The 72,089-nt window shown below is 39.5% G+C and overlaps 2 protein-coding genes across 2 annotated transcripts; one reads left to right on the forward strand and one right to left on the reverse strand.

Moving 5' to 3' along the window:
• The first annotated feature begins 8,106 nt into the window (after positions 1–8,106).
• Positions 8,107–40,119, forward strand: LOC134153509 (atrial natriuretic peptide receptor 2-like). The gene is given in 23 exon segments (XM_062599755.1): positions 8,107–8,160; positions 9,201–9,297; positions 12,010–12,154; positions 14,663–14,786; positions 16,424–16,528; positions 17,149–17,251; positions 18,518–18,663; positions 20,627–20,699; positions 23,009–23,033; positions 23,882–23,968; positions 24,231–24,374; positions 25,240–25,361; positions 27,006–27,147; positions 29,822–29,892; positions 30,899–30,984; positions 31,940–32,059; positions 32,908–33,001; positions 33,813–33,900; positions 34,659–34,798; positions 35,893–36,045; positions 36,963–37,061; positions 39,316–39,407; positions 39,970–40,119. Coding segments are annotated over 23 exon segments (2,460 nt in total).
• Positions 40,120–51,020: 10,901 nt separating this feature from the next.
• On the reverse strand, positions 51,021–51,743 carry TMEM215 (transmembrane protein 215). The gene has a single exon (XM_062600463.1). The coding sequence runs from the start codon at positions 51,741–51,743 to the stop codon at positions 51,021–51,023; it is 723 nt and encodes a 240-aa protein (XP_062456447.1).
• Positions 51,744–72,089: the final 20,346 nt, after the last annotated feature.

Consider the following 72,089-nt stretch of genomic DNA (forward strand, 5'->3'; position numbering starts at 1 on the left):
TAAATAAGTGATTTTATTGTTCATGTCAAAATAGAAACCCTCAGAAAAATCCAAGATATCAACAATGTCTGATTTTGAAGTTAACTATGCATAGAATTCTGTGCTGACCTGTAACTACCTACTAACATTAAAACAAAATATTTCTTGCAGAAAAAAATCCTTGCTGTAATCTATACTTGGAATTAGAAACAGTTTATCAAAAGATGTCATAGACTTGATGACAGAAAAGATGAAGAACAGTGATCATAAGGAGAGTAGAGAGGTTTCAATAAAGCGTTCACATCTCCATCTTTGGGTAGAATTTTACAGTCTTGCCTCTTTCTCCTGAATCAACCAACCTACCCAACCATCTTTTCTTCTTTCCTTCTTTCCTTCCTTCCTCTCTCCCTCCTCCCCCCCTTTCTTCCTCCCTTCCTCCCTTCTTCCCTTCTTCAGCCTCAGGGCCCTGGTGTTCTTCAACCTCAAGGTTGTTTTGTTTCATTTTACTGCTCACAACTCTCACTCACTGAACAAATACCTACACAAAAAAAGAGGGGAGGTCTGTCGAAGAGGTAAGTGGCAGTAGACCTTGAGGACATTCAGTGGCCTCTGTCCAGCATTTATGCCTTGGGGAATCCCCTAAAAGATGACTGCTTTAAGAGGTTCAAAAGTAAAGAAGTAAGTAAATTATAAGGGATGTGAAGGCTCTAGAGGGAAGCTTAAGTGAAAATAAAGTCAGACTACAGAGCTCAACTCCTAACTGATATTTGTGAGAGCAGGGCAGTGAAAGACCTCATGGCAGAATCATACTGGCAGCACATGTTTCTATTTACCTGCTTGAACTGGAAAACATTAAAGATAGCACTCTGGTTTCTGGTCTCTGAAGGAAAATATATACCAGCAGAGAGCAGAAAACCCACCTAGCTAGAAGCTCTAGGCATACAAAAGTTAAATTATGGAGAACAAAAATATCTCTTCAAAAATACTGACTTAGTATACTTACCTTTGTCCCTGTACAGGCTTCTAAAGTTCTCTATTCTGGGGCTAAATGTCACTGTGAAAAGTAAAGACAAATGCCTATGCTTAGGCATTTTGGTCAAACTGAGCTTTAAAACAAATGACAGGTGCATGTGGCTATAGCAAGGCATACCTTATTTTACTCCAACAGGGAAGCTGCAGTAGGTATCTGGATTTCAGACCCAAACCATTTTAAATTTCTGTCTCTTCCTCGCCAGTCCATGAATGACTGTTCTTTCCGTCAAAGCCACAGTGCAAGTGGTAGATTGTTTGATCTCCTTTTAGGTGCTAAATGTGATAGTAAAAAATGTTGCTGGCTTACCAGTGCTTTTTGACAGAAGGAAAGCATTTTTTACTCTAGCAGAGAAGGTGATGTACCCAAAGAAGCAGAGAATTCTGAATGGCAGGTAAAGCCTTTCTGTTTCTGTAATGTCTGAATATCCTCAGCTTCTTCTGCTAGACTTGTCCTGACAAGTAGTCACAAAACAGTCTACAAAATGGCATCATGCCAAGCTGGACATTTACCAGGTTCACTCTACTAAAGGCACAGATTTATACAGCTCATTTTAAAAAAGCCTCCATCAGCAGGCAGACTGTAATATTAGATAAAGACTGATCATTTCTTCTTTCTGGAAGAAAACACTTATTTTAATTACAATATTGGAGTGGTCTTGTAATTAAGATCCTGGTCGACATTTGGAGTCACTGATGTACATCCAAAGAGAATGCATTCATCTCTGTTGTCGCAATATCTTCTCTGCAGTGCATTTTCTTTAATGACTCTGTATTTCCATTGGTGAAACAGGGATAATCATTTTTCCCTATGAAGAAATATGATACTATATTTGTGTAAGGCATCTTGATATGTAGCTACTGGCAGTGGTAGGGTCTTCAAGCATGGAAACAATTTACAGAGTCTGTTATCTGTTCTTCTCTGTGTCCATGAAACCCAGGACAAGCACTGAGTTGAAATTACAGCAAGATAGAGGCAGCTTGGACTGCTCAGAAAACTTCCTAACACAGAAGGGTAGTGATGCATTGGACTAGACCACACGAGAAAGCTGGAGGCCTGACTACTGGAGATTGTTAAAAACATGTTAGACAAATATGTCTAGCCTGACATAAGTAGAAATGACTGTGACTCAAGGAAAGAAAATAGTTTAGAACCCTACTTCCTTTGTGGGCTGCCCCAGAGAGACAATCCAAAAGGCTAAACAATCTTTCAGCTACAAAAGGCCATGAGACTCCTGTCTCGATGACTTCTCAGTGTCCCTTAGGAATCTCTTATCTTGTAAGTCTCTATAAATGTGGAAGCTATTTTTGCTCATGAGGGGATATTTTTGTTTTTGTTTTCTTTTTATGACAAGAAATGTGTAACACTAAGGTGAATAAAAATATGGGGAGAAAACCATTCAAAGATTCTGAAAACAGAAATGAATCATGCAGTGAGACAGGAGGAGGAGAAGAAAAACCCAGTAAGACAAAACACACATTTCAGACAGGCATCTCGAATCAAACCGATCACTAGTTGAACATCACTGCAGCCAGTGCTGCTACCAGTGGATCTAAATGTCATGATGAATGTAAGAACAGAAATATCCCTCAGCTGCCATCTGTCACTGACCACTAGATCCTCCCCTATGAATCTTCCTAAGAGCAGCCAAATTTGTTAGCCATGTGCGCTACAGATATCTGTAACACTCCTACCTGTGTGAGAGGATTGAAAAATGGGGGGGAATTTGACCATCAGTGATGTTCTCCTCAGTTCCTTCCCAAATGGAAAATTGGAATGATTCTGTGCTGAACAGGGACAATCCTTTGAATGTTCCTCAGGCAGTGTTCCTATCAAATTAAAATTCATTCTCACATTCTCAAATGCCTTAGCAAATGCCTTTTGAACTACTACGGCATTGACATGCTGCATCGTAGCAACAGAAACCCAGTGATTTACTTACAGCAAATCCCTTGATGCAGAAGATTCTTTAAAGTTATGTATTTAGACTAGGATTTTCTAAAGGTTAGCTTGGCCCACCTTGAAAGTGAAATTCCTGTTGGTTTCTCTGAGAACGGTGAGCACTTTTCTTGCAATTTACTTTCTTTAGAGACAGTAGTCATTATTTTCAGTCATATGTTATATCAAATAATTAAGACCAATAGCACTTCCAGCTAGAAAGAAAATCATTATTATCTGTTAGTTTTCTGACTGTGGGAATTCTTCTCTCAAAATCCTCAGATGTCACCTTTCTTTCCATCTTCTTTTCAGAAGGAAAAGAAAGACAGATTGTTTTACATGATGAAAATCCTAGAATGTTTTGGTCCTTCCACAGCAGCCCAAGTACTGATAAACCCTCTAAACATACAGTATCTAATATTCTTAAAGGGAAATACTGCTTCTCCAAGCTTGTTACACACCCCAGAGGGTAATCCTGGCACAACAAGCAGGGAGTACATGTGACATCTCATGTTTCAAGTTCTTTTTTGTATATATTTTGAAGTAAATTAAACATTTAAGCTTATTTAGTGCTACAGATCCAAGTCTTCATTGCAGAAACAGAGACAGCTTTGTATTGGTTAAGTTGACATGAAGAATGCATCCGTAAAACATAAATCTGTTTATCAATCACAGCAATTTGTGGGTCCAGAGAAGGCTAGCTATCAGCTTATCAATGAATGCTATTTGCATTCCTGTTTGTGAGGTATGTATAACATCCTAAGATGTAGTCAGGATAGTTTCTTGCTTTGTTTCCTGTAGTTTTCAGTGCTCTTAATTAGCTTTTCGCAAACCTCTTCCTCTGTCATACCGGCCTTCTACCTCCTAGGTCTATTCATTTGTGTATATCATAAAATTTTTGCTCCTTCTGCCACTGTTGAGTTAAATTGTCATCAAAGATTAATCTTCTAACACTAAGATTTCAGATCTTTAGGAACAAATATGCCATTACTTCTGTTTTGTTTTATGTTATAATAAGTCTTATAATTAAATTATCAATAATTCTGTGGAAAATCATGTGATACTTATTACTCTTGCTGATCCAGGTTTAGCTGAGGTCTGGCTCTCACTGAACATACATTGTAAATGCATATTCACCTCTTGCCTGAGTAAGTTTCCACCTCAAGCAGATGGGAAAGGAAAGTATGGGAGGAAAAAACAATAATTCACTTAAAAGTAATCCAACAGGGGAAAAAAAGGATTAACTGTAACCTGATCAGACTACTAATGCAATTGTCCTTGATCTAATCGCCAGCAGAAAGCTTGGCTTATAAGCGCTGTAGAGAGATTGCAGGAGTAGGAACAAGAAGCTCATGCTGTAAGGCCTCATTTGGGACCCAGTTTATTCCAACTCAAAGGGCTTGTGGAATTACAATAAAAGATCAACACTCTTTATCTGTGGGCTATGTTAAGCAGAGTTGCAGAGCATTTTCCTCAATATGTTAAAAGATGGTTACTGCAGCCCAGCAGCATGCGGTATCTTGTTATGCTGAGGTAACATGGACATATGTCAGGGCCCTGGGACTTACCTGCAGGTCTGTCCCTTGAATCACTCTGCTTTTTTAAAAGGAAAAAGTATCATTCTGCTTTTCTAGGTAACTGACGGAGCACTGGCGCAGGTTGCCCAGAGAGGTTGTGGAGTCTCCTTCTGTGGAGATCTTCAAGGCCCGCCTGGATGCAGCCCTGTCTAACATGCTGCAGGTGACCCTGCTGAGCAGGGGGGTTGGGCTAGATGATCTCCAGAGGTCCCTTCCAACCTTACTGATTCCATGATTCTGTAATTCTATGATTCTGTGACTGGAGAGCTGCAAACTGCTGTTTCTCCAAATTCCCAGATGATAAAGCAAGTCATCTGCTTCAGTGCTTGTAGGCAGCTGCCACTGCAAATACTCTTTGTGGCAGCTTTTGCATTAAGAGGAAGCTGTATTTAAACCAAACTGCACTCGGAGAGGAATCTATGCCCTGATGTTCTGCTTTTACACCGCTAGAGGGAAGCGTCGGAGTGCCTCGGTCGTGCCTGTTTACCTGGTCTTCAAACACGATGGTGTCACAAGCCTATACCTGTAATTTATCATCTTTACAACTGTAAAATCCCTGTGCATGATATGCATATGCATAATATGTGCATATAGCATATAAGTTTTGGAAGAACTATTTATATAAAAAGGCCTTTTATTCAGATACTCAAATGTTTGTGTGAAAATACTTTAATCTTTTCACTAATTTGATCAATCCACCTTTATTTAACACTTTCCTGGTTTTCAAATTTTTTTACCTTCTACTATTTCTCTAAGTTTGTTCAGAAATACATTCCTGTAGTCCATAATGATACTTACAATGTTTTTCTCAATTTCAAAGTCTGTCTTTACATAACGGAATCTGGTAACTCTTGGCCAACAAGAACATAATTTGCATAGTGGAGTTTTATCTTAAAAAATGTACATTTTAAATGTTGATTTTAGAAGTTAAAATATAGTTCTAACAAAAGATGTCTTTGGATTTCCATCATATTAAACTTTAAAATGATCCCTCATTATGATTTTTTAAGACTGGTTTTAGTTTAAAATAAGCATCTTGCAAGAAAATTTAATCTAATTAAAAATTGAATAGTTTAAACATCTCCATTTTAATCTTAATTTATGAAGAAGAAAAGAATCATCTGAAAAGCTTGAATTCCAGAATAAATAAGTATTTTTGAAGACATCTGAAGAATTAATCACAGGAATTTTTTGGGGGGTGCATTTCTGGAAATTACTTTTGTAGATGTTTGAAAACATATAACTAATACGTTTTGTTCAGCTATTATTTAACCATTTTTGTTATTTTCTATAGATATTGAATATGTATATTTTAGTTATTTTGATAAAATTATTCTAATTCATCTTTACAAACATTAATAAAAACTTATGTCTTTACCAATATATTGCTCATACAACTTTTAAATGTCTTTATTTTCACCCTATCGGTCCTAAAAATAACCACTGATCTAAGGAATAAAATGGAAATCGTGTATCTGCAAACAGTTTGCAACACAGTCAACAGAAATAAATTTGTGACCATAAAATTAGTTGCATACTTCATTTTAATGAGTAGAATTTAACCTTTCTTTTAGATGCAGAGGTTCTTTTAAGAAAGAAAGCAAAAAAACCCTGCATTATTGCATTGAACAAGTCAAGTCACAGCATGCAGAACCCAGTAAATCTATAGCAATCATGTCTATGATTCTGACAGTGTTAATAAACCAATTTGGAGTAAGACAAAAGGTAAACAAGTTAATGCAAATCTATTTGACTAGAGATAATTTGCAAACAGGAAAAGGAGCAAATGAACAGGGAAAGTTATTAGGTTAGAGATGACCATCTCATTTTATTCAAGTCTATTTCTGATTTTATTTAGATAGATAGTGTTGTTATATACACTGAAGAGTGTATCTATTTCATTACTCTCAAAGCTCTCACTCTTTTTTCATGGTGCATGTACTTACATTGCAAAATAGCCCTCATTGCTTTCCTGTTTAAATTTTCAGGGATTAAACACTTAGGTGATAATGTGTTTCCTAAATAGCTAGGATGGATTTTTAAATCAAATAAACACCATTCATTCCAGTCTGTCCATATTTATTTCACAATTTGTAGATGGTTGTGGATGGTTGCTCTCCATGCAGATGGCCACTCTCCTGAATGTGGTGATAGACAAGTAGCTATACAGGTAATACGTGATCTGTACAGTCCTTGAACCACTGTATCAATGTCATGCAAATGTTTAATAGACTTGTTAAAGAAAATAGGAAAATAGGATCAGTTTGGTAATCTGCTGGCTGCAGTAGTATCTAACAAGCTGTAATCCTTAGCTTTTCTGCCAGGAAATTCTTCATCAAGCACAAAATATCCTAAAACAAATTACTGCTAAAGCCTCTCCAGATGTTGATATATAGAGAGTTCTCGTAGGCAGATAGTTATTGCCAAAAATGTTACGCATGGCATTTTCTCTGTTCTCTTTCTTCCACTTAGTCAGGTTGAAAATACTCTAAAGGCTTCTGTATACTAAAATCTGTGATTTAGGTGAAATATTCATAGTGAAACACAGGGATACTCAATAAAAATATAGTTTAGGATTTCATTATAAAAACAGAATTCCAACCTGAAACTTTTTATACTTGCACTTCAATGAGTGAATTCCAACACATTTTTTAACTGACCTACAACCATTTTCAAGATGAACTGGGCACACATGATTCCAAGTAATTTTTTCATGTACTTTAGATGCAATCAATCCACGCATTTTGACTAACTTTCCTAATGAGAATTTGGGCTGAACACCTGAATTCTTAAGAAGATACCAGGAAATACTTAGGGCAGTTTAACCGCAACCAAAGTTCAACACTGGTGATGGCTTCAGCAAACAGAAACAGTCCTAAGCACCTTCTTGTCTTTACTGTACCAGCACAGTTGGGCACAGGTCTGTTTCACTAGTGCAAGTAGCAAAGTGCTTCTTAGATAAGCTGTCATACACACCCAGGAACAGAGAAATTGAAGTTGTAGGATCATAAAATAATTCAGGTTGAAGGGGACCTCAGGAGGTCACCTAGTCCGAGCTCTGCTTTTATAGTTTGCCTTACATAGGTGACTGTTTTTGTTGCCCTGGAGCTACAAATCTCTCTGCACTCTCAGGCCCAGCTATTTTTCTATGTTTTTCCCACAGCACTGATTCATCAGTAATCTCAGACACTCCAAGACAGTTTTCCTGCAGGCATCAGATGTTGCCTTAGGGCTAGAAGCAACAGGACGGTGAAGTAAAATCCTCCCATTGCTTTTCCAGCTTTGAACTGACATGGTCACACACTCTGCCTTCAGCAGTCTCAGAATGGGGCTGCCCCTAAAACTGCTGTTGCTTTTTCAGAGGTTTTCTGCAGAGGTGCAGGGGGAAATTCTACTCTGCCCAGGGAAGATACTGCAGAACAGAGGAAAGGGGGAAGGAGGTGGAACAGCTGCAGCAGCTGGAGTTGCAAGGATCAGCTTGCCTAGCAACACCCTTTTTTAGGAAGAGACACCTAATTCAGGCACAACAGCAACATCAGAAGCAGCTCTGACACTTGCTGAGCTTGATGTGTGTTAGGGAACATGAGCGCTGTCAAAACACCTGCCCTTAGGCTCCGAAGCTTCCTCAGTTTTTTGGTAGGTAAACTACATAGCTTCTCTTACCAGAACTTTTTCCTGTGGACTGTGTATACCTAAAGTTGTGTTCATGGCTTGTTGCAGTGAGATAGCCACCGTGCAAATACTGAATGTTCCTAATATAATTTATTTTACTAATATAGAAAATAAGAGTACTAGTAGAATACGTTGGAAAAATCAATTCTATCCTTCTAACTTATTCCATGAATACAGGAATAAGTAACTGCATAATCTATTAGATGATTCTTCTTCAATAATATATAGAAAAATAGTATCAGATTATATTAAAGGACCTATTATCTTTTTCTAATTGTTCAACAAGACTAGAATGAATTACAATAATATATTCCGTTCTATTTATATACATATATGTATATATATAGCCTAGAGTACATATTTTATTTTATGATTTACATACATATATGTATGAAATAATGTATAATATATACAGGTATAATGTGTATTATGTTACTTTGCAGTTCAATCCATATGTTATTATGAGGCTACATTCTCCTGTAATAAGCATATGTGATCTTAATATGATCTATAATTATATATCATGTTATATTTGCATGATTAACAGACACATTGTGTTATTAAAAATTTAATGAAAAGCAGCTCTTTGAAAGAATTCAGATGCAAACAATTAAAAAAAATGAGCAGTTTGTAGAGGGGGATGACATTTTAAAAGCACACTCACAAACTGTTTAAATCAAATGTCTCTCTGTAGAAAAACCTAGGATCCTCTGCTCTCTGTAGAGAGACCTCTCTGTGAGGGAAGAATTAGCTGAGTCGCCTTACTGTTTCATGGCTTATTTCTGGATAGACCAAAATAATCTAGTGACCCATTTGTACACTGCTAGGAAGCGGTCTTTTTTTGCTCCAGAAGTCTGAGGAAACAAAGAAAAATAAGCCAGGTTCTGTTTCTGTGTTTAGTTCATCTTTTTAAGAAGAGCCACAAACTTTGTGGATGGGATTTAACCTTCCTCTGTCCCCATACTTTGTTCTATGGGCTTATTCATATACTTTTTTTCTGGCAGGTAATATTAGTGGAGGGGTGGCATGATCTGGATAACAAAGACTATGATTGTTGGCCCCTGGAAAAACCAGATGAGTATAACATGCTAGATTGTGGAGGTAAGTGAGTCCTGAAGTTACTCAGGGAAGAACATCTCAAGCGTGGAGAAGGGCTGAGAACCTGAAATGGAGAAACTCAAGCTAATACTTAACTCCTAACAAATGCTGTGTGTGGCAGAAGGCATCTGAGTCAGTGACAACCTCTCTTTCTAGAGGAGTAAGTGAAAGGAAATGGCCAAAACATATTCCTGAGCAATTGCTTATCAAGTGTTCATTGGTTCCAAACGAAAAGTAATAGCAACAACTGAATCCCTTTCCCCACAAGAAATTGAAATCATTGTGTACAACATCGGGCATTTTATTTCTTATTAGAAAACCAAAAGCATTTTAACCCACGTAAAGCAGACTGATAGTTCTGCATTACAGTAAAGCTTACAGAGTTATTGCTGAAATTTTGCAGTGTCAGTTTAGAAGTGAACTGTGTATTAACCCCCAGTCAGTAAGTAAAATTACCATATCTACTTTTTATGCTTTTCCTCCTTGATCAAAATTATGTTCTATATGTACTTAAAATAATCTTAGGTCTTTAACTATTTATTCTTGCCAGTTTCAAAAGTAAATTTGCAGAAACAGATTGATCAAAAACAGAAGAATTTTTTTTATATGGAAAACTCATGATTTGAGATTGAAAAATAATTAAGGGGTAATTGAAGTACTATAAATTCCATTTAAGTGTAAGAAAAAACCTTTTATACTATAAGAGTAATTGAACATTGGAACAGTTTGCCCAGAGTGATTATGAATTCTCCATCCCTGAAGATATTTAAAACCTGAGCAACCTGCTCTGTATCACCCTTCTTTGAGCAAGGATGTAGACCAGGCATCCTCAGCTGTTCTGTGATTCTGTGACTCTGTAACCAGGAAATAAGGGGTTAATAACTGATGTAGAAGAACAATTTTGTATACATTGGAAAAGATCAGACCAGACCCAAAATTTTCCAGTATGGCTTAGGGTAAAAACAAGAACACTTGAGAAACTCTTATATTAATAAAAAACTCTGGGAAAAATACTGCTATGCCATGCTCTGAGCTCAGTATGATAGTTAAACACTCTTAAAGTTCAAACTGAAGAGTGAATTTCAAAGACTGTCTAGATGATTATCAGCCAAGTCTTTTATCCCCGTGTGAATTTACTATTACTTTAACATTAAAACAACTAGTTATCAAACAGATGACTTGTTTAAAGCTATTCTTGCTAATAAATCAAAGTGTGAACTGAGTACAAAGGAAACCAATATGAGTAGGTAGCTTAATTAATATATGCCCTTTGCAATCAATTTTATAATGAACTCCAAGCTTTATCCTGCCTTTCTTTGTGATAATTCCTTGCCAGCTTCTGGGCATTGTTAAAAGCAAAGCATGAGGCAAATGCTGCTGTAGATTTAACTTGCAAACCAAGATCTTCAAAGCATTTAGACGTGTGAGTATCTAGCACTGAAAGAAGGGATTTGTTTATTTTTGTGAGACTTCTAGAGAGAAGGTGTATTGTTCTAGAAAGTAATTCAACTGAGATTTATGCTGGCCTTATACCTTCTTTCTCTCACGCTGTCTGAAGATCAAGCCTCTCTAACATTTTTAGTGAAAATCTTACTAGAACTCTGTGTAAATCTTTATGTTGCTATGTCTCTCAAAATATCAGCATTTACAATCATTGTTTATTTTGCAAGAGAGCTGTGAAATCTCCAAGTTATTTTACAATTAGTTTCTTTATATCTGAAAGGGAGTTATGTTTGAGTGAAAAAATAACAGCTTACTTCACTAACAATAAAAGCGAAGTATATATTAACACAAACAAATTTAGAGTAGTAAAAGAGTTTATAATTTGCAACAATAACTACAAAAAAGACTTCTTGAAAGGCACATTTACCCATCCTCTACTGAAGAAGGGATTTAAAACTTCCTGCCAAACTGAGAGCTACACATGGGCATGATGTGAGTGGCTGGACATGACAAGGATAAAATCTGCATTCAAAAGTATGGAAAGAGGTGGGTGAACTGAGTGGAAGAATTTTGATGATGCCTTTTGAGAATATGGATTGAAAACCTTTTCCCAGCTCTAAATATACTTCATTCCTAGCATTGAAGTGAGTAATATGGCGGCCCAGGGACAAAAAAAAAAAAAAAAAAAGGGATAAATTAATTGTCCCAGTAAGTGTTAAAAGGGAAAATTACAGATTTTTGTGAGCAGCAGCCTTCCCACTATCCTCTGTTCCAGCTGCGATACTATTTTGTAAAATTATAAAATTCTTTCCTAAAAAGGCCTTCTCATGAGATTATGGGTATGGACTTGCTTCCATGTGTACTGATGTTGTCTCTTCTTCCATAATGAGGTATGCCCCCACAGTGAAAGCACCCAAAAATGAAGAGTAATGTTTATTCTCTGATCTGGAAATAAAGCAAGTGTATCAGCACAAGAAGCACTGAATTATAGTAGGAGTAAAGTTGTTACAAATAAAATGACCTGGTTCTTGATCACAGTTCTCCAACTGCTTTGTCTTCTTTAAGTAAACGTCAGAATTGTTCTCTTAATGAGCATTTATATTTGTCTATACTGCCACTAAAATGGACAACTATTTTTGACTTGGAAAAAACAATAGGAACAACAGTTGAAAATTACACTTTCCTTTCACTTCATTCCCTACTACATAGGAAGTTCTACAGCTGTATGCAACAGTAAAGTGGAAAACGATGTCAATCTGGTATTGTTCCTAGGCTTGGAAATGGCATGGATCCAAAGGCCTCCAGAAAAAGCTGTGAGTGGGGAGTTCTTCAGCGTGACCTATACAGTCTTTGCTTCTGACGGCTTTTATCAATATGCTGTGCAAAATGGAATCCTTTCTCACAGGTATGATCTCCTGTAAAAAACGTTTGCATAAGTCAATGGGTATTCTGTATATACAGAGGTTTTCTGTAACATGACTGGAACACACACCCTGGGGCTTCTCATTAATTCTGTATATCTCTTAAAAACTCTTCTAATTCTTTGTTATGGTATTTCTCCCTCTGTAATAATTTTTTCTCACAGCTGCTACCATGGTACGTTCTCCTGCATGGTGAAGGATAATGCATGCCATCCTGTATCTATATTACTGTCTCAGTGCACCTCTAAACATATTGTTTTTTTCTCTTTTCTACCCCCAAAAAATTTTCAACAGAAGTTCTTGCACAATGGATCCCAAAATAAGCGTGTCCTATACCTGTTTTAATCATAAGTGTATAAAGCACACAACATAAGTATAAAAAAAGACTAGACTCAGCCCTGAATCCACGGAATTCAATGATGAAATTCTTTTGATACGTGCCATTGAAATCAGCCCAAATGTGTATATATCTACTCAGAGACTGTGCTAGTAAATGTAGACAGTAAAAATTAAGTAAAGAATATTTGTGTGTGTAATTCCACTTCTCTAAAAAGCTAATGCTCCCTAATCTTACACTGTGGCCTGTATAGAGCAGCACTCCATGCACATAAAGCCGTCTCTAGGATTGAGTCTGTAGCCTTATTTCCCCACTTTCTATGCTCTATTGGCTAATGTAAGAAGATGTTTACGGGAAGACTCCCATTTCATAGAAAAATGTCCTCTGCCAGTCTTAGTGTTCAATGTTACTTAGTGTAAAAACTGTTTATCTGCAAAGATTTTCTTGAATATTGAAAGATGACTTACAAATCTATTTGTAATGGCAAAATGTCAGTGTCATATTTTGATCATTTGAGTGCTATGGTTACACTGTTTTGTAAAATTTGTTTTTCACATTTTCCATATTTTCTCAATAGTGGTAGTTCCAAGAACTTGACTATAAAACTGTTTTTTCTCACTGCCTGCGAATAAATCTGTTGCTCTTGTCTTTCCAAGGAGACCCACTCCCTTAAATCAATAAGGAACTTCCAAAACTTCTTGTCTTTGTATACTTACTTACATATATTGCACAGAGAGAGAGATGACAAACACTAAAAAGAAAGGCATCAATGATGCAGTTTTTCAGAGGGATCAAATTTGCACCTTATTTTAAGTACAAGATTATATGGCTGGCTCTCAAGCTTACAGTGGCTGAGCCAAATATGACTGTAGTTGGCAAGTCATTAAATTGGCTTCAGCAGAATTGGATGAGTTCCTAATAAAGATGTTGGAAATGAAAGAAAGCTGCAGAATGTAGGGTGAATTTTGAAAGCAACCATGAAGAGAAATGCTTGATGAAACTAGGTACCAACGTCCTTAAACATTTTCTTTTGAACACCATTTCAGCTAAGAGACCGATAGATATTAACATCTAATCTGCTTGGATGTCTGAGGATTTACAAATTTGCCTATCCCAGTTATTAAATATGTCTGTACTTTTGTAAATCCAGCCCTGAACACAACCTGTGTCAGTTTGGTCCCTTATGTTTGAGTTTATACGTCACAATGTAGTCTTCTTTCTTAACTTTATTAATTATTAACTAGTTTGCATTTCTTGTAGTAAAAATAATAAAATAACTCGTGGGGTTTTTTGCATTGCTTTGAATACAGAGAGTATACAAATATGCAAGTACATAACATTCAAACCAGACCTAATGACTAAGCCTGGCAACACTTAGAGAGAAAAACACGTTTGGAGAAAATGATTTCAAGCGCTTCAAATCTTTCTCTTCGGGTTGATAGAAAACATGCAGATAATTGTTCAGCCGAAAGTGGAACTCAGTAGACAGAGTGGCACATTTACATGTAGCTGCACTCATCTTTTTATGATGAACTTCTACAAGCCCTACCTCTTTTTGCAGAACAGTCTATTCACAATGTCCGATTTAAAAAAATATATATTTTTGATTTATCAATCATATCTGATACTATTGTCCAAAATAGCAATTATCCTTGGCTGTTTGGATTGTGGAGCAAAGACTGAAGTTGAGTAGTATGTATGAATCACATACATTAATGAATGTATACACAGGAAAACACTGAGAATGAAAGTAGCCAGGAACACATATTTCTGCTAGTGGAAGTACAGTAATGCAATGGTATGTGCTTCTGTGCCAGATGTAGCACTGCCAGGTTGCCCCATCTGGTGGTGCAGTCAGGGTGGAGAGATAAGCAGGGGCTGGCAGCTGCTTGGGGCATAGTATCTGCCAGAACTCCCTGCTGCATAGCAGCAGATGGTGGTCCAGTTGACAGCAGCATTCACTGCTCTGGGATGCCCTCAACCAAAAGTAAAACAAAAGAAAAAGAATTTCTGAAACAACATTTCTCTTACTGCATGTGTCTGTGCTGCTAATTTTTCTGTGTGGGATACAGATCAGCTCTCATATACTTCTTAAAATTTTAAGGAAGGAAGAATGAATTTTTTTTTTTTTTTTTTCTCTTTCTTTCTTACTCTGCTGCTCGGCTAGCAATGCTACCGCTGCAAGGGAATTCTGCGAGGAGCAGGAGTGCCCTGCCAACTGGAAAGATGCAAGTGAGGAAAACTGCTGTGTCCATCATGCCAACATTCACTCCTGTCCTTTAGCCTTCATGGTTAGTATGAGGCAATGAGTTTGTGTGCTCTTTTCTTGCTACTGGATGAGATAGTGCAATAGCCAAGTTCAGCTTCGTGAAGTCTTTCTGCAGTTGAACAGAACAGAAGAGAGCATTTGAGGTTGGAAGGGACCTTTAAAAATCATGTACTTCAAACCCTCTGCTCAAGCAGGGTCACCTGCAGCAGGTTGTCCAGATAACTTCTGAAGATTTCCAAGGATGGAGACTTTACAACCTCTCTAGGCAACCAGTTCCAGTGCTCTTCAACCTCACAGTAGTTTTTCCTCATGTCCAGACGGACTTCTCTGTGTTTCAGCATTTGCCCATTCCCTCTTGTCCTGTCCCTGGACTCCACAGAGAAGAGTCTAGCCCCATCCTCTTTATATCCACTCTTCAGATGTTTATACACATTTATAAAATTCTCCCTCAGCCTTCTCTTCCACCGGCTGAGCAGGCCCAGCCCTCTCAGCCTTCCTGCTAAGAGAGATGCTCCAGTCTCTTTATCATCTTCCTGGCCCATTGTTGGACTCGGTCCAGTAGCTCCATGTCTCTCTTGTGCTGGGAAGTACGGAGTTGGACATTGCACACCAGACATGGCAGGATCACCTCCCTCCACCTGCTGGCAATGTTTTGCCAATGCACCCATTGGCCTCCTTTGCCACAAACGCACATTACTTGTTCATGGTCGGCTTGTTGTCCACCTGACCACAGGCCCTTCTCTGGAGCGTCACATTGTCCAGCTTCATTTTAAAATTTCAAATATTTCAATTCCTGCTTGCACGAGTCAAGCTATACAGATTGTCTCTCATATAGCAAGAATGTCAGAGGAATATCATTGCATAAGATTGAACTTGTATTTCAAAGTAAGCTTTTTCCTTACATCAGCTTTCTGTTTGTTTTGGAGTTTGCGGGTTTTTTTACAGTGTCATCACTTCTGAAGCATTTTCTTTTGGTAACTTGAACTTCATTCCTTTTATTTTAGTCTGTAAAGTGGAAAATACTGTCAAACTTTCGATTTGAGAGACATGCCTGAAGGAATAGCCGAAGTTAGGAGACAAACTTAATCTCTTCAGATGAACAAAACAATGCTCTGGCATCCTCATATAGCCATAATAATCCTCTATGACTGCAGTTGCTTAGAAGTTTACGTCTTAGTAGGTTTAATGAAAAATGCTCTGCAAACAGGCATTGACACAGAAGAGGTGGCTTGCTTACTTGTTACATAAAAAGGAAAAGCTTCCATAGCAGAAGTCAAGCTGCAATAAGACCCCTTTAGAAAAACACAAAATATGGAATATAATTCAATGTCTGGTTATCGTACAGCAAATCTTGAATAAGTGTATTATCTTCATAGAATTACTCTATATAAAATTTGGGACCATATTTTGGCTCGTGTTCTGTAAACAACAATGAGATTTGTAAGATTTTTTAGTTCAATGTAAGCGCAACTCCTTTTTTCTTACTGTTTTTTATTTTATTTTATCACAGAACAGTACTGTTTGTGTTTCAGCATTTTAATGAAATTGTTATATCATTTTGTTGCTGTTACAGAACACAAATTTAATGAAGTAGAAGAAAGGGAGCTAGGATTTTCATTGTGTCATTTTTTAGCAAAATAACCAATTTTCTTAATAAAGGGTAAAGGAGGAATATGTGGTCCATGGATTCCAGATGATGGCCAGATATTCACCCACACCTTGTCTACAGCTGGTAAAATGAGTCAAAGAAACTGGACTGCCAAGGTAAGGTACAGTTATTGTGTATAGAACTTTACACTAATTTTTTCAGATCTTTCTTCTGACTAGTTTCATGCAGTTCATGTGCATGGTTCACTCATCATTGTTTGTTTTAGTGTCACATATGTGTAAGTGATGCATATGGCTGAATATTATCAATTCCCAATAGATCAAACTTGGAAGCAATTGGTTTTCACACAACCAATCCATAGGCAGCTAGTAGAAAGAATGAGAATAGGAGGGAATAAAATATGTCCATTTAATACCAACAACACTGATATCTTGCACTACTGACTGCATTATACTACAGGTTGACATGATGATTAAGGGTTTTCTAATAAGCAGAAGTAACAAGAAAGCAACTGTGACTTTATGCATGGGCTGGTAGTCTTGCCTGATGAAAGGAAAACGCGCTAGCGAGGGAGGAAATCAGACCTGCCCTTACCGCAAGACTCAGCTTTCTTGCTCTTATTTGTCTCCCTCGGCAAGCTCCCTGCCATTCCTGGTTCTGGAAAAAAGCAGTCTTTCTGTTGCAAGACGTCACAACCGCATGACTGTTGTTGTAAGGTCATAGTGTATGCATATGAAATTTTTGATGCTTCCTTCTTTGTTTACTTGTTTGGCAGGTTGTTTTGGTTCACGTGGGTGTGACTTCTCTCATTGCACACATCAGAGTTGGGAGAATGCAGGTTGCTCTGGAAGCAAAAACCACAGTCCTTCCTGCAGTAGGTATGACCCAGAATGAAGGCGTGAGGTTATCGCTTATTAACTGCAAATCTAAATGTTTTTATCAATATCATGCTTAGATACTAAAAGAAAACATGACTCCTACCCCCCTTTACGGTTGAATATATAACAGGACTCTTTCTAAAATTCTTCTTTCCTATCTCTGGTCATCTGAAAACATGAGCTTCTCCTTACCTGTGTACGAAAATAGAGCAGGACGAGGCCACTCTTGTTGAATAGGTAAAGTCAAATACCACAGCTAACAGCTTCAGGCACTGCAAGGCTCATTCAATTGTGATGGGGATGTGGAAAAATTCTATTCTATCATCACATTATCTACTCTTCTGGCTGTTTGTGAATGTATTTCTCAATGTTACAAAAAAACAAACAAGCAAAACAATCCCCAAAGTGAATGAAAGTATTAATAAATTCTGGGTGAATTTACTGTTAAATTTAAGACAGCTGCAGCTCAGTTTTCCATCAAAGTTTCAATTTACCAAAAAAGAGATTTGCAGCTCCAGCCCTGAGGTAGAGAATCCCAGTATTATAATAAAATCAGAAGAACTAAGAAGAGTTATTGTTAGTTGTGGATTTTGTTTTGTTGAGATTTTTTTCCCAAAAATAAGTAGTGACTGAATAATCCCATCAGCTTTTCTCAGGAGGCTGAAGTGCAGCGTGCTATTAGCTTAGGCGCAGAAGTAAAACTGATACACCATTCAAGAAATGGAAGTTGGAGTTTTGACCTCCAGAGCTTTTTTTAAAAACCTTATCTAATGTTGCTGATAATTTTCATGAGACTTTGGAGGGGGAAAAAAAATCCTTGAAGGATAGGTTGTAAGGATTCATTCTGTGGGAACTCATTCACAGTACCCAGAGTCTTCTGTGGCTGCTGAGGAAAAGTTACCTACTTTTAGGGGCCCTAAGGGCTAGATTAAGCACACAGAATAAAAGATAATCTTTGCCTTAAGGAATTTTGAGTCTCAGAAAGGCCGGTGGATAATGGGATGCAGAGTAATAATAAAGTGGTACTATGCACCAAATCATTTAAAAGTTCTTATGTCTTGAGTGGTTTTGTCTAATTGAGGAGACCTTGTATCACTTCGAAGTGCAAATAATTCTTTCAGAGTCTGAGGTACTGTCTCTGGATTCGTTCTAGTACTTCAAGGTTTCTGCAGCTCAAAGATTATGTGTTTGTATCTGAATTCAGCCTTGAGGTTAGAGGAATTTGCCTTAAAACATCCTTATATGTGTGTTTCCTTTTCTAATCAGTCTGTGGAGATGGCTTCTGTGAGGAAGAGGAAGGCTGCTCCACCTGCCCAGCTGATTGTGGGGAATGCCCCCTGTCTGCTGATGCCAGGATAGCAATTGCCTTACCAACATGTCTAGTCTGCGTTAGCTTCATTTTGACTCTCATGGTAAGAATTCTTTCTCTCCTCTTATTTCCTATCTCTCGCTTTCATTACTTGGTTATATAGACTGCAGCTTGCTGTAAGTACAGGGATGGATCTTCTGCACCCAGAGACTGTGTGCTACAGCAGGAAGTAGACGGAAGAGAGCAGAAAAAAACTTTTTGGCTTCTTTATGAGGAGAGACTACTGAATCAGGAATTTTCATCCTGAAAGAGAGAAGAATCAACAAGAACATAACAGAGGATTATGTAATGGTAAAGAAAAGGTTGTTGTTAACACTCATCACAGCCTAAGAACCATTGGTACCCAGTAAAGTTATTAGGCAGCAATTTTAAAACAAAGGAGAGTTCTTCTCCCTCAGAGTAAAAGCGTACTGCGAAATCAGTTGCTCCAGAATTTTGTGGAGGTCGGAAGTATACAAGAATTCGAAAAGGAATTAGATAACTTCATAAATGGAATAGATCCACCAGAGGCCATTAAATCTAACACTTCAAATACAGTTTCTGATGGAAAACATTTTGCTTAGGATGTTTTTAACACATTGGTACCTGTACAATGAAAAGAACCAATGCTAAGATATTCTTTCTTTTTAATGTTTTTATAGGCTTATTTTCTCAGTATAAGCAAAAGCACAGCACAGTTTTGTTCCATTAAAAATGCTCAGTTTTGCTCTAGCACTTGTCAGTTATTGTAATAGAATCCCAAAGGAAAAACAAAAAGGGGCATGAGCAGAGAGGAATGTATAAATATAGGAGAAGTACTTTTGCATCCCTTGGAATGGAAATGTCTGTATAAAGATAGGATAGCATGTTATTATGGCTTATTATTTCACAGTGTTTTGGGGAAATAGGATCCATATTCTTGATATGTCCACATATGGAAAAAAATACATTTCTGAATGTCATGGCAAGCACTTAGCAGGTGAATATTTGCAGATGTAGAGTCACTATATTGAGAATGTACAAAATAGATGGATTATTCGGGGCTTTGCTTATAAATCCTGCAAATTGATGGGCTTTGTTACCTCAGAAACAGCTTCTGTTTTTGTCTGAGTTCAGACAAGATTTAGTGTAGTATTTCACTAGACAATAGTTGGCATTTTACAAAAAGCAAATGGAATTTCTTCCATGGATTTACTGAAAGGTCTTGTAACAAAACTTACCTACTCTTGCTAATATTTTTCTGTAGATTTTGATATTTTTTTAGACAAATTTTCTTGTATTCCTGTGTAATCTTTCCTTCTAGTAAATTCTACAATAGCATCTTCTTTTTTAGAAGGCAAGTAAAAAATATAGAAAAGATTTTTTTAATTCAATTCTGTAATTCATAGCATGTAAGAAGAACTGTCTAGCATATGTAATGCATTCTTTAATCATGCAGGTAGGGGAGAGGATTCCACTGCTCTTAGTGGCTCTCTCAAGCCCAGAGGTCATTTCTAGCTAATATGACTTTGTTTGCCTACACCTTTGCAAGATAATAATGTAGCTATCTTTTCTCAGAAACACTTTGAAATTAGTGAAAGGATTTCATTTTGATTCAGTGGGTCTGTATAAGTCATAAATCAGTCAAATATTCCTTATGCCACAGTATTTTATATAAGACTGCCTCGTTTGTGCATCAATATGCCATATACTGCTTCTTTTCTTAGGGTCAGGAGTGTAATGTGCTCCTGTTGTGCATTTATATAGCAAAGGACATTTCCATGATATGAGATGGTGCGAAACACTCATTAATGTCTGGGCTGAGATCTAAATGTACTGCATAAAAAATACTAAGAAGAATGGAAAGAATTTATAGTGAATGAAAAATGTTATATATGATCAGATTATAGAATATAGGATTTTTAGGATAGTTTGTATTAGAACAGATTTTGATCAGATGCCTTTGATATTTGAAAAACTCATCTCTGTTTTAATTCCTTCAAAGTCAGTAAGACTGCGTCAAGAATAAATTTGAATTATTTTTGTAGTGGTTTCAGTATCAGAAACAGAAGATGTTTTGGGATGAAAGCTGGATTATAGACTTCACCTCCATCAAACAAGGTTAGTAATTTGTCACTTTGATACTATTATCAGTGTTATTAATTTTTCTGTGAAATAATCTCACTCATACATATGTATTCATGTTATAAAGGTCTGACAAAAGATGCATTGATTTGAAAAGTGAGTATCTAAAATAATCATTACTGTAACCTCTGTGAACTGATCACTGGCATATTTGTTTATTGAAACTTCCATTTTCAAAGTTATTTTAAATAGTTGCCTTATTATTTCTAGTGATTTGCCAATTTAACAAAAATGAAGGCCCAGCACAAAATACACAGATGACCTCTGGACCTGGACAAAATAAACTGCAATTGCTTCAGTGTACATAACTTTCTGTATAATTTTCAGCTGGTACTAAAAGAAACAATAGCAAGACACAGAGGGAAGGAAATTAGAAGTATGAACAAAAAATATCACAATAAAAACTAATTTGAAAAATTCAAGATGAAAAGAAGTTTACTTGGGGAAGAGCCTGGAAAGCAGCAATACTGTTTAAGGCCTAGGAGTAATAGTGAATAGCAACTTGAAGTAATGAGGAATGATAAAGTCATGAATTTGGTGACAATGCGTCTCTTCTAGGTATAACTACCTAGAGATACTCGTGGTAGCTGAAAATGAACGGCTGTCTAAATGGAAAAACATCAGCAATACTGCAACCAGGCTATGTAGCCTGTGCTGTGAAAAACTGTTTTTTCAAGATAACTCACTTTCTGGTGCATTGCACCATATAGATGTACTCTTATTCTCAGACCTATCTCAGGAATCTCTAATGTATTCCTGGGTGGAATGTTGTAGAAAGGCTCCAAATGTCAATGTAATTTTTAACTGCACAGATAATACTACAGTGTGGGAACATGGCAGGCCTGGTTCAGTGTGAGATGAACTCCCTCTGTAACACTATATTTGATACTGATACCAAGGAAAGTTGAGAGGTTTGAGCAACACTTAGAACAACAGATCCAATTTAGGGGTTAATTTGAGATAGTAAAATGATGGGTTCATTAAATCTGCTTCCAAATGCATTTTGTTAACTCGAGCTGGTCAAGCGATATTAAAAAAAAAAAATACTTTGAGATCACCGATCTTTTTTCATCTGACTGTACTGTTGCTCTTCCTCCTGGTGTCATAATCACTTCCCACGACACTGTACTTTACAGTTTTCTAGGAGCTCCAAATAGACTTGTTAAAATATGGCACAGAGCTTGCTCTTCTTCCCTGGGTTTTGTCCTCTGCCTCAAAGTAGCAGCAAGGGCTGATCATCCTCAGAGCAGAAAAAATTGCATTAAATCCTAAGGTTTAGCATGAGAGGTCTCCAGCAACGCATCATCCCTGGAGCTTTGTTACCTTTTGCATAGTAGTCACATTCCAGGCAATGCCCTTCTGTCGTAAGTATTAACAAGGCCAGTCCTAAATGACAAGATTTGCACACTGCCCTGTATGTGTTTGCCTCGGGAGTCTCTATTTTTGCAGTAAATTGCATCTTCAGGTGTCCCTCCTTATCTCACGTCCCATTGAGATCACACAGGACGGACAGCAACAGGAAGCATGATGAGTGTCCTCCCTGCACCTAGTGACTCCAGTGTCAGCTGTATTACTGCTCTGAGCACAGCAGCTGCTAATGTGCCCAGGAATCAGTACTTCACACAGACCAGGAGATAGTAAGCCAATATAGCACTTATTTTCTGTATTACTATACTGTAGTTTCACTTTAGTTGATGTTGTTTACCACATTATTATTAGCAAGTAGTATAAAAGCTTGCATTTTTCTTGTTAGGCCAAATCCAGTACAGTAAGTACGGTCAGTATACTGTCTGTGGGATATGTTCACGTGCCAAGCTACTGGTTTTGGTTACTGTTTCTCTTTTTCTCTTTAGGACTTTTTAAAAGTGTGGGACTGCACAATTTATCTTGCATCTGCTAATGTATGACCCCCAGTGTTCAAATGTATTTGGGCCCTAGGTTTTGATATAACCCTTTTTCCAAAATGCAGGTAGAACACAGCTAGGTGCTTTGAACTAAATAATGGTATACTATTCCAGTAGATGAGAAAACATGTCCATAAACCATCTGATGTGACTGAAGATGCAGAACATTTCCCCTCTGGATCACCCTGTGAAGATGCTTATCATATGACCATACATGCAATCACTGCAGCCATACCCTGCCATCCAGAAAGCATGGGTTCCTGAGCTCTACAGTCATTGTTGGTACGACAGATTGCAAAGCACTTTGTCCCAGAAAAATAATGTAATTGGCCGTGGGGGTGGCCAACTGAGACTTAAGAGATATTTGGATATGCTGAACAGGATTTGTGCTGTGGATCATGGAAGGGTAAGAACCGTATTCTCCGTATCATTGGACAGAGAAGTGGCTGCTTTCTCCACTCAGATCGCTGTTCTGGAATATCTCAGCCACTAAATTGATGAGACTCAATGTCCAGCATAAATATTTTTACACTGAGCATTCTTGTTGCTTATTTCTGAATGATTACATCATCACCACCATAATCATCTTCCTCAGATGAATCAAAGGCACAAACACCTTAAGCAAGAGTGGAGGATGTAAGAAAAAAGGTAGCAACTGACTGTGCAGTCTTATCAGTGAAGCACCTGCACCTGCTACCCCACAAAACTGTTGTGTGTACTTAAATGGCAAGCACCCCTTAAGTGCATGCAAAAGTCTCTGCTGAACTTCATTAATTCTTCCAAGGAAAACTGTTTTGCTTTCTGTCAAACTCAGCTGTTTCATCCCTGAGACTGACAATTGTAAGAGCAGACGTGTGTAAAATGATCACTGGTGAATGTCCAAAACAATAGACAGAGAAGTGATGGGACTACAGGAATGTTGCGGTACATATTTCATTAGCTTCTGATATTTTCTTTGCAGCAGCTCAACCTCCCTACTGGACTAAATTGACTCTGGCCTGCCCTGGACCTCATTCTAAAAGCCATCTGCAGATCAAGAATGCTTGAAGCTAAGCCTTAATGCTTCCCTGATCATAGAAACTGTGTCCTGTTACATAATCAGATTTATTTTCATAAACGGACTCTGACTCCCTGCTTCATCTCTAGTGCTCTGAAGCTGTCCTCTCTGTAGAAGACTCACAGTCCCTTGTGCTAGTCCGGCAGGCTTATGAATCTGGATTAAAACATTGTGACCACATTTTCATTCTGTTGCAGTGATGGTAGAACAGTGGCCGTAAAGAAAATAATGAAGAAATCATTTAATCTGTCGAAATCCATACGTAAGGAGGTAAAGCAAGTGAGGTAAGAAGTGAAATCTGGGAACTGTATGTTGTTTCACTTTTTCCACGGAAGTTACAGTCTGTCCAAATATGATTGTAAATTCATATTCTCCTCTTTCAAACCTTGACACTTGACCAACATCATCTTATGCCTGTTTTACTTTTCTCTCTGCACTTTTAGACAATTACCACACAAGATACCAGTTATTCAATTGCCACACAAGAAATAGGAGAGAGATTCATAAAAGTTACTGGTGTGCTGTGATTTTTGTTGATTTTCACAGGGAACTTGACCATCTCAATCTCTGCAAATTCATTGGTGGTTGCATAGAGGTGCCAAATGTTGCCATAGTGACAGAATACTGCCCAAAAGGCAGCCTGCGTGATGTTCTCCTCAATGAAGACATCCCTTTGAACTGGGGCTTCAGGTAAAAAAGACTTTGGAAAAGCTAAAAGGTACAAACTCTGCTGCCACATATTTGTTATTTCAGACAGGATGTTAATTATAGATAAAGTCTTGGGGAAAACAGGTCTGTGATGTGGGAGAGAATGAAAAATTACAGAGAATTCAAATATTCAGCCCAGCTTGTCCTTTGGATTTCTGAGCAATCCTATATTTAGTGCTGGTCATGCTACGTGACCAGCCAGTGACTTTTCAACCCTTCTTTGGTTATACCATAAAGCTACTTTAAAACCATTTTATTCCCCATGCAACTTCAGTTTGTTACTAAATATCATGGGCTCTGTATTTAATCAAAAAGCACTACTCCTGTTTGTGAAAATACATTGGTGAAATGATTAGCACAGCTACAAACACTTTATTGTACAATATAGAAAATAAACTCAAGTTCTCTGAGAAACTTCCAGGATGACATCTCCCTTATTTTTTGAAAATAATCTGCTTGGAACATTCCTTCTACTTCTGCCTTTTGTTTGCCTTTAGCAAAGAAAAAGATTACAAGCAAGGAAACCTTCCAAACAAATTGAGAAAGTTAATAAAAAATTGTTTCTCTTTTAAACATTTGAAAGTTGACTCAAGGATACAAAGGTACTGAGACACCATAGAACAAACTGATTTTTCTTACAAAAGCCTGAACACCAATGGACCCAGAAAATTCAGGAGTTAAGAGCATTCAGCAATCCATATTAAGTATTTAAGAAATGAGCAAATGGATTTGAAAGCCATTTCAGTCGTGGGTAGCCTTTCTCTCAAATTCATTAGGCTTTGACACCTCTCTTCTGTGAGGATCTAGTTTAGTGTGGATGTTACCTCGCTGATTTTGTGCCTTTTAGGTTTTCTTTTGCTACTGACATTGCCCAAGGAATGGCCTGCCTCCACCAGCATAAAATGTATCATGGACGATTGAAATCTAACAACTGTGTGATAGATGACCGATGGGTTTGTAAAGTTGCAGGTAAAGGGAGGGTATGAAAAAAAGTTCAAGCTTGTTCACCTAACATGCTAATGAATATAGATTTCACACTCAACCCTGCTCCCAAGGACCTTCAAGTCGGCGTTTCAGGTGGAAACTCTGGCTGTAACAGCCTTCATTAAAAAAGCCTAGTGCTGAAACAAGCTTCATGTTACATTATCATGTCAAGCTCCTAATTTAACATGTGGCATCACTGCATATGTGAGATCCCATAACGATGGAGTCTACCAACATCAGCCTGAGCAGAAACTCTCTGTCTCATTCTCAGTTTTGGTGCCCAGTGAAAACCTTAATCATGGGCAATGATGTAAAGTAGTGGAATCCTGCTAACTGACTGATTGGTTTTGTGAGGAAAAGTAGGCTCATCTCAGAACTTCTCACTCATGCAGGCAAAACTAAGTTTTATTCCCCCAGATACAAAGCTACATATCTGGCCTGCTGCTGGTATAGGTATACAGCCAAGGAGAGAGAAAAATCTCTCTCACAGTCAGTGAAGAGATAGGGAGCAAAGAACATCTCTCCTACTCCCTCCCTAACCATAGTTATAGTTACCATAGACTATAACTTGAACACATCATAGAAACAGTAGCAAAATGTTTGTCGTTGTAAGGTTCTTCCTGGCTGCTTCTCCATCTCTCATAGTATCCTGCTTCCCTCAGAACTGCCTGCCTTGCTTTGAACACATTTTGAAGAAAAGCATAAAAAATGGAGATAATGGAGATAGTTGGACTGCATCAACTCCATCACACTAGTGTAGCTCTTCTTGATTAAATGGGTCTCTGTGAAATTGCTCGGGAGATGTTGACTAGTAGGACTATAGAGACTTTGAACATTCATGGTCTATATGAGTGTGATGATGTAAACCTGCTTGCAAAAAATAACCAATATGGGGTCTAATGGAAAACTCTAACAACTTCCAATCTAAAGATTGAAGCTTTAGGAATGTCCTGATTGGAGGTGATTCCAAACAAAACCAAAAGTCTATGGTCTGCCTTCCCACACACTAAGCTGACGGCTGCTTGTATTTAAGCAAGCAAAATTCAGGGTTTCCTTCCCCAGCCAATGCTGAGTCACATTCATAGGATCTCTTCTCTGTTAGGACAAAGATATTGTTTGGCCGTGCTGGGCTGCAAAGATGTTTCACACACATACTCCCTTTCTTCTGAGCCTAGTGGTATGCAAGTCAAGCCCATCATCTTGAGTAGCTATAGTCTATCTAAATACTCTAAGAACCTGCCATCATAGATGAGGATCATCATACTGTATGAGTAAAATGTTTCTACAGGAAGGACACGAGTAGAACAGAAATCTACATGCTGCATTTGTGTGATAACTCTTGCACTGGAATGAGCCTACTGTCTCTGAATGTAGACGTCTATAAAATGATCCCAGTTGGAAGGGGCCGTTTAGCTGAACTCTCCTGCTCAAGGAATGGTAACATAATCTCATTTGCTTTTGAGATTCTACATTTGTTTTACAGAGACAAGATCACCAAGCACATGCTATTTTTAGACTGAGATGCATATTTTAAAAAAGAAAAACAAATTCCATTAAATAAGTTGTGAATGTATGATTTTCAGAGAATTGTATACTGAGTGGCCTGTTTTCCTGCTTCTTCCACAATAGATTATGGTTTGCAATCATATAGAAAAGAAGATTCTTCTGAGGGGTCCAGGACATGCCAGCAGCAGCTAATACAGATTTATATAGCTCCTGAGACCCATTCCTTTTCAGACTTTGAACCCACTTCTATGACAGATGTGTACAGGTAATAAACTTTTCATGTCTCTCCCCTTTAATACTCCTGTCACAAGCCAATTATTAGAAACTCAAAAATAAGCTCAGTATAATTCTATGGTCACACCAGAAACACATTTGGTTATGTTTAAAAATGAATTGATCATGCTGTACAGAATAGTGTAAATACTGTAGAGTCTCCTTTTCCAAAGTAGAGAGCCAAATACAGTATTCATTGACATCATATAAATACAGAGTTGTTCTAAAGATTCATAAGGGATTGCTCTGGACTTGTAGATAAGAAAGAGCTAAAAGATCTGACCTTATTTAATATTCCCCTTTTGTTGTTGTTACCCCTTACAAAAGAAAAGGTTATTTTTGATGATGACAATACCCTAAATTTTAATAGCATCAATATTCCAGGATGTCCTAATATACATCTCATTAATCTTTATATAGTGCCATTACGTTATTTTACTGTACACACATACTGCCTGTATTTCACTTGCAGTGAAAAACTGAGCAAGAGAGAGTAAATGAATGTACTTGTCAATGGCTCTCTTTCCTTCAGAAAGCCTCTATAGGAGATCACTTTACAGTTGCTTGTTTAGCCAGTATCTTTACCCTTGCCAGTAATGGACATCTCCTATCCAAATACATTTCAAATAAATGGGATTACTATCAAATTTGTAGAGAAGAATAATCCAGTGGACATTGAACTTCTTTTTAATTACCAGTATTTCTTGGTTCTCCCACCAACTTTCTGTTTGAAGCAGAAAAATCACCGTATTCTTTGTGCATCATATATCATAACAATGGTATTTCCTGTCTGCTTATTTCCAGAATTTTGTTTCAAGCATGTGGAATAGAAAGTGGAGACTGATATTAGAAGCTCTTTTGTGGCTGTTTTCTCTTTCCTTGCCACTGCCGTGCAGAAGTCTGCTATTTCTGGGTGATTTTGATAGCTAGTGGAAAAAAAAATAATTAGAATTCAAAAAAATGGTTGAAATACTGACAGTGCAGAATCATTGAACACAGGAAGGCACAGGTATTAGCCCTATTTATTAACAAAATTTACCAAAGAACAGCTATTACACCATTTCTTCGAAAGGTCTAAGTTTTACTCTGGATTAGACTGAGCCACAAATAATGCTTACTGCCTTACGTGACTGGATACTTTTGTCAAAAAATTAGTTGCAGAAACAGTAAATGTTGCTCAAATCTTAAGTTTTTACACTTACAATTCACTAAAAATGATACAGTCTGAAGACAAAGTTTTATATTCAGTCACAAGATTTACTAGTGTTGTGCACATTATTCCCTTGCAAAGGAATGTTTTACATATTATTTGTACAACTTCTGGAATCTCATTAGTTGTCAGGCAATCTATCAGGTCAGATTACTCAAACAAGAATTTGAGGTCTCTATAGTGCCTCATCTATAGACAGAAATGTTCCTGTTCAAAAATTGTTTTGAAATAGTTTGATTGAATGCAGTTTGACACTGTGTTGGTATTTTGGGCTTTACCATTTCAACATGGACTTCTCTTTGAAAACACTGTGCTCCAGGTACAAAGAAATATTAGAATTGTCTTTTGCACCATAGTTCATCATTGGCCCACAAACAAAATGCATGCTGTTTCCCAGAGAATATTATTTTGCTTATGCTTGCCTGGTTTACAGTTTGCCCTCTTTCAGGCTGGATATCACTATTTGACTTTGCAGGTAAACTGGGCTCTTGAAACCCTTTCTTGCAAAGTACTGCTCTTAAAATAATGTCAGCAGCTGATTTGTTCATCTCGTAGATGACTACACATTCCAATGGACTTTGAATAGATTTAGCCGATGCCTGCTAGATCTATCTTGCTGTTAATCTCTCTGTCTGCAAAATCTAGGTCTTCTTTTGTTGCACTGCAGATAAATCCTTTCATGTTAATAAACAATAAAAAACAGTGAAAGATGAAATGAGAAACAGAGGAAGAAAAACATTCAGACAGGGAAGAAAAATGAAGAAGAAGAGATGGATCCTGTACATTAAAAACCTCGTCCTTTTAACTGACCTATTCCCTAGAATTTTGCCTTTTAATGCAGCTTGTGCTTCTTGATATGATGGGGTGCTAAACCTTCTCATACATGAGCATAGGATCACTGGCCAGGTAGCAGTGGCCCAGTCTTGAAATCCTCAGCTGTTATCAGTGTAAATGTTATTTTAATATTCCTGAAGATATGGCCCAAATAAAGAATGAATAGAGACTACAGGAGCGGGACTTTTTTGTGCTTTTAGAGGTGAATCACTGTGCTTCTGAAGTTCTTCAGGGAATGTGTTGGTCAGATGGGAAAGCTAAAATGGGAATGAGAACAGCTCCCATTTGAGGTGAAGAGGCTGTTTTCAGCCAGTTTATTCCAGACTGGCTTTTCTTGATTTGTAAGGTTTTGTGAATCTCACTGAATGCCCATATCCACTCTAGCTTTGCTGTCCACCAAACTCAGATGTTTCGTCTCTGAAGCTGATGACTGTGAGAGCAGACATCTGTTAAATGATCAATGAAGATTTATGAAAATACAGAGAAGTAACCAATAGCAGAGAAGTTGTCATCCTCCCATTTGGCATACTGAGCTTTCTGTCATAAAATGAGGAAGAGTGAAAAATCGTTCAAGAAGGAAATTTAATATGCATTCATTAAAGATTTTGTTTTTATTTTGCAGCTATGCCATCATTTTACTAGAAATTGCCACAAGAAGTGACCCTGTGCCAGTAAGTAAAAATGAACTTTGAAGTTCCCATGCTAATTTTGGCTTTGCTTCCAATGAACATGTAAATTGAACACTGAGAAATTTAATCTTCAATCTGTTCTTTAAGGCCACATTTTCATCTTTAAGTGAAAATTTAGTTCCAGTGGAACTTACAATTAGAACTTCTTTATGAACCTGCTACTCTCCCCTCTAGGAGAGTGAATGAGGAAAATAATGGGGCCAAAAAATAACTTTTTGTTAGCTCTGTGAGATCTAAGGTGGGGTGGGAGGATGCCTTAACATCTTTCTTTTGTCCAGTTGTTCCTTTTCCTTCCCTCTCAGCACAGACTTTTTCGATGGAGTCTTGCAGTGGTAAGAATATTGCAGAAGAGCAACCGAACTGTTGTCCATGGGGAAAGTGTCATCTGTGCATGCATCTCATCATCTCATGATCAATTCTAAATAGCCAGCACAAAAAAATGCACCTTGAATGTGTAACCATGATCTATCTGAAATAATTGTAATAATAAAAACTTGAAACGAGCATTGTTCCGCTTCTAACAGTTTGTGATAATGGACTGAAGCAGGCCTTGTGGTTTCCCAAAAGTCACCAAGTATCTTTCGATGTATTCATTCAGTTCAGTTCTTGTTTATCTGGTATAAATACTAAAATTAAAGCCTTGAAACTTAGAGGGCTTTCAGTCAGAGCCACCTAGACTACATTGAGCTGTATCTTTTTATTTATTTATTTATTTATTTATCCGTACTCTGATATGGAATTGCTGATCTGGATACCTCCTAAAAGAAAGGGAAAAATGAAAGCTCCTGTACTAGAAGTAATAGGGAATACACCATGATCATCAAGTAATGATGATCATAGTAATGTACTTTCAACTGTATGAAAAACTTACTGCATGTTTTTTCTAGGATTGCTTGATCTGTTGCGTTCTTTTAATATGATGAGTTTCTTTCCAGATCTGTCTCTGTTCTTCTTTTCTTCCTTTAATATTTTTAATCCCCTTTTTTTCTAGAAAGATGATGTAACTCCAGCTGAATATTCTTGGTGTCCACCTTTGGCAGAATTAATTTCAGGAAAGGCTGAGAATTCTTGCCCATGTCCCACAGATTACATAGAGGTGAGTAAGCTACAATGTTGCAAATAAAAATCTTTACTGAAAAGAATTTAAGGCTGCAAGCATGTGAAAAAAGTTTCAGAGCACTATTCCCAACACCCCAGAAACCAAGAAACATCTCAGACAAAGAACAGTGAAATAGCTTTAATATCCTTAATAAAAAATTAAAAAAAAAAAGTCATTTTGACAAATGGAAAGTTTCAGGTTTTCTCCCAAGTTGTTAGTGCAATAGATAAGTTTTGAATCAGTCATTGATTTTTGTGTATTTACATTTGATTATGAAGTGTTGAGTTACATGCATATTTAATATTAGTAATATATATTTAACTTACAGACAGCAGGCTTTCAAGTGTTGATCTTCATGCCTCATGCAAATTATGAGTTTTATTTGATTCTTAGTCATGCTGAAGGTCTATGTCTTCAGTAGCTCAAACTCAATAATGAAGCAAACTGCTCATCCCTCAATGTTCAATTACTTTGGAAGAAGGTTGTGATGTTTTTGTTTCAATTTAAGATTATTTTATAACAACTGACCATTGCTCATTTTGTCACTAACTAAACATAACAAACTTCCCTTCAGCAGCACTGGATTTCAGTGGGAGGTTGATCTTCATGAATTTTGTGTACAGACAAGGTCTGTGAAAATAGTAACTTGAACAGTGTAACACTGTCTTAAGGCACAGGATAAGAGTCTCAGCAGTGTTTGGCAGAAGGAACATGAGCATCTGTTTCATCTAATCCATGACTCTTGCCGGTAGCACTTGCATGAACTAGCACTTTGCATTCAACATAGATCCATATAACTCTAGACACCTCAGTATAGGCATATCATTTTTCCTCAACTGTAGATAGGGCTTTGCATGCACGGTTAGTACCAAGAACAGTATTAATGAAACACCATCCGTACCTGCAAAGACAAGGGCCTGATTGCTTTTATTACCCTCTTTCCCTGCTGCAGTTAATCAGGAGGTGCAGAAAAAACAACCCATCCCAAAGGCCTACATTTGAACAGGTCAAAAAGATGTTGTACAAGATGAACCCTAATAAAGTTAGCCCTGTTGACATGATGATGACTCTGGTAAGTTTAGATTTTTAGTCCAGTTCAAGTCAGACTGCCCAACTGCAATGGCTTACATCTCTATTGCTCAGGTTTGTTTTTTGATATCATACCCACTGTTTGTTGAGGAAACTAACAGTCTCCTTTACTTCTAATACAGAAGGTGCACCTCAAAGGAAGCTGCAGTTTTGCTTGAGTCCCAGCTTGCCTTCTTATCTCATTTCTGACAGATGTTCATAACTTTCTTAATGTGTTTTGGGCTGAGTACTTTAGGTTTTTTTTCAATCTAATGGTGTTGGGCTTTTTGGGCACTTGCAGGAAATTATATTCCTCCTGCCTAGTGGCCAGGCTGTGGTTTTATGGTGCTGAGGGCATGGAACACATGCGATATTTACTGATGCATTTTGAGCATTACATCTTAAGCCCATTAACAGAGAGAAGAGGCTCCTACCTCTTATAGTACATTGTCTCTCACTGAAAAAGGATGCAAAAATCATGGCCTGGAATGGAATTTTGTGGAGTAACATTGTGATTTTTTTAAAAAAGACTGAGTTTTATAAACCTCTTTGGTGCTGGCAAAGCATTTTAACACACATTTTTACAGCTTGGGATATGCACTGGAATTAACTCATAATGATTACACAGACTTGAAAACTCTGAGCCTGACTTCTGCCAGTGTGAGCAACAATCTCAAATCCAGGACCATGAATTCAACCAAGGAAAAAACTTGTCTTTGGATTTTTGAAAAAAAACTTAGCTAGCTCAAACTTGAACCTTTGCTCATCTGAATATTTTCAAAACAGAATCATTTAAAAGTTTAAAACCTGTCTTTCTCAATAAATGTTTGCACAATTTTTCATGTTATTTAGATGGAGAAATACAGCAAACATCTGGAGATACTAGTTTCTGAGAGAACCCAGGATTTAATGTACGAAAAACAAAAGACTGATCGTCTGTTGCATAGTAAGTTATATAGCAAAAATGCAAGATATTGTCCTGAACAACAACTTAAATTTAGCTGTCTAAAAACAAGCAGAGAAACCTTTTCATTGGTGATTATTTAATAGACAACCTTTAGCAGACCTTTTATTAGCATATTTGCTCCTTGCAAAGTTGAAAACACTTCTAGATACCTTTTTTATTTCCTCTCTAAAAATCAGTGCCCTAATCTCAGAGAGCTATGACTCCGGAACCCACAATACTCTGACTTATTTGGATCTCGCTTGATAGTCCTTCTGTACAGCTATAAATGCTGAGGAATTGATTTTGAACAGAGGTATTTCCTGAAGGCAATGTTTTCTTTTAGAATTCCAGAAAAAAAGAGATGAAGGTGCAGATAGAACTCACAAGAGAGAAAAAGGAAAAGACTGAGAAAATGCAAGATGAGAGAAATAAAGAAGATTAAGAAATACAAAGAAGAGATAGTAAACAAAGCGACACAGGAAGAAAACACTAGGCAATCGACAAAGGGGACAGTAATGTCTCAAGTTACACTATTTGACTTTAACCTTACTCTGACTTGGAATGTGTAGGAACTGGTTTATTTTAACTCGAGAGTATGAGTCATCCGAAAAATCTGGACTTGTTATCCGTGACATTTACTCTGAATTCTCACGTTACTGCAGAGCAGATTTTCATGCTAAAGTGTATTTTCACCTTCAAAATATTTTACATTTGTGAATACTGCTTTTATGCCTTTAAACAAACACATTTTGATTATTGTAGGGTTTTTTTCCTATGCAAAATAGTAATAATGCTCTACTTTCTACAACAGGTATGTTGCCAAAGCAAGTAGCAGATGATCTCAGGCAGGGAAAACATGCACAAGCTCAAAGTTATTTGAGCTCCACCATCTTTTTCAGGTAAATTAAACTGAGAGCTGGGAATAGAACTGACTTATTGAAGAAATTTTTAGGGTCCTTGCTAAGGTGACTCTCCTACCTGAGTATAGAATTTCTATCTAAACTTCAGTTGCCAGCATCAGGTAGAAACATTCAACTCTGCAAAATTTTTAATGTTTTAGAAAATTCTTATATTCTCTAGTGCTTAGCTTAATTAAATGAACAATGAGACTATTGAGGAGCTCTACCTCACAGCAAGACATCACTTTATGCGTGTGTTATAGATAAACACATGTATGTTTCGTAAGATAGAACTAAATAAAGGTCCCAGGGTCCCCCTCTCCATAGGAAACATGTCCATCCTTACAGTTCACATGCCTTTGAATTTGGATGTGACAATGTGTACATGAAAAAGCTTATAAACTACAACCTTTTATTCCTCCTAAACAGGTAGACATAAAGCTCCTTTTTCATTTGTACATAGTGCAAAGTTGAAGACTACCTAGCCTGTAACAGGGTAAAGGATAGCTGTAAAAAACTGTTTACTTGTTTGGTAAGCCTAGTTCTGTTGGTCCTTTTGAATGGAAGGAGTCTAAGTAAATGTTTAAAAAGAAAACTATTCTGCAAGATCTTCAGCCAAAGAAATACTGCAAAAGTTAAGGCTGGGCTAAGCAGCTCTATTGAGAAATTATTATTGTATGCCCAGAATTAGTCTGCCATGCTTAGTGAACAAAGCTAAGATTGTGCATGAACAAGTTCTTTTTGTTGTTTCTTAACAGTGACATTGTTGGCTTCACTGAGCTGTCCAGCAGCAGCACACCTTACCAAGTGGTAGATCTCCTGAACAAGCTTTATACCACTTTTGATGAAATCATAGATAACTATGATGTCTATAAGGTGGAGACAATAGGAGATGCCTGTAAGTTTTTTGAGCTGCAGACAATCAGGTATTATATACAGGTATTTCATCAAGACAGAGATTGCTGGCAACAAGAGCATATGAAAGAAATCTGGAAAGGGAATGACCACTGGGAAGACCAAACAACACAATTAGGAGAATTAGGGATAAGTCCTAACAAAGCCCTAGGAAACTTTTGGTACTGTTTCCTGAATACCCTTCACCGTCTCTACCATTGGTGAATGTTGTGGATGGGACAAATGGGTCGAGGGAACAGCCTTTGCTGTTTTATTTGGTTCCTGTGACTTGCAAGATCTGACTTTAAACCTTGTCAGTTCTTGTCTAATCTCAACTGGCAACTTATACTTCACAGAGATACAACTGAAAAATTTATCTTCTGCTTGAGATCGTAGATGTCATCCTACATCCTATAGTATCTCTGTATTTTTTGAGAAGACTGTAACAGCTGTATTTCCTCTCATGTTCTGCAGGGGCTTGGCCCTATTCTTTCGGGTTTTTAAGAAAATATCACGTTATTTGCCATCTGGGAAATTTCCTGGGAATTGACCCATATTAAAACTGAGTCCCATCCAAAACCTAGCCAAATCCAGCAGGATCTTTGGATGAGACAGTCTGGAAATCCTTTAGATGTTACAGAAGTGAAAAAAACACCCCTTCTTCTATGGAGTGATTGAACTCATACTATAGCATAGGATTCCTGAACTGCACCTTAGGGTTCCCAAAGAGACCCGGCTCTTCTCTTTCACATAATGGCCAGGGCCAGTAGGCATATGAAAGGCTGAGTGGGATTGATTGTTTTTCTTTGTAATATATGGCCAAAGACAAAAAAGTCTGGAAAAGCTGCCTGATCGCTGTGTGTTCTGGAGCGAAGCAGAGGACACAGCCTTTTGGAAAAGCAAGACGATTTTAATCTAACATTTTTCAGAGCAAGGCTAATTATACATATTAACTATTACTCTACACTTTGTTTCTGGTTTTCTCTGCTTAACAGAGAGCATATGAAGGAATAAGGCTTAACAGAAAACATAGGCAGCATTCTATAGCAAAATTATGACTAATGCCAATGGCTAACACAGTTGCATCGTTGTGTTAAGATATGGTAGTGTCGGGGGTACCCAGAGAGAAAGGAATCCTTCAAGCTGGTGAGATCGCAAGCATGGCCTTAGACCTGGTGGCTGTCTGCAAGACTTTTAAGATCCCACAAAAGCCTAACACCCTCCTAAAGATAAGAGCAGGAATTCATTCAGGTATGTTGAGAGAGCTGCTGAAGAATCCATCTCTGGTCTAACAAATGTTTCTGTAGTGGGATTTCCTCCCCATTAAAAGTGAAGTGAATTTCGTGCCATGGAACGGAGTAATTCACAGGGGTCAGCCCAACAGCACACAATATTAGAAACTTGAAATATTGGAAATCCAATATAGAACAATATTGGAAACATTACATGACCCCATCTTCCCCTTTGAGATGTCATGAGAAGGAAGCCATTGCAGAGAGGTACTTCTTAGGATGAAAATAGATCCAAACAGTCTGCTGATACAGGTGTTTTGGCAAACCGGGTATAATCAATCATCTCTATGAGGCACAAATCCCATTTAACTTCAGAGGATGTGAAGGAAAGCCTTTGCTGATGTCTGTGGGAAAGGCCATTCCGCGTCTGCTACCAGTCCTTCTCAGCTGTTCTGTACTCAAAGCAGTGAGCTGCTCCCTGAGTAATTCAGCCCTTTCTCTCAGACCGCCAGCTCCCTGATCCGCGCTGATGTCTAATTGCAAGCCCTCCCTACTAGACAGCCAGATTTGGACATGTGCTGTGCAGTACAGCATCTGCCAGTTGAGTACCAAGAGATCCAAGCTCCAACATTTTAAATTACCTGAGGCTGACATAAAGGAATTAAAACTAATATTTGACAGACCTGTTCAGTGGCTGCCTTCAGCAGGAGCAGGATATTTCCTGTATCTCTTTTTTTACATGACTAATGAGTGTTGTGTAAACAGTTCCTCTTGGGGGCATTCTTATCTCCCCATCCCTCACAATATTTTTTGTGCTGCTTATGCATTGTATTTTGTCAATAAATGAGAAAAAAATGTAGAAAGCAGCTGGGAGGCTATATGGATGACTACGTGAACAAGAAACACAGAATATCTTGGTTATCTTTCCTTTACCAGGTGCAGTTGTAGCAGGAGTTGTGGGGACCAAAATGCCACGATACTGTTTATTTGGAGATACTGTGAACACAGCTTCCAGGATGGAATCCACCAGTGAAGGTAACAAGGACCAAACTGTAGGTGCAGTTTTGACCATCCCTTAAAGAGTTTTGGAAAAATAGTATTCAGAGTTTTGAGTCCTGTCCTGTTTAAACGACTTTAAGTCCTTACCCTTGGAGGGGGTCGATTCCTGGGTCCAATTTGCCTGCTCGTTATCTACCACATGCACATATATTAACTTACTGTTCTCCTATTCTGTGAAGTAATAGGATCCTTTACAACATTTGTAACAGCATCCCCTCATTCCCTAGTCCTCAGAGAGGGGGTTTCATGGCTTTGAAGTTCTCTGCAGAAAAAAGGTCAGGCAACAAGCAGATTTTGGAAAAGAGAAAATGAGAGCTAAGTGTGCACATTCTGTGTGCCTCTTCATTCATGGCACCTAATCGAATTTAGGAGAACCCAGGAAATGGATTCGATAGTTCCTCCATGGGAGCTGTGTCTATCTCCAGCAGGTATAAAAAAGTTAATCTGTCAGTCTGGGAACGAGATTTAACAGGAATCTCTGTAGAGCAAATCCTCACTTTTACTGGAGATATCCTCACTTTTACTTCTCTCCAGGGAACAACAGAGCCCCATGTTATTTAGCAAGATTTATTTTTAATTAGTATGAGCATATGAAGCTCAACTTCCAAAATATTTTGTCTGAGCTACGAGAACTGAAAAGAAAGTGGATGAGGGAGTGAGTCAAAGCCAAACTTCATTAATTAATTGTTTTTGTTCATCACAGTCACAAAATAAATCTGACTAGAGTTATGGTTTAAATTGCAATGATTTTCAAATGAATTTAAGTTTGGCAAAATCCAAGTGATTTTTAGTTGTAATTTCATGATAAAAAGTGATCTTGAACATGTCACTGTGGATGTCACTTGTCACATTCCCCTAAAAACAAGGCAGGAGGGCAACAGAATGGTCCTATATGATGGCTTTTGAAGGCACATCAAGCAGGTTCCACTCCTTCTCACCTTAATGCAGATTTTTCCAAAACAAATGATAGCTTGTGTAGAACATGTACAGCTTTGTTTCCTACTCTCTGTCTCCCAGATAACTTCTTCCCTCTTCCTCCTCTCCCTTTCAGGGTACTTCTGTGATCTCATTTGAAATGTTCAAAATCTGCTTCCATTATCCTTCACATTTCATCTTTTGTTCTGTGTCTCTGCCTCTCTCACAGAGCTTATCATCACTTTAAACTCAAATACAAAGACAGAGCTTCTTATCTTCTAAGCCAAGTCTTTTATTTTCTCCCTCTCTCTTTGACCCTATAATCTGAGGATCCCAAACACTGTTAACATGCTTTCAGCCTTGGAAGATCACTGTGGAATAAGAAATTAATAACATTAATAATAATATAAACTAAAATTTCTTTCAACTGGGATGCAAATAGAAGTCATTTGTTCTAAAGTAGGAAGAAGAGTTAAAACAGCAAATATCTACCAGAAATAATGTTTCAAAGATATGTATTTGGATATGATGAAACATCTATTTAAAATATATTCAATAGAAGCATCACAGCTAGTTCTACTACTATCCTGGATCTTTTTCAAACAGGCAAATATAGTGATTTACTTATTGTCACAAAAAAAAATAATGCCAAAATGGGAAATTTCCAAATTTTGGCAAAATTTGGAAATTTTGTAGGGCTATCCAGGACTCCTGCTATCTGTCTTCCTCCTCCTCTTTCTTCCTTCTTTCATTTGCAAAGAATAAGGCTGCAGGATTTACATAAAAATTCATATGCAGCTAATGGAAAATCACATTGCTAGAAAAAATAGAGGAATTACGATAATATTGTCCCTTCTCCCTTTTTAATTTATAGATTTGGAAGCAGTGCAAGGATGGGAGATTCTTTTGTTTGCTCTTTGCCGAAAAGAGTATGTGTGAAGAAAGCACTGTCTCTCTACTGATCAGGAGAAGAACTATATATGGATTTATTCACTGCTAAGTGAAAGGGGTGCCTGTCACAGACTCCAGCCAGGCAGTTCTAAAGAGCTGAAAAATAATATCAGATGCAGCAAGTGAACATTATTATTTGTTGACAGCTTTGTTTTTGTCCTGAGATGCCCTCGCAAAGAGGTCCAGGATATTGGAGCTTCTGTGTGTGATCACTTCAGATAATAGAGGAATACAGACACGGACAAGAAAAAAAGCAAGATGGAATTCAGTAGTGAGTCCTGAAGTCTTTAGAGTGGAGAAGTAGCAGGGTCTGTTTGAAATGGTTAAATAGGTAAAATCATATGAAAATTGTCTCTCTTTCCAGCTCTTAAAATACAATGCAGTTCAAGTACACACCAGCTGTTGGAGCAGATCGGAGAGTATGTGTTAGTATGCCGTGGGAATTTACAAGTCAAGGTGTGTATGCAACATTTATACTCAGCTTTTCAGAGAGGAGAGTGTGAAAGTACTCTGGAGTGCCCAAATTTTAACCCATTCAGTCCTCCATCTCTCAAAGGCCTTGAATTAGATTAGTTCCCGCTCCTGAAGAGAGGAGGCTCAAGTTTTAAATCAGGACCTGTTCCATGGGCTTGCTCAAAGACAGCCCCAATAATTCAGAGAATGAAGCACTCCAACTTCTAGGAGTACTAGAAGTACTCCTTGGCAAGTCAGCTTGACATAACTGCTTGAAATTAAAAAAAAATCATTAATAAACATCATAAATAATAATAGTTCTATAAGAGAACTGACATACTCTTGGACCCAGCACTACATGGGACTTTGAAGAATTGAGTTTTAATCCACAGCGCTGCTACTAGCACACTGATTTTTAAGGCAAAGTTTTGTGCTTCATTTTCCCTATCTGTAAAATGTCTAATAGGTGCATTAGCCTCCTCCTGTGGCACACCTTGAGATGTAATAAGATTATTGCTCAGAAGTTTGGTAGCACTATAACCTCATGACTCATTTTTTTCCCTAGGGAAAAGGAGACATGGTAACATACTGGCTAGAAGGGAAGAAAACCTCTGCCACCCAGAATGCAGTCCCCAGCACTTCCGTGACTCATCTAGACCCTGGCAGAGCTTCGTTTAGTCTGATACCGGGTGTCCTTCCCAGGGATCCTCTATAAAGTGCTGTTTAGGAGCCACGTAGTGACTTCAGTGTCCACCCCGCTTCCAGTTTGCTAGCTCACCTTGTGGATTTGCACCATCATGACACATTTTCAAAGAGTAAGAAAACAGATAGTGTTTGGCCTTGTGGATGTATTAGCTCAGAATGTTTTCTCTGGATCATTGGTATCTATCTCCCACCAGTGGCAGAAAATATATAAAAAAGCAAAATTCATCTCGGGGCAAAATACATCTCGGGGCCAGCATCACAAGGTATGAGGGCAGAGTTAGCTGCTGATTTGCTTTCCTGGAAAACCCTCTGCAAGCAGCATCTATCAGCTCCAAAACACCTGGCTGGGCATTTCAGCCTGCAAGCTGCTCTCACTAGAAAGAAAGGGACAGTGAAGTGTTGCTACTTACTGGGGAGACAAGCACTGTGGGTGTGGGATTTTGATAGTTTCAAAGGAAAAAAAAAACTAAATGTGTATTGTGTTGTAAAAAAACATTGTGTTATAAAATAAGTCCTGGTGAAAGAGAAGGAGGCAGTACAACCATAGTGGACAGAAGTCCAAAATAAGAATTTGCACTCTCACTTCATTTTGTCTCCACCATCTGGAACATATAATCATTGCAGCTATGTGCCACCACTAGGAAGAAAGCCTGGGGTAGACTCATAGATACAACACTCAATGGTATTTGCCCTCTTAGCGCAGAGATCTGAAAACTGTGACAGAAAAATGAGAAACATCGTATGTTGTTGTTAAACAGAGTAGAGAGCATTATAACCGCTCTTGTGGCTGTACAGCAGTCTTTGGCTGCTCTAGGTCCTTTCTGCAATACTACTTTTGACATTAGCTTATATTATGGACTTGCCTAGAGAAGTGGCTGTGGTGTAGTATTGTTGGATAGCTGTCTGACTATGAAATTAGGGAGCCCTCTCAGTCACTCTGTAATTTAAGGCATGGTTTTTTAAGAAGTCATTCCTAAGCAAATACTTCCTGTGAAAAGAGACCCATCACTGCAAATGGAGCAATCTGTTGATGAGTGGTTCAGTAGCGTTGCTGGCGTTGACTTTCCTTAAAGACAAACCTTATGTATGGTGGACCCTGTTTGCACTTTTTAGGATTTTATTTATGGCAACAAATCACTCTTCAGGGCTAATCTACTTCTGAAGGTTTTAGCTAGTCCTGTTAAACTGATTAGCAAACAATCTAACAGAACCAGATATACAAAATGGGGAAAGAAAGGCACAGCAGGTCCATCGTAACATGATCTGGACTGTATAATGGAAAAGGAGGTGAAAAAGAAGGTCTATATATAACATACTTCCATTTACTGCTCCTTACTCTGTTCCTTTACTTTTCAGAGTCTGACTGATCTGAGGCAAAGTATAACAATATGCATGTAGATGCAATTTTTCTAGTGCAAGTTTGTTCAGCTTAAACAAGCAGTTAACTAGTTGTTCATGTTCCCATATAGTCAGCACGTTTTTAATGCTGAATATACACTATGTGATTGTAATAAGAGATTCACACTGCAGTATAGCTTCTGTGGGAAGTAAACACAGCAATAAAGTTAGATTTTTTGGAGATGTTTAACAGAGAGAGAACTTAAATCCTTCTTAATTACAGAAGTCTTAATCACAGAAAAAAATGGGTGGAAAAAAGAAAAGAAAAGAGAGAGAGAGAGACAGAGAGAAAAAAAACATTCTGGGTAAAACTCTGTCTCAAAACAGCCATTTGAATGAGACCAGAATTACAGCCTGGCACATATACCTGATCTTATCACTTTAGATCACAACATAGAATCCATCTGAATTTTAAGAAGTTAAATTTAAAATTTATTTCACATTTTCTCTAAGCTTTAAAGATTCTGTTCTATACCTTTCAGTGTCATATTAGTGCATGATATAGTACAGCTACCTTTCTGTAATCTTAGCAAGACAAAAATTTTGTTGTTCAGAGCCCAGTGGTAACCTTTACCACAACTATTTCCTTTATACAAATGTTATCTAGATGTTTTGAAACTCTCTTCTGTATTACAGGGCTGCATGGTGTATAGTTTGCCCTTTTTTGGTGATTTAGCATTTGTTTTACCTTTTTTTTTTAGAAAAGGTCATATCATAGGGTCTTTTATCAAACATGAATGTAATAGTATATGATCTGTTATATATTCTGCTGTGGCATTACTGCAATTTTAATGCATCTACTTTATTTTAGGGCTTCTTTTTTGAATTAAAAGCTTTAAAGTGAATGTCTTTGAGTATAAAGTCTTCTAAACATATATGGGTAATGATGAGCATTAGCAAGCTTGTCCAGTTGACAGCTCTCACTCTTTGGGAAGTACATAAATACTCAAACACAATATTAAATAAAATAGGGTAATCAATAGAGATTGTACTACACATTTAATCTACCAAAGATTAATCTAGTTGCAGTATAAATTCTGCAGAATGTGCCTTGCTTTTGCTTCCTAGAGATGACATAACTACAGGGTTCGTTTTTTTTCTGTATTGTTGTGGCCACATATACATGTGTACACGTAAGCACCTATACGTGTGTATTAAACATGTCCAGCTACAAATATACCCATATAGAGAGAGATTAGTGCAAATGAATATAAAGTCACAAAACTGCTGACAATTACAAATCCTTCAGGTCTGGGCTGTGCAAACATCTTCTAAGTTCCTGATCCCGTTGATAGCATACAGAGTGATACTGCACGTCACATTAAGTTACAAGAAAGGTGTCTTTATATCATCTGCAAACCAAAATGCTGGCCCATGTAGCCACCTCCAAATCTATATCCTTGTGTGGAGTTATATTTGTGACTAATGTTACTGCAAATTCATAGAATCACAGAATCACAGAATGGGTAAGGTTGGAAGGGACCTCTGGAGATCATCTAGTCCAACCCCACTGCTCAGCCAGGTCACCTACACCATGGCAGACAGGGTTGCATCCAGGCGGGCCCTGAAGATCTCCACAGAAGGAGACTCCACAACCTCTCTGGGCAACCTGTGCCAGTGCTCCGTCACTCTCACAGGGAAGAAATTCTCCCTCACGCTCAGGCAGAACTTCCTGTGCTTCAGTTTCTGCCCATTGCCTCTTGTCTTGTCACATGGGACAACGGAAAAGAGTTTGTCCCCATCCCCTTGGCACCCTCCCTTCAGGTACTCCTACACATTGATAAGATCCCCCCTCAGGCTTCTCTTCCCCAGGACAAAAAGGCCCAGCTCTTGCAGCCGTTCCTCATAGGGCAGATGCTCCAGCCCTCTGATCATCCTCGTAGCTGCACTCTCTCCAGTAGCTCCATGTCTCTCTTGTGCTGGGGAGCCCACAGCTGGATGCAGTACTTGAGATGAGGCCTCCCCAGGGCTGAGTAGAGGGGCAGGATCACCTCCCTTGACCTACTGGCAACACTTCCTAATGCACCCCAGGAGACCACTGGCTTTCTCGGCCACAAGGGCACATTGCTGGCTCATGGTCAGCTTGTCATCCAGAAGCACTCCCAGGTCCTTCTCTGCAGAGCTGCTCTCCAGAAGGTCAGCCCCCACCTTGTACTGGTGCCTACGGTTATTTTTTCCTAGGTGCAGGACCCTGCACTTGCCCTTGTTGAACCTCAGGAGGTTCCTCTCCACCCAACTCTCCAGCCTGTCCAGCTCTCTCTGTATGGCAGCACAGCCCTCAGGTGTGTCAGCCACTCCTCCCAGCTTGGGTTCATCAGCAGACTTGCTGAGGAGGCACTCTGTCCCCTCATCCAGGTCATTGATGAAGAAGCTGAACAGGATGGGACCCAGTACTGAGCCCTGGGATACACCACTAGCCACAGGCCTCTATCCTACTCAGATCTATCCTATATTCAGATATTATCCTACTAGTAGAACAGTAGACTATCTAGGAAATGTAGCAAGAAAGTTTATTACAGCTGCCCCTCAAGCTGCTGGCTGAAGTCCACCTCACCTTGGCAATGCAGAAAGCTGACCAGTGACTGTCATTTGGTCATGCTGAAGTCTGATAACCAGAGCAGAGCTCATCTGTGCAGCACTTTAAATCCACATAGATTCACAACCCGGAGGTGGACTTAGTGAGCTAGTCTAGCAAGTCTTCTTTTCTAAAAGTGGATATAATATATTATTATATCTGCTGTGTGTTACTCCTTTCTTAGTAATTATACACCTACTAGAAAATGAGAAAACAATTATAATGAAAGACCCAATGAACTGAAGGTCTTTATGGCTGCCTTCAGTTCTTCAGTTGCCTTCAATTCCTCAGTCAGCACCCTTTCAGTGACTACTGTCATGAAAAACAATGCAATGCATACTAATATTTTATTCATGAAATGGTAATTTTATAGAGAGATTGTGTGTTGTGATTATTGTAGCTCCATCTACATACAGATGAGGATGCAGGAAGGTACATTGAATAAATTGCATAACAAAGCAACAACCGAGTTATTAAAGTCTTGAATATAATTGATAAACTTTCACTATATTGTTAGAGCCTGAATGTTAAAGAGCAGTTTGAATAACCACAACATTTTACAAATCCCAACAAGTGAAAAAATAGGTTAATGTTTATTCCAGGTATAAAACTTTCTGGATTTTATTTCTACCTGAGCAGTGGGAAAAGACTTTCAGTTTTGCCACTGAAAAGTTATCCCTAGACTGCATTAGCTTGTTACAGATATGTGCATAGGGTCTCTAGTTAACGTGTTTTTTGTGTAGACAGAAAAATTGCCTGCTTTTCCCCATAACAGTGAAGTCAAACCAGAAAAGGGAATTTGTTTGAAGAAAATTGAAATTAAATCTGATGTTCTTTCCCTACAGTACATATTATGAATGTGCAGTCATAGGATGCGTGGTTTCTTGAAGAGTCATATTTGAAGAGATTGATAGGAAAATGCCTAGGATGTAGAGCATCCACCTCACTCTGACCCCTAGTAGCTATTAATATATATCCCTTGCCTCTGAACTGACCTCCTTAGTTGGAGTCTTTGGTTTTTTTAAATGTGTCTTTCTAGGCCTGTCCTTTCATAATTGCTAATGGTCATTACTGCAATTCATAGTAAAATATAATGATGTGTTATTCGAGGTTTTAATGAGATATGAAAACAGATTGGCATTCCTGGATCTTTTTATTGGCTGGGTTGATTTGGTTTGGGTTGGGTTGTTGTTGTTGTTTTTTAAATGAGATTTTTTACCTTTGTGTTCTGTGATTATAACAATTTAAAATAAAAATAACATATCAAATGTTGGAATAGGGTCAGATATTGAGAGAAAACTTAGCCCTCATATCCTCTGAATATTATGCATATGCAGTGCATAGATCAGCAAGCAACCTGCTACACATCGAATTCTTTCTGTAACTCTTGCATTCTGCCTCCAGACGGAAAGAAACTGTGTCCCTACTGGGAGACCCTGCTCACTGTAAGCTACCAGAAGGAAACTACATACTACTGAGGAATACACTGAATATACTGCCTTTGTGACCAGACTACCGCACAATTCATCTAACAGAGAAATGAAATACTGTCTCCAAAGCCTTTCCGGGCTCCTTTCCTTTCTCAAATGGTTATAATACCCCCTTTTCTCTTTTCAGCTCATTAGGATGAGGTACAGAAACTAAGGGTTTGGGAAACTGATGAACACAAAGTAGTCTGGAAAATCTGAGTTTGCCATCAGTTAACGAAGACAGGATTTCACTGTGGTTATAATGGCATGGTTTGGGGACATTTAGATTCTCCGAATCCTGTTGGAGGACTGTGCTCTAGAAGACACAGCAGAGTTCTTCTGGTAAAGATACCTAAGGAAGAACCTTCCTAAAGGAAACAAAGAACTTTAGAGCTTCAAGATTGCAACTGTAGAAAGTAGAAAATTTGGGTTTGAATCCGTGCTTTCCAAAAATATTGAGGTGCCTGTTTCTGCTAGGTAGAGGTGTTAAGAGGTTATTGGAGCAGATCTCAAATGGTTATGTTGTACATTTTGTGACCTGTTCATTTGTACATTTTGTGACCTGTTCTTGAAAGTAGATGTCTAGTGTATATTCTTCTATGCGTGATGTAGTGTTTTTAAGTCAAAAAGTTAAGCATAAATGTCTCCGAATGCATCTGACAATACTTCTAAATAGAAAGTAATGTATGATTTAAAAAACACAATGTTTGTCCCTCCTTAACTTGTAAAGAGAATATGGGGTCTGACACTCCTCCTTTGAGATGAATAAAACCGGTAAACTAAGGGTAGTCTTTACTGATAACTGTTCTGTCTCCAAGCACCATGAGCGAAACCTCGATTTGGTCTGCGTATTGTCTCTAAATGCAAGAGATAGAAAGGCATGCAGTACCAGCAAGCAACGAACAACTGCAGTCGTCCCAGCTGAGGGTCCATGCTCAGAGGGCAGATTAAAGCTGGGCTCAGTGCCAGCTGCCTAGCAGCTAATGCCCATGTCGTGTTAAGAATGTGTCAGGAAAATAACTCTTCTTATTGGGAGAAACTCCTATGTGTTTTAATACTATTGATATTAGAAACTCACACAGAAATTTTTCAGGACTAGGAAAGTCTTTCCTGTTAGAACTGCGTTTTCTAGCAATATGGCATTACTGGCAATATGTTGAGTTTTAAGTTTCTGAATGCAGATTGTCCTCTGTACATAAATAGATCAGTCCCTATATGCTCTTGAAAACCAGTCTGGAAGTGACTTTGAGTCCTGATAATAACCCATCTCTAGCCCATCTGTACAGCACAGCAATGCAAAGAAAATAGTAATTACACAACAATACAAAATCTAAGGCTTTTGATGCACTGTTTAGTTGGATGTTTTAACGTAGCAGCTGAAATTGGATCGATGATGCATGATCAAATTACATAATCCTGATAAAGTGTAGGTCCTTGCTCTGTGAGCAGTCTTGTAAGTATTAGCAGAATTGCTGTACGTGAGGTCATAATCAGTGGTAGATAATCACAGTATGACACAAAATCACAAAATAGTCACTGGGACATGGACAGGGAGAGGTGGATGAGATGGGATGGGGAGGAAAATCTGTATGTGAAAAAGCATCATATATCTGCAGAACTCAGATTAAAAATACAAAACTGGTCTGCATGGACACAACCCAAGCACACACCTCCCTCTCATTTAGTTCTAGCCAAAAAGGACCAGCTAAGGTTTAGCACTTCAGGAGTACAAACCGCACACTCTGGTTTTGGTTTCTTATCTGCTTTCTGAACAATGCAATCACCCCTCAGCAGAGGTGAGAAAACTAATGATGGATTAGGTCTGATTAAAGTTCCCAATTTCATATTAAAGGTTTTTTAATGACCAGTCTGTATGACTATAGAAATTCTGTTTATGACAATAAATATTTAAGCAAAACAACACAATATTCCCCTGAATATATTTGACATATGTAACTTCTAAATTGTTTCTAAAAAAGAAACTCCACTGTAGCACTATGACAAATGCTACTCTAAAAGTAAGTTTAACTTAGAAATCTTTAAATGCTGTTATTATACTGCCTTTCTTCACATACTAGAACATGCCCTGCCACCCATCCTGTGTGACCAAGCAATGTGTGTGTCTATTGACTTCAACGGGACCAGACTTTAGTTCCTCAGGCAGAGCTCTAATACAAGGAGGACAGTGAGGAGAGAAGTGGAATTTTAACCTAGAGATGTTACAAAGGCAGCAAGAGCAGAAAGACACTCTCATCTCTAGTTCATGGAATCAGACCTAAAGCTGTGGTACTCTGAAGTCAAATTCAGATCCAGGACAAGCAGAAGCTGCCATATGAAAAGCAGCATAATTATTCATGTTTGTTACAAGATCAGCACTGGTCCTACAAGTTCTAGTGACAGTAAGAAGAGACCATATGAGCTGAACGAAAATACAGCTTCAGTTATTCTCTAGTCTGGACCTGGGTATCTGCATAAAAAGCTTGAGGCACTGCTGCTGTCATGGTGCCTTTGACTAAGTAAGCAGTGGATTTTCACTGGAAAATCTACAGCGTATATAAAAAGCTTATTCTGTTAAAAAAGAAGGTTCATTTTAAATGGCCAAATTTACCCATTTCCATGTCATTCTGTGCTGAACTATGGAAAAAGAAAGGAAAATTCACAGAGAAAGATTTCAGAGACAATACAACTATATCTCTTTACTTTCAGAATCCCACATGTTAAGTAGGAAAACTTAGTGGACATGGTAGTTTAGCCTAGAAATTAGCCTAGCTTCTTGTGTTTTAGCACAAAATCTTATCTGAGTTAAATCAAGTGAAGGAGGATGTTGCCAGTAAATGCCATGTTTTTAACATACATTTTTTGTGTCTCTTTCTATATTGTAGGTAATCTTCACTTCCACTGAACTTTGCTTTAATATAAGCATTCCATATGTTTACTGATGACTGAGAACTGTTTGGCTGTGCCTCACACTGTATACTAATCATTCTGTTTGTCACTAGAGTTTACTGTCTTGCCCTATAAAAGCCCATATAACTTTTGACAGAGAACATCGAATCCTAGATAAAATGAAAAAAGCTTGACCTCTTCCTACATATATTTGACAAACTGTACAAAAACTAGGTTTTCAGGGGACTAACACTCTGCTGTCTCAGGCAAGGCAAAGAATTGCTGTCAACCCTGGCCAACAGTAATTCAGACTATCTGGTAGTCCATTTTTTACTGGCAAGCCAAGTCTTCAGTGATGCTGTACCCTCATCATAACGGGGTGAGACCCTCACCTGCTTCCCCTGGGAACTGAAAGCAGTTAAAGACCCTGTTCTACATCGCATACATCAGCACTATTTTAGCCACTGACTTCAGAGGTCATAAAATAAGACTCTCCAGTGTCATCAGAGAGATGTTCAGCACACGGCAGAATAAGGCCCAGCTGTGACTAAGCTCACAGGAGGTGATCTCTGTGACAATCGCAGCACAGTTTTATGTGGGAACAGGAGCTGAGCATTTCATCTAGACAGTCAATTTCTATGAAATTTCCTTGCTCAGTGGATGAAATGTGGACTGTATAGGGAATGAACATTTGTTTATTCCCACATTACTTTGCTGCATACCAGAGCAGCAAAATTGCCTGAAGCCACCTATTAAGAAGCATTGCTTGAATCAAACTAGCTCACATCTGTTTTTTGTATCCCAATATTATCCTGATGCCCCACCAAAGCCTGGCTACAGTGTATAAATAGCAACTTGTTTGGTCTGACTGAGGGAAATCAAACTGACATATGTGAAAAACTGTTTCCTCCTTTTGCCAATCTCTTTAGAGACTGGTTGTCTGTATTAATTTGACGTAAGTTTCCAAACAAACAAACCCAGCAGATGCATAAAGTTTTCCTTCACTTTCCAAGTATTTCCACAGGCAACAAAGAATAGTTCATTACAGAGAAACCACTTTCTACATGACATTTCAGACTACTGCAAGAGAAACGCAGATTTTCTTTTTTCCTACTCAGATATTTCAATATATTTGGTGCAAATTATGGCTGATTAAAAATAGTGGAAGTGAGAATTGTTATTAAGTCTTCCACCACAGAGGAGCTTTTCAGAGTTTTGGTAGTTCAGTTACAGAAACTGGGGGACTTTCTGAGACTCTGGTAAATTACTCAATGCTTTAGTAACCATTATCCTAAGAGTTTAATGCTTGAAGTAGCTGTTTAGATTATGCTTTATATTATACAGCATCTCTCATCTTTTCTACGTTGTAGCTCCCAGATAGAATTTTATATACTGCATGTAACATGTAATTTATTTTTGAATAGACCAGCTGGCATTAGTGTTTCTGCACATGAACCTCGGGCTAAGGCACTGAATGATTAATTCTTATTACTCTATGGCTGTATTTCTATATATCCTTATTTCATGTTTCTATTTCTATATATCCATGAGCAATGAACTAAAACACCTGTCAGCCAGGTCCTCTTTTCTGTCCCCCTGGTAGAGCTTGGCTTTGAGACCACTTAACAGACTGTAACCCTTCGTAAGCTACAAAGAAACACTAGGCATTTTTAAGAGAGACATGAAGATAACATTTCCAGATAACTCCAGTCCCACTCAAAACACAACCCATAGGATTCTATTTCCTAAGTGACAGCAGAGGTATTGGAAAATATGTTTAAGATCCCGAACCCACTGACTTCTGCTCTTGGTCTTTGCAAGAACTGTATCATGATTGTGTTATAATCTTCTTGTTGAGTGTGCTATAAAATCCAAAGGTGTTAGAAGCACTCCAGTGAGTTCAGTCCCAGTGAGGGATGAAGCTAGAATAGGTACCTTTCATGCTATTGATGGTGGATTAGCCTCTGAAAACTCTCCTGAGACTATACAGCTGGTAGGAGACTTCAGGAGAAGAGCCCATAGGGTCAGCATAGGGTCATCTCCTAAAGCAGAGGAAAGTAAAATCCCACCAGAAAGAAATGTGGAGAGACAAATCACCTTGTCACTCCCAAACATCAGCCAGCTAATAGAGTGCTTGCTGGCACCTCTCCATCCCTCCCAAAACAAAGTGACACTTTTCATAAGACCCATTCATACACAGAGAACCACATTCTCTTCTACAAACTTTTGACTTAGCTTTTGATCTTAGCTGCAGCCACTGATGCCCCCCTACCAATGTGTCTAAGGGCTTGAATAAAATATGCAAAGTTAAAGCAAAAGGTAGGAAAGGGGAGAAAATAAAATCATAAAAATGGATTTTTTTCCAAAATGAAGAATTGAAATCTTTAACCTTTAAACATGCTTGTTTACTTACAGAAAGAGTATTTCAGGCACAAAAGGTTTGAGTATCAGTCACATAGCAGGTTATATTGTAATAGTATCAGGATTGTCCCATGCAGTGCAGTCAGCTATATTTTCCCCTATCAAGAGCTGAGAGTTGTAGTTTTGGTATAAATACATACATACATAGAAAATATGCATCATTCACATTATGGTCTCCTGGTCTGAGCTTACTCCAGTGGGGTTTATGTAACAACAGTATCTGTCGTAAGTGCTGTTCTCATTATAAGAGCAGACAATGATACTGTCTTTAGGAGCAACAAAAGCATTGTCTTCAATGTCCAGGCAGGAAGCATTGTTCCTGGTGGGAGAAGAGCTTGTCTTCTCCAAGGCACTGAATGTGGATCCATCTCCCACGAACACATTCTCTGGCATCTCTGGGTAACAGGTCTCCAGGTATCTCAATATCTCCTCCTGCTCCACCTTTCTGATTAGGCTCTTGCACTCGCCCGTGGTGGTGGCAGTGGTGGTGGTCGTGCAGATGGACACCGAATCATCACCCTGCAGCACCCTCTTGTCCTTCAGGTATGCCTTCTTGGCCAGCTCATTGCAGCTCCCCTTGCCCGACTCCAGGTCAGAGGGGCTTCTCAGCAGCTCCATGATGTCCCGGTCCTTGGCTTGCTTGCAGCATGGACACTTATTCTTGGGCCATTTGGTGCAGCCATCGGTTTTTCTGGTGAGGGCGATGGCAGCTATGCCAGGTAGGCATATCGCTGGCCCGATGGCCAGGAGGGGGATGTCCCCCAGGGTCTCTCCCTTGATCCCAGACACGGTGAACATGAAGCCGAACACCAGGAACACACTGACCAGAGCCACCACCAGCCCTGTCCGGGGGTTGATGTCATCAGGTCTCATGGTCCGCACCATCCTGCTGGCAAAAAAGGGACCCCTCTTCGCCACGTCCTCGGAAGTAGCCCCTAGGAAGGGGCCCAACCTCCCCGCTGGGGAAAAGGAGCAGGAAAGCACAAGGGAGGCGAAACCAGCCCTGCCCCGTGGGGCCTCCCCCCAGCGCGGCAGGGCAGCCCCAGCACACCCTCCCCCGCGTGACGGCGCGGCACGCGCGTGCCACGGTCTGCACGCGTGTGCACACGTGTGCGGGGTGTGTGTGTGGTGTGTGCACGCGTGTGCGATGCGCAGGGTGTGTGTGGGGTGTGCACGCGTGTGCGGGGTGTGTGTGTGGTGTGTGCACGCGTGTGCACGCGTATGCGATGTGCAGGGTGTGCGCGGGGTGTGCGGGGTGTGCGTGTGGTGTGTGCACGCGTATGCAATGCGCAGGGTGTGTGCGGGGTCTGCACGCGTGTGCGGGCTGTGCACGCGTTTGCCGCGTGTGCATGGGCAGGCTCAGAGCAAAGAGGAGAGGAGGCGCGGGGGGCGGGCAGCCGTGCGGGGCGCTAGACCCTTCCTCCTCCTCCTTCTCCTCCTCCTCTTCCTCTTCACCCCCTGCGTGCCGGCGCCGGCTCCAGCCCTCCGGAGCTGCCGTGACTAAACGCACCGCTTGGGGGGATGTGCCTAAAACTCCCACTATTTCCCGTTTCCTTAGTTATATGCACGATCCATGGTGAAAACGGGGAATAATGCTTTAGGTGTTGGGTTTTTTTGCAGCTTGATTTTCTCCATTCTGTTTTAGAAACAGAAACGCCCTGGGGGTTATACTTCTCCTAGGTACCGAGAATTAATTTGGCTTTGGGGATGCATTTTGTAGGTTTCCCGTGGTGTCTACTGCCTGCCATCAATCGACCCCGACAGTGAGGTTAAATCTGTGTATTTTGTTGTATTCGGGCATTGGTAATTCAAAGTAAACACTGTCATCAGAATGAATATAGGAGATGATCAGAAATGTGTGGGAATGTGGAAAGGAGGGAGGAGTCTTACAAGCAGAATGATTTTCTGTGAGGTTGTTTCAACACTTTGTGTGCTCAGTGTTATAAAGGAGTCAACGCTTTCACCTGGAGCAAAGGTCCTGGGAGATAAAAAGCAGTGACACCAGCAAGTGTCTGAGAAAATAAAGAGAAAAAATAAACAAGGACATTTCTGAACTAAATTCCGGAATTTAGTTCAGAAAATTATGTAATTACTGTAAAAAAAACTGTAATTACAAACTGAACAAAGCACCTCTATACAGCAGATTTCCAATCTGTCTGTACACAGAGTAAGCCTGAGTGTGTCCCCTCCAATTAAAGGGCTACTTGTAACAACTCTTGCTGCAGTCTCTTTTCATAAGCTGAACGTCTAGTGATAGCCTTTGAAATCGTCATTCAAAGGAAGCATAAGCAAGGGAATATGAAATAGGCACATTCTAAGAGATAAGTGTTTACGTTGGTGATAACAGCCTGATTTTGAGATTGAAAGTTTGGAACAGACGGTTATCATTGTCTGAACTCACCCTCCAGAGCGCTACCCAGTAAAATCTACCTTGAGCACCTGGCTCGCAGCTGAGCAGGGCTGAACAAGGAATAGCTAGGACATTTTTAGGAATGTCCTCAGTCATGGCTGAAAGACTTCAGATCAAAACCTTCTAGTCAGATTTCAGCACAAGCTAACTTCTACTTTTGTCATTGTGCAGGATTTGACAGGATAAGCAACAACTGTAACTTCTTGGGTATTTTTTTCTGAGATGAGAATTGTTTCCATCTGCTGTTATTTAGCTACTTTGGTTTTTATGGCTTCTATATCCTCATATCAGAATGAATTATGCATTTTTTTACTCTTTCACTAAATTCCAGATAAAGGAAAATGTTTAAGTTTTGCTTAAACAAAGCTATGGGAATAGCAATTAGCTATAACTGCATCCATCGGAGTCTGTCAGTGAAAGAAAAACATTGGTAGATGGTACAGAAATGCAAATATCCCTAGTGGCATCAGTGAAGGGGAAAAATTAATATAAGAACGGCAGTATGTGTCAGAAGATCTAAAAGGCATAAAAATGGCCCTTCAAATGTAAGTGACAGGGTTACTGAGGTGGAAGAAAGAACATCTACTTTGGAATGAAAAGCTGTTAGTGGGCAGAAAAATGCTTACAGAAAATGTCAGGACAATTGTGGAACTAAATACCTCCAATTTGTTGCTTTACAAATTGTTTCCAAGACAAATAATATAAAGACTGTATGCCTCCTGCAGGGGATAGAAAATGAGAACTAATGCTCACTCCAGAAAAAAATATATATATTACATATATATATATACATATATATATACATTACAATTGTTAAAATTGCTGAGCTCATTCCAATCTAGAGATCAACAAGTAGCCACTTCCACAATTGAACAGCAATGTGAATTGTTGAATTTTCTCTCCTGTTCACAATAGAGAAAACGTGACTTCTGTGAGGTCAAGCTCATTTCTTTTCTCATTTTTACAATACCTTGCACAAAGGTTTGGATTAAGTAGTGTAATAATTGAAAATTCTAAATATTATTTCAATACAAATTAAAAAGCTGATGGTGGTGATTAACCATCTCTGAGTGCTATTAACTATGACTTTGACTGCTCATTCAAAGCAAAATTGAAGTTGAATTTAGTGAAAAAAAAATATTCTACATTGTGCCTTTGTCATCTTTTAGGATTAGTCAGATTAAGTTAATATTTGAAAGAGATTTCTGGAAAAATCTAGGGTTTAGTGAGAAAGGGCTCTGAGCAGATACCCCTTATCAGGGCTGACAGAATGCAAATGCTGGAGCAATATCACATGTATCATTAAATGGTAAGCTGGTGTGTTCCAGATTGGGTCACTAACTTCAGCTTGCTCAGTATGAATTTCTCTTATACATTTATTTAGATGCAAAATTATATTTCTGTCCTAGATAATAATTTAGTTAACTGTTAGTAAGGTAGAATCATAGAATCACAGAATCAGTAAGGTTGGATGGGACCTCTGGAGATCATCTAGTCCAACCCCTCCTCAGCAGGGTGACCTAGAGCATGGCAGACAGGGTTGCATCCAGGCGGGCCTTGAAGCCTTCTCCACAGAAGGAGACTCCACAACCTCTCTGGGCAACCTGTGCCAGTGCTCCGTCACTCTCACAGGGAAGAAATTCCCCCTCATGCTCAGGCGGAATTTCCTGTGCTTCAGTTTCTGCCCATTGCCTCTTGTCCTGTCACAGGGACAACGGAAAAGAGTTTGTCCCCATCCCCTTGACACCCTCCCTTCAGGTACTTGTACACATTGATAAGATCCCCCCTCAGGCTTCTCTTCCCCAGGACAAACAGAGCCAGCTCTCACAGTCATTCCTCGTAGGGCAGATGCTCCAGCCCTCTGATCATCCTCATAGCTGGACTCTCTCGAGTATCTCCGTGTCTCTCTTGTCCTGGGGAGCCCACAACTGGACACAGGACTCGAGATGAGGCCTCCCCAGGGCTGAGTAGAGGGGCAGGATCACCTCCCTTGACCTGCTGGCAACACTCTTCCTAATGCACCCCAGGATACCATTGGCCTTCTTGGCCACAAGGGCACATTGCTGGCTCATGGTCAAGTGTTGTCCACAAGCACTCCCAGGTCCTTCTCTGCAGAGCTGCTCACCCGCAGGTCAGCCACCGCCTTGTACTGATGCCTAAATGTAATATGTGTCATTCTCTCACTGGTTAGAGTTTAATACTGAAGGTAATGGCCAGTGTTAGTAAAGGATCTGGGTATGCCTTAGCTTGGAAGCCACTACAGAGGTGACAGCTATACCAACTCCTTATGGACATGGTGTGGAAGCTGGAGAACTGCAAATTATAGCTAACTTCAGACAAAAATAAAGCATTAAAATAAACAGCTAATTCAAAATACATTAACTATTGCAACTTAGTTTGTGTTTAATGTCCTCAGTGTTGAGAAAAGCACAAGCCCCCTTTTTTCCCTCTTGATCCATTATGTGAAATATATAAATGTAAACAGCCCAAAATAATATGAAACACTCCTGAGTGTTAGACAGGATTTCAAAAAATTTAACAGGTCAAAAACTGGCAGTCTTTAACAGCTCTGATCTCATGCAGTGCCTGAGTCCAGTACAGTTATACCTGAATAACTTGGTTAACCTGACAGTCACATCCAGCTTGCTATTATTTTGAATGTGAAGTTATGTTTTGGATCAAGTGTCAAGCTATTTCTTAGTTATTATGGAACTACTAAAACAGTTAACCTGATAAACGAATTTAGATTTTCTACATCTTTTTTTAAATCGCTTTTACAGTAGAGATCAAAATGGATTGGACCAAGTTGGGTAGAGTGAAACAGATACCAGCTGAGTGACCGACTAACGTAAATTTCCCTGGTACTTCTTCCTTACAACCCTATCTTAACCTTCTGTTCTGTAGATCTGATTGTCCATTTCAGCCAGTGCTCTCCCTAGTCTTCATCTTCCAAGATCTATAGCAATGCTAAAGCATTACACAACTTGACACTGCTTCTGTGTGTGGGATCATGTAAGACCCAGATATAATCTGCATATGAAACACAGGACTCCTTCTGTTGACAAATTCTTTGTGAGAGGGGGAGCTCAAGTTTCAGGCTCTTACTGCTCTCCTCATGCACACATTTGAACCACCTCGTTAGCTTGAGTATACTGGTGTCATTCTGCTGAGGGCCGTTGACATTTCAAACTAGCTCAAGAGCTGTCCCAGAAAGCCCTTCCTGTTTGTTATCTATAGCAAGTGCTGTTTGCTGGAGGTGGATCCTGAATGCCACATCCTTCTCCAAAGCTCCTTTATTTCATGTTTTCTCAGACTCATCTGTAAAATAAACATACTTGCTAATGACTCTGTGCTATGCAGATGTGTGCTGTGGTCCTCTTACTCATACATGTATATACATACATACATATATACATACATATATTTATTTTTTCTCATTTTAAAATGCTTGTGGCTCACTCAGCTCCAGATACAGAAATTGCCTTATTTACATTGCTTAGGGGATCTAGCCTGACCCTGCAGCTCTTCCATTCTCTGTGCTCTCTCTCAAAGCCCCAGGCAGTTCTCTGCAGTCCTCGTGTGTTTTTTTCTGATTCACAAGAAGCTCACCCAAGGGAGAATTTTTAGGATTTTCATGTTTCTTAACTCCCTTTGGTCTTAATCCTTCCAGTCAATCATCTGTGTTTGGCTGCTGCTTGCTGGCTGAATGGCTGTAGGTCAGATACGATAAGACTTTACTGCAGAGAATGGTTTCCTGATGAGAGAGTTCTTTAGAAACAAATGGCAAAAGAGATGTATCAGATGCCTGAAAGGCTTTTGCTTTACCAACAGGTTGTCCACACCAGGAAGAGGATTCAGAAACTCTAATAATGAGTCTCACATCAGTCTTTAGGTGACCTTAGAGACTTCAGTAGGGTTGCTCTGGAAAAGCTACAAGTCATTGTATGAGTCACAGCATCAGACCAAATTTGCACCACAGGAGAAAACTCCTGCCTGTATAATTCAAAGGGAAATTTGTCCTTCACATCATTCTTCCTGATGCGCACTTTACCTTTAAGATACTTCCAATTAAATACACTATTTCTTTAGTTTAAAACTACTCGAATGAAAGATACAATAATCCCAAGGGAGTGACCTCTTTTGAGAAGTAGGGGCTTCGGTTTGCTCAGTTCTCTGGGACAAGGCAAGATACCAATTATTTACTGCTTGTAAAGCACAATGGTGAATAACTTACTTCTCAAAAGGGATCGTTAATTGGAGCCTCTCAACTCTGTTGGAGGGTAGAGGAAGAGGGGAAAATAACCATGTCAGGTTATTTTGACCTAACTTCATAGAAGAAGTTAATGATTTCAGACGTGTTTAAACACCATTTACACAGTTCTGAGCATATAGAAGTCACCACACAGTGAGGCACTGAAAGTGAATAATTCTCTGGAAGCTTGTTGATTCACCTTCTGTATGATTAGGCGAGATTATTAACAAAAATAATTGACCAAAGGAGTCTCAGCAATTCATGTCACCTGCAGGCTTTGAAAGACTCACTCTACCCAAAACCAATGAAACATGAAGCAGATAAAAATGGAGATAAATACCCTCAGCTATCTAGTTCACAGGTCATTCAAACAATGCAAGTGTATCTTTTTAAAACCATCCTATGCTATGGATATGAAAGAAATCTTGAAGTCTTTGTCGTAAGAGTCCCGGTTGCCTCACTTTTGGTTACTTTATGCCATGTCTGCATCTTTACCAAGACATAATAATAGAGAAAATGACAGGTGAGTGTGAGTGTGCATGCATGGACAGAGCAGCTCCTCACTGTTGTATGTAGAAGGAGTAGATGCAAGAGAAGGGCAAAGCATGTTTTCACTGAGAAAAGGATGCAAGCAATTGCCTTTAAAAGGGGTGAAATCTGCTCAGTGCACCAGGAGCTCTTTGAGGGGAGCAGTGTAACATGACACCAGGGCAGCAGTGCCCATGACTAATCTGAAACCTATATTTTTCAGCAGGTAGCCTGTCTGATTCATGCCAAATGCTCATAGCTCCCTTGCCCTGTCTGTGCTGCTGGGACTGTATGTCATCACAGAATTATAGAACCAGTAAGGTTGGAAGGGACCTACGGAGATCATCTAGTCCAACCCCTCCTCAGCAGGGTGACCTAGAGCATGGCAGACAGGGTTGCATCCAGGCGGGCCTTGAAGATCTCCACAGAAGGAGACTCCACAACCTCTCTGGGCAACCTGTGCCAGCGCTCCGTCACTCTCACAGGGAAGAAATTCCCCCTCACGCTCAGGCGGAACTTCCTGTGCTTCAGTTTCTGCCCATTGCCTCTTGTCCTGTCACACGGGACAATGGAAAAGAGTTTGTCCCCATCCCCTTGACACCTTCAGGTACTTGTACACATTGATAAGATCCCCCCCCAGTTTTCTCTTCCCCAGGCTAGAGAGGCCCAGCTCTCGCAGCCGTTCCTCGTAGGGCAGATACTCCAGTCCTCTCATCATCTTCGTAGCCCTACGCTGGACTCTCTCCAGTAGCTCCATGTCTCTCTTGTGCTGGGGAGCCCACAACTGGACACAGTACTTGAGATGAGGCCTCCCCAGGGCTGAGTAGAGGGGCAGGATCACCTCCCTCAACCTGCTGGCAACACTCTTCCTAATGCACCCAAGGACACCATTGGCCTTCTTGGCCACAAGGGCACATTGCTGGCTCGTGGTAAATCTGTCATCCACCAGCACTCCCAGGTCTCAGGATCACATCACAGGAGATACCTGAGTCTCTTGCTGCAGTCCCATGACAACTTCTCCAGCTGTCAGACACTTCCCTCACAGCTCCATTTCTAACTGTCTTAGGAAATATCTGCTGCTTCACCAGGCCAGATGTCTCAGCTTCTCTAACCAAATATCTCAGAGGGGACTCTCAGTTTTTCTCATTTTCTCTGGCAATGCACTTCAGTAACTGTAGGGTTGCCTACCCAGCTGCAGATCTTCAGGGACTACCACTTCAGACCAGAGTCTGCAAGTGGTCTTCACAGATTAGCTCATGATGTGGGATAATTTGTCCCAGAGATAGAGAAACAGTGGCTCTACAGCAGACCTCTCTGTTCAGTCCGACTCGCTGCAGATAGTAGCCAGGGTGAAGACATTTCAAGACTCCTTCAAAGTCTGAATGTAGATAGGCTGTGAAAAAAGGAAAAGAGAATAGGGTCAGTGAGACAAATAAAATGAAGAGTGGGAAAATACCAGAAGGCATTCATTGCCCCCCCCAAAAAAAACCACAAGCCTTTGGTGGATCTTCTATACTATGGCCGAGTATGTCTGCTCTAAAAATCAAAAGCTGACAGGTAAAGCCTCCACTCGTATAAGCCATCGTTGTCCCAATAATGGCTAAATATATACCTGATGGATTTAGTCCCTTCCAGACTAATTAGGTAGTCATGGGGATAGCCTCACAGTATTTAATATTTCCCCACCAGGGACTCGGTCTGTCTTTTCTTAAAGCTGTAGCCACAGGATCCATTAACTAAGCCATGGTAAGGGGGAATACAATGACCATGAGATCCTGCAGAGTGCTGGCATGTGCTCCTAATCAAGATTTAAGGGCAGAGTTATTTGTGCATTTTGCACAAATTATGTGCCCCTGCAATTATGCCCCTGCTTCAGAAATAAAATGTTTTACGTTATAGTATTTACTAGAATAGGAAATGCTTAACCATAAACAGCGAAGTGTGGTGATTGCGGAGGAATTTGACATTGTTATATAAACTAACCTGTTTTTGTATTTCAGAGGCATTCAGTGCAGGGCAAGTATGTTGAAGTTTGTATCTCTATACTTTGGGAGTGATTGCAATTCCTTGAATGTTAAGAAACTTGAATGTTATATCAGAGGATATCAAATGGCTCCTGATTGCCAGTGTGGGTATAAATTCACTACTAATTCACTCCTTTTCTGCAGAACAGACCTGTCTCTCTTAAGAAACAGAGGATTATGCTGTAGAAACAGCTACATATGCTGCAGAGGAAGAGCAGTGTCCCCAAAATACCCAGACGAAGATCTCCAGCCAACTCCCAGGAGTGAGGGGCTTGTGCTGTCAGCTAATCAGGCCTCCAAGCATCGGGCGGATATCTCACAGCTGAGCCTGGCCCTCTGTCTGTTCTCACCTCTCTCTCCACCCTGCCTGATGAAAGAAGGCAGCCCTAGCTGCTCAGAGCAGCTCCTCTCCGATAGGGGAATGGCTTACCAACTCCAATAAATGATATTAGAATTACCACTACATTTAAAAGACACCAACTAATATTTACTTAATCCATCTGAAATTGCTAATTCTTCCCTATGAAGAGGGCAACCTGCTGACGAGGCCCATTTCTCAGAATAACTTAGGTCTACATTTAGCGTTAGAGATAAGAAGTACTGTTTGTCTTCTATACTCTGACCGAAGATAAGGAGCCTTAGGCAGGTTCATTCTTGGGCTTCAAGCTGATCCCAAACACATACCTCTCAAGGCTTATTTTCCTTTTTATTTTCCATTCAGGAAGCAGCCTTCAGATACCAGCTTCAGGAGACCTGCAGCTGCTGAAGAAGTTGTTGCCTTTCATCAGCAGGATTAGGGCTGCAAACACTCAGTATGATAAAGCTTATCCCTAGTGAAGGACACTTCATCCCACCTGCGCATGAGGAGTGAGCTGAGTTCAGTGCAGTACCCTCATGTGGTATTCTCATGGTCTGTGATAAGGAGCAACCAACCACTGGTGTATACTGAAAAGAATCTCATGCTTAGATAAGAAGCTGCAATGTGGCAAAATGAGTAATTAATTAGCCTTATACTGCCATAGGGATATCCACTCCCAGCTGACAGCAAACTGATTAAGAACGACTCTGTGGTTTCTATTTTAGATAACCATTTACTTTGGTACAAATTTAAAAAGGCTTTCTTAATGGTTTATTTCACAGGGGACTCATTAGATTTATTTGTGGGACAAATAGCAGGAACTTGAATAGACATTTCAAGTTCCTAGTCACCAAAAGCTCAAGCAGTATTTCCGAAAAGTGCTCTAATTTTATCAAGGGAAACACTTACTTCTTTCTAATCTTTTCTGTTGTGTCATTTGTTCTCAGACATTACCTTAGGCTAACTTAAGAGGCTTTGAAAACTGAAGGTGACCTTTTACGTTCTGATTCTTAGGAGTGGATTAATTACATGGCACTCTTGTATGTGAGCTTCCCAGCCAAGTCAATGGAGTTACTCGCAAATTGAATAGCTGCTACCTTAGCCCAATCAGTGCTGAGTACAAACCATTACCAGTGTTGTCTGTTTCAGCATCTCAGTGAATGCTGAGAAATTAAATCTCATGCTACCCTTATGATCCCTGCTTCTATGTCCATGGGAGAAGCAGGTGCACAGGCAACTCAAGAAGTTTTCCAGGATTCCCTGTAGAGTTAAGGCAAATCAAAAAGGGGCCTAAGCCCCTGAAATGGCAGGTGAGAATGTACTTCCCTTCAATATATATATTCTCTATCTATCTATCTAATATTGCTATATATAAGAGCTTTGAAGTGTTGAGTGTCACTATGTCAAACCACTACACAAATGCTCTGTTTGTCTTTAGCATGCTGCATGGGTCTCAGATGTAGTCCACGCCAGAGGATGGACATGTATTCACAGTGAGTCTGGGAACTCCATGGTTATCTTTGCTTAAGATTCTGTCCTAGCATTTGCAGGAAAGTTTTGTCTTCACTACTGCTTATGCACTGCCTCGCATTTGCAAAGCATAGTTGTGAGGGTGATATACTTAAGTTTGACCCCAAATCAAGTGCGAGTGGAAGACAGCAAAGGCAACAAAATGGACTTTTTGTAGCAGGATGTCCCATAATTTGGGAGAAAAGAGGGGTCTTGGAAAGGAGGGGAAAGAACAAAGAACATGAAATGGAAGGTCTCACAGGAGGAATAGGAATAGCAGCAACAATGTAATTCAGCTGTGCAGTTTTCAGTGAGAATCAATATTCTAATCAACTGAAACTATGTAGTTCCTTAAGCACCAAAATTGATGCAGCCTCATTTTCTATGCATTTGTGTCTATTTTGACTGTAATGAGAGCTTCATTGGCAAGGTCTCTTTGAAATTAAAGTTGAAGAACCTAGCATCATTTCCTCCGCAGGGACACTGTCTCCCAACACTAGAAAAACTTAGTCTCAGACATGAATTTTGATTCCACATTTCATTGAAACTAGCCTGTGGATTTGCATACAAAGCAATCCCTTTGGATACATTGCTTAAGCCAGGGATGCCTCACTATGTTCAATGATATCCAAATAATGTTTCTTTGTTGTTGAAGGGGAGTGTTTTCATTCTTCTCTTTCTAAAATGCCACCTCAAACTAGATGCAAAAAATTCTGGTCTAGATTAATTCATAGGAAGTGAAAACAATAGTGAGATTATTCAATCTACATTTCCCCAGCACACAAACGCAGGTGATTTTTTTCTCCTCCTTAGAGATTCTACACAAATAGAAATGAAACATTTTCCTTGTTCCATGGCAACAGAGCTGTGGAGGCTCTGCAAAGTCAAACATATTACAATTTTACCACCTGTTGCAGGCTAGCTGTGTGAAAGCTTTTGTTTCCCAGCTCTCTGGCTCTTTTTGGATACAGACACTCCAGTGGATATCAAACATGATTTCAATCTCTGTAGTTATCTACCCTCCCCTTCCTAATCCTTAAGGCTGTGGATGATTTTCTTTGTGACTGGACTTCAGGATGCTGGTGACCTACTTCCTGAGTCTGAAGGCATTGTGGAGCATAGGGTAGCTGCAGAGCCCGGTAGCTCTTTTTAAGTTGAGTGCTGACAGCCAGAAGGCAGCAAGGGTTGAACACAATTGCTTCTGAAATGCACACTGTGTAGTTCTTTCCAGCAGATGCTTCTGTAATAGCTGTGTGACAAAATGTGCTCTTGACTCAGGAGGCGAGATTCCTAGCAGGTGTAAACCGGCTCAGCTTCACCAACTTCGATTTCTTCCCACTGAGTAGCAGTCCCTGTGATTTATGCTTAAAGTCTCTGAGGAACCTATTAAACTGAAGACTTCTAGACCTTTTTCTAAAGAGTAACTTTATATAAAGCGACCTGTGCCACACTGACATTATTTGCATTGTCATCCTTTTCTGGCCAATCCTCTGGGCATTTCATTTTGTCCTCCTAAGGACATTCCCCTATGCTAGCTCTTATCTAGTGAGTCCATCCCTCAGGTGAGCTCAGCCTGCCAAAACAGCAAATTTATCTGTCAGATGGTCAGCCCTTGGGTGTGGCCTGTGGAGTTGCATTTGTCACTACTGTAAAAAGCATCGGCTGTATTTTTGCAATTTTAAATGGCTGTTTCCAGGAATACTGAGTGGTTTCTAAGGATGCTGAATATTCAAGCTCTCCAGAATGCAATCTCATGGGTTCTTTGTGCTATGATATGTTTGTGGATGGAATACTCAGTCATGTCACACTACCTGAGAGCCTGTCTGGCCTCCAAAGCTGAGCTGATGTCTTGTCCTGATTTTCAAGAGCAGAAAATCTTTATGGGACAATGCATCTAGGAAAGCTCTTGTGGGTCAGCTGGGTCCAAGCTCCAGTGATCACAAAACACTATACTCCGTATTTCTCTTCACCGACTTGCTCAGCTCTAGCAGAAGCACTAAACAGTATGTTGTACGTAGTCATGCAGCTTTGTCATTTTCAGACTGTCCTAAATATTCATCTTTGATTGCTAGGGTATTGTCTTACCTCCAGGTCCCCAACAGTCACATTCAGTTTGTTTAGCACTCCTCATTTCCTTCAGTTGTAACGTCATCTCCAAGGACATCTCAGCTTCCTGCTACAGAGATTGGAAATGGACCATGAAGCCCATTGAGCTTGAACTGGATAATCTGTGATAACCGATCATAACTATATTTCTTTAGTATGGATATTGACTCCTGTTTTAAATCTCATTTCTCTAGCCTATTCAGCTCTAGAGAAATCACCAGCTGCCTTGTTATCCTGCATTTTGTTTTTGGCTCGCTGTCTTCAGTGAACTGAGGTGAAGAAGTATCTCAAGAGTCTAACAGTGTTTTAGCATATATTCTTACCATAAGCTCATTCCATAGGTTCATGCCATTCCCTGTTCAGATGTTTCCCAGAGTTCAGACCTCATCCCCAAGGCAGGGTATTTTTCATAGCCTCTATCCAGGAGCCAACTGCAATAGACATAATCAGGCAGAGGTACAAAGACTGGATTAAAAAAACTCTTGGTAGTATTTATTTGATAGTCAGATCCATCCATTGTGATCAAAGGCCCTGTTTTGATCCCATTTAATTTAATGGACATTTTGCTGACAACTTCTGAAGACCAGGATCTGATTTTAACCTGTGGAGCAGACCATTATAGCTTCTGGAGAAATTAAATCTCCTTCTCTGCTGTGGGGGTGTGGAAGAAAGACATGCATTATGCTTCCTCTTTTGGTGATGCCTATTCTCACAATAGATAATTCTTTGAGGTATCAGCTGCTGTGGCATGTGTCACAGGATTACGCTACGACAGTTTCTTTCATCATAATATACCTAGTGCTAAGTCTGGAAGATGATTCATACTACATGGAGCTGAGCTAAGGTTACCTCTGTGATCTTGGCTGTACATTTCTTGTTCGTGCAACTTCTGGCACTGCAGAACTCTATTTTGAATGTCCATTTCTTTTCCTTTCTTCTTAACAGACTTTTTAGAGGAAAGAGTATTGAGATAATTTCTCTGTTTTCCACCAAGCTTTATGTTTCTGGAATATATCTCATATTTAGAGAGAGGGAACTAAGTGAAGCTGTACAACTTGTGCTAGCAGGACAACTGTTTTGTTAGGGAAAACTCTGTCTCCTCTCTTCTCAGTACTGAATTTCGTCCAGTGTTTCTGAAATACCTTTAAACATTTTGTTTCTTCTTTAGACTTAGCCAAGATAGTCCCTTGTGTGAAAATCAGCTTTGGGAAGAAAGCACTAAGCACTTAGGAAAGTAAAGCTTTCACCCAGAAAAGGTGTATGCCTGTCTGACTAGATTAATTCCATCATCCTCTGTAGAATATGAGCTGATTTATCTTTTTTATGCCAATCATCTTCTCATTTCCTTTGGTCAGGGTCCCTGTTTTCTCTCTGTTAAGATGTTCTGAGGGCAGGCAAATCCCTCTCTGGCTGCAGATGAAACGAGTTCAACTTTCAGCATTGAGTTGTGTAACAGCTGTCCACTGTCACCACTCAGCCAATTTTGGGACAGTGTCATCAGCTTTGTCAATCCATATGTCTCATGGAGATGTTCGTTGGATCAAAGCCAAAGTGCACATTAACTGGATCAAATTCTTAAAAGCACCTCTGGGATCTGAAGTGATGAATGGGACATCCAACTTTCATTAAACAAACATAACTGTAATTCGTTAATGTAAGCTGAAAGTTTCTATGAACTCCAGAGGTACATGACCTCTGAGAGATTGTCCCATGGCCCCCTTGGTCTATAAAAGAATGCATATTTGGGTATAACCAAAAAGATTTTTAGTATCCCCTTTGCATTTTTTGCATTGTTTTTATTAAGCTTGTAATTATCAGGCCTTGCTTTATGCTTATGAAAAACGTATTTTTTAAAAGAGGAGTGTGAATGGTATTATTGCTTTAGCTTGAACAGCAAATGCAGAAAACCCTGGTGACAGCTTGCAGAAGTGGACAGTAGCTTTCTAACAACAAAAGTATTTTACTTGTCTTAGGAACTGGACTCTGTGTCCTATAATATGGTTCATTGTTACTTAACAGCAAAGCGTCCTGCAATGAGGATGTGCTCTAAATTACTCTTTGCAATTGAATTCACTTCTAAACAAATCTGACAAGCTCTCAGATCTGGTAAGTAAAGACCACGCAAATTGCTTCAGGTCCAGGGTTGCTTCTGTTAGCACAATCCACACCAACTTGTTTTGTCTGAATATGCCATGCTGTTAATTGCTGGCAAAACAGTATTTGGAGCTCAGATGGCTCATTATTTACCTAGGTATGCATAGATAGCTAGACCTGTTATACAGGTAAATAATCAGCAAAGACACTGTTACTGAAAAGAAGGTCTGGGGACTCAGTTTGTACATATTTTTCTTTAAGTAAATACAGAAAGCAGGATCATTTTAGCTTGTCTCACTTAACCGGTTTATTCTGAGGTAAATTTGTGTACAGCATTCTTGTGTTAGTCTAATAGAGGTTTAACTTCATCAATTAGCTTAAAATTTCTTTAACTGACTTAATTTAAATAAGAAATCGACCACATCTGGTATAAAATCTGTAGAGCAATTGAGATGAGGACATGCTCACTAGCTGACGATCTGACAATTACTTCAGGTCACATCTCAATAGACATCTGAGCATCTACCACATGATAGCTACCTTCAGGGTACTCAAGGCAATGAAAAGTTAACATTTATTTTATTTTAAATAAAATGCTCATGCTGTAACCAAACTAATAAACATACCTTGACCTTGACCAGGCCTATTGGATAACTGTCTCTCTTCCTCTGATGAAGCCAGCTGGTATATATTGATTCACATCTTTCAAAGATCACACTTATCTATATGCGATCGACCTCTTGAAGCTACCTTGTATTTGAAAACTGAATTTAATTTATTCCTCTACAGCATGAGTAGCTTCTTATGGGTAATGTCAACCCAGTGTTCTTGGTGCTTTTGCATGATGGAATTCATTATGGAAACTCCCATAATAATTTTTCCATGAATAAGCTGTTTTGGTTGAGCTGGATAAATTCCAGCTCAAGTAATTACATTCTGCCTTTCTCAATTCCCCCAAAGGTCCAATTAAAGCATTTTTAGCATAAAATTGCTACATACTGCTACTGTACTTGGCTAAACAGCTGCTGTGCTTTCCCCTAGTAATGAATATATCTCAGCGGTGCATGAAGTGATTCTCTTATATCACAGAGCTTTTGTGTGCCCTAATGATTTTAACGCTTGCAGTCCTCCAAGAAAAAGTACTTTTGTTAAGCATAGTTTTATCATGGTCTTTCTAGTCCTGCCCTTCCTTCTTCATGGGTTTCCTCATTCACAAGTAAAAATGGAAAGAGGCCAGGATACACTGTTCATATGGCACCTGGTGTTGTAGATACCTTACAGGGCTCCTGCTACTGAAATTATTAGTTACATCTGGACTGCTTAACAAATTGCACCTTCAGGACACTGGAGGGTTATCTGTTGCCCGTCTATAGTATGGGTTTTTTTAAGAGCCCAAAGCATAATTGGAGATGAGAAATCTGTAGTTACTGGAGATGAGAAATGAATAGTGCCTCACTATTTGTGGCCTGCCTATATTGATAAATATGTTACATGCTTGCATGCTCCAAAGTTACATGTCATTTGGGTACTATGAAAAGTTACAATACCTCTGATATCATGGAACTAAAGATATGGTATGTTTGTTCTAAAAGTGCTTTGCCTCAGCATCCAAGACCACATCCAAGACCACAAGATCACTACTTGTTCTCGGGGCCCTGAGCATGCCCCACTTCCAGGATTTCAGCTGGCTGAGCCCAAGATCAGCTTCATTGCTAATAAGAGTTGTTGTGAAGAAAACTAGAAGCAAAGACCTGCTCTTCATTGCCCTTGGGAGCTGTTTTTAAGTCGAAGAGGCACTGCTACCTGTGGCAACATCACAGCCCTGAAGCAGTTACGTCTCTGCCTGGTCGTCTTCTCCTCAATCCTAATCCTGATCTAGGCCCCTCAGCTCAGCCTCCTGACCTGATCTAAAAGTTACCTTGTCACTGTGGACTTGCTGGGGGATCACTGGGCTGTGTCTGACCCTGGTGACTGACTCTGGCCCTGATTCTGATCCAGACGTGCTGCTCCCCATCTCAGCTCCTTACTGGTGACCCCGCTGGTTGTACCTGCCTGACTACCATGCTCCTCTCCTGGCCTACCTTCATTGCAGAGTATCTGGCCATCACTGCTCCCTCACATTTGTTTCTTGTAAGAAACAGTTTCCCTGTTCCTCCTCATCTACTCTGTATGTTTAATTTCTGTTTGCAAAGATTCCCAGAGCATTATGAAGGCCGATCTTTATGGAGGCAATCTGGCAATTGTATATCCACAGGTATTACTCTTGTGGTATCTATTTTCAGTTAGCTTCCATGAGTGGAAGTATACCTCCGGTCCCCATTTCTCCTGGCAACTTGCTCTGAATTCATTGAGAGCCAAATTGCCCTACCTCAGCAGTTGCCTGTATCTAACTACTCCTTGCCTTGAGTTCTAGTCTTTTGTGGTATACCCAAGGACCTTTTCTGATTAGTGATAACATGCATTTTTGAAATGGCAAGAGATACAGACAGTGTCAGAACTGTCTGGACTATATACATGGATAAGTGGTTTCTATGTGGTGTGAAGACAGATGGACAGATAGATAGATACAGTGCAAATACAATGAGGGAAAATCCAGCTCCCTGGGAACATGGAAGGCCAGAGGGCTGGGTTATTCATTCCCTACTTTCTTCAGATTTCTTGAACTTCCACTGTGTGTGTCTCTGCAGTGGGTTCTTCTGCTTGCCTTTCTGTTAAATGCCTGCAGAAATGATGACAAAGCTTCGGACATAAACTCAAACCCTAAAGGGGAACACCTCACTTGATCTGAGGTCCTGGTTTTAACTAGTGTCTCGGTACAAATAAGCTTCTTCTGCTCCTCTTGTATCAGCTTCAGTTCCAAGGGGCATAGTAACTGGGATCCTCCTCAGCAAAGAAAAAGAGGTATAAATACCTGATGCAGGAGTCCCTTGGTGTTTTGGGGGTGATGCCAGTGTCTGTCTTTGCAGGACGCTCTCTGCAGCAGGACAGAAGGCTATGTGATCCTGAGGCTTGCAAGGGGCTATTGCTAGCAGTTTGCAGTTACTGATCATGACACCCAGCACCCAAAATGTGGCCAATGCCTAGTGGAATTTGCTTAGAGCTTAGTTTTGAGTTACAGGCTGCTTCACCAGTCCTGAATTTGCTTTTCACTTTGGGCCAGGTAGGGAATCCCTGTGGGAATTAAACACTGGATTCAATCTTTCCCCTTGGGCCAAGGATGTGGGGATATTAAATTGACATTTTCAGGACAACCTCCTGCTTCTCTGCAATATGCACAGGTGTTCCAGGAAAAGCCAACTCCTCTGCTCCTCTTCTTCAGCTTTCTTACTCTGTAAGAAAATTGTCTTCTTTTCGTCATCTCCCTGCTCTCTTCTCCTTCCTCTTTAGTGTCTGCATGACACAGTTTAGTAAGGCTTGAATAGTATGTCCTTAACCTGCAGCACTCTAGAAGGGTGTTGCTTTTTAAATAACATGCCACTTTCTAAAAAAACATGCCACTTTCTATGTTTTGTCCTCCTTCAACTACACATGCCTCAGACCAAGCTGAGGAAGTGAGCTGCCTGACCAGTTTGGTCTACACTATGCTGGCTGCGGATCCTCTGCACAAAATTTGTACTGCCAGTTCTTCAGAGAGCACCTGGACTCCCAGCTGCACCTGCCTTAGATGGGGGATCTGTTACATAATTGTAATAATACTGTACCCCAAAAGAGTATGTGGAAACTTACATTTCCAGATATGTATGGAAATGAGAATGCCAGAAAACTTAAGGAGAGGTATGGGATTTTGTTCTGTTTCCATATTTCAAATTCCCTTCTTCCCCTTCAACCATCTTTTCTTCTCCTTCTTCTTTTATGATGCTACAAAAAGTAGGATTGCTTGCCTCGAGACAATATAAATTTGCTGTCATTCAGTGTGAGTCTGCATAGGCTCTGCTCCCAGTGTATGGTACATTTCTTCTGCTTTTTTAAGCAAGAGCCTGATAACAGTTTGAAATATAAGAAAAATTCCTCCATTTTCATCCTCCTCAATCTATGCTGTATTTTCTTTATTTAGTAGATAGATAAGCAAATATTTACCGTATTCCACGTGGTTCATTTTTCTGCTCAATGACAGTGATAGCCATACATACTGAACTTTTGCATATAAATTTGGGGCACTGCTGTTGTTTGTTTTTGCTGGAGGGTGACTGTGAACCTTCTGAGCCTTTACCAGTCATTATGTCATCAGCCAATTTAATCACATGTCCAGCGAAGGCATTGAAGGTCTTCCCAGCACATCCACAAGGCTTTGAATCCCTCTGTAAACTGCATTGTTAGGAACGGCAAAAGAAGTCATTTTGCCTGAAAGTAAAATTAAAAAAAGAAAAAAGGAAAGGAAAGGAAAGGAAAGGAAAGGAAAGGAAAGGAAAGGAAAGGAAAGGAAAGGAAAGGAAAGGAAAGGAAAGGAAAGGAAAGGAAAGGAAAGGAAAGGAAAGGAAAGGAAAGGAAAGGAAAGGAAAGGAAAGGAAAGGAAAGGAAAGGAAAGGAAAGGAAAGGAAAGGAAAGGAAAGGAAGAAATTAAGGGAGCCAGCTAGACACCAAACTTTCCAAATTACAGGAATTCTACAATTCAAATTTGAAACGCAATAGAAATCAAACTTTGACATCTTCCTAAACCCCCAAGTTTCACCTTGAAACTCTTTATTAGTTTCTCAGTTGTCTAAAATTCAGAGTTCCAGAGTTGTATTGGTGTGATTGAAAAATTCACTTTTTGCAGCAATTAGCAAATTGGGACAAATTCTGAAACAAAGGAACATAAAGTGCAAAAACAGATTTAGGTATTTAGTATATTCTTATTTAGTATATTCTCCAATAAAAATGCTTACACAACTTGTAAGTATAAAATTACAATAGTTCATGCACTGCAGCATCATCTCTGAGAACTTTGCATTGTTACAGGACATGTAAATTCCCCAATCCAGGCAATTCCAAATCTGCTGTTAGTCTAAGGTATTTCTTTTAACTAAAAAAAAAATAATAACTAATTGGGTAGGTGGCAGATTTCTGTTGCTTATCTGGACACACTCTGTGCTGGTAGTGCATTACAGGATTAGAGTGGGACCTCATAATTTATCATAGTTTCTTTTTATCTTACCCTAAATGTTCATAGTTCTCTGGCTATGAACATTCCAGTTACAGCATTTTCTCCAGTTACAGTATAATGAAGCGACATATCCCCAAACCTGGATTTCCACTGTGTACAGCAAGGGCTGAAAGAAGCCCTCAACTGCCTTGGAAACCTTTGCACAAAATTAAGTTAAAGCAGCTGGCTGGTTGTTTCAACTAAAGGCTGTGACCCCACACGGCTGAATCATCCAGCCCAGAACGATCAGGTATATTCACAGCTAGGATTTTGATTAGGTCAATCATGAAAGCAACAAGATAAGATGCAAGTGAACACATACTTAAGTGCAAGCTCCTTCTTTTTCCACGCTGGGTGAGGATATCTGACCTCCCCCACCTCCTGTGCTCTGCTAACCCCCCTATCGAGAAATGGAGACTCCTCCTTTCTAGAGGGCTTCACATGCCATCACATGTCCTGAAATACATCTGTGCATACTGGTGCCAGCTCTTGCTTTTTCAATATTTGTCACCTTGCTTTGTAACCTTACCCTGTCTTCCAAAACACACTGCCATCAGTTCAAGGGGCTGAATTCCTTGTTTTATCCCCAGAACATAGATTGCACTAGCTGAGCTTCCAACCTCCTTCCTTCTCTGTGTACATAAACGCTGAAATGTCCTGAAACAGGACAAGTGCCTTACGAAGAAGTTTCCTCTGCATTCATAGTAGCAGGTATGAGACCAGACTTCACAACCCACAGAACATGGTTAAAATTCGTATCAGCTTCACATGCAGCTTTGCTGTTGGTGCTCACTTGCATCAGAGACCAGGAGCTGTAATGGCCGTTTG

This window comes from Rhea pennata, chromosome Z (genome assembly GCF_028389875.1).
Source record: "Rhea pennata isolate bPtePen1 chromosome Z, bPtePen1.pri, whole genome shotgun sequence".
In the NCBI taxonomy this organism is placed as follows: Eukaryota; Metazoa; Chordata; class Aves; order Rheiformes; family Rheidae; genus Rhea; species Rhea pennata.

Coding starts and splice junctions, on each gene's coding strand:
- TMEM215 (XM_062600463.1), bottom strand. CDS start 51,743: ATGGTGCGGACCATGAGACCTGATGACATCAACCCCCGGACAGGGCTG.